Here is a 72089-nt window from a genome sequence, read left to right on the forward strand (position 1 = left end):
GAGAGATGGAGAGAGAGAGAGAGAATTCAAGCAAGCTCTGCGCTGTCAGTGGGACTCAAACTCACAAACAATGAGATCATGACCTGAGCTGAAGTTGGATGCTTAACTGACTGAGACACCCAGGCACCCCTCCCCTGGGGTTTTATTTTTTTTAAAAAGTTGTTAAAGGCAAATAAAGAAGAGTATGCAACAGGTTATATGTGGTCCATAAAGCCTAGCTGTTAACTATGTTGTCCTTTACAAAAACAAGTTTGCTGAGCCCTACCCTGGATTAATCACTGTTCCAAACCTGCCTAATAAACCTTAAAAGCAAATGTCAAATATCTTTCTCCAAGTAAATTAACTACGTCTTAGAACTTTGTCTAAAAATATGTAAACAAAAAAAGTAGTACCATTTCCAAGAAATTTTCTGCATCCCTGAAAAACGTCCAAAAATATTTAAAAAAAAATTTTTTTTCAACGTTTATTTATTTGTTTTTGGGACAGAGAGAGACAGAGCATGAATGGGGGAGGGGCAGAGAGAGAGGGAGACACAGAATCGGAAACAGGCTCCAGGCTCTGAGCCATCAGCCCAGAGCCTGACGCGGGGCTCGAACTCACGGACCGCGAGATCGTGACCTGGCTGAAGTCGGACGCTTAACCGACTGCGCCACCCAGGCGCCCCAAACGTCCAAAAATATTTAAAGGAATACAAAACATCCAGTACCTGACAATGTAAAAACCATAATGTCTGGCATCTAATAAAAAATTGCTAGGCATTCAGAGATATAGTAAATTATAATCCATAATGAAGACAAATATCAATTAATAGAAAAAAGTCAATAGAAACATAAATGGTGGAATTAGTTGATAGAATTAGTAGAAAAGGACAAGAAATCCATTATTATAAATATATTCCATATGTTGAAAAAGTCAGAGAAAAACATAAGCATGATGAAGAGAGAAACAAAAGATACAAAAAGACCTAAATTGAATTTCTAGAGATGAAACATATGGTCTTTGAGATTAAAATGCACTGAATGGAATTAAACAGTTGATTGATTATACACTATAGAAGGAAAAATTAGTGAATTTGAAGACACAGTAATGGAAACTATCCTAAATGAACACTGCAAGAAAAAAGACACAGAAAAATAAACGGAGCACAAACTGTTGGGGACCTTCAGTATCTTCATATATTTGCCATTGGAGTCTCTGAAGGAGAAAAGAGATGGGAGGAAGGCAGCAAAAATGTCTGAAGAAATAATGGCTGAAGTGTTGCCAAATTCGAGAAGACTGTAAACCCCATAGATATAAAAAGCTCAACAAACCTTGATCAGAAGACACATGAAGAACACCACACAAGGCAGATGATTAAATTGCTTAAAAGCAGGAATAGAAAAAATAATTAAATCAGTCAAAGGAAGATGACATACAGAAAAAACAGAAATCCATATGACACAGAAAGAATGCAAATCAGAAAATAGTAGGGTGTCAAATTTAAAGTACCAAATGACATAATCTCTATTATTTTATTTTATTTTTTATTTAAAAGAACTTAATGTTCATTTATTTTTGAGAGAGACAGAGAGAGTGGGAGACAGAATCCAAAGCAGGCTCCAGGCTCCGAGCTGTCAGCACAGAGCCTGACGGGTGGCTCAGTATCACAAACTGAGAGATCATGACCTGAGCCAAAGTTGGATGCTTAACTGACTGAGCCACCCAGGTACCCCCATAATCCCTATTATTTTAGACATCTATACTCAACTGAAATATATTTAAAAATGGAGGTGCAATAAAAGTATTTTCCAGACATATAAAAGTTGATAGAATTTATTACCAGCAGAGCAGTACTATAAGAAGTGTCATAGAAACTTTTTCCAGAAAAAGAAAAGTGATGTCAGATGGAAATTTGTATTTATTCAAAGAAATAAAGAGAAGCGGAGGTAAAAAATATTTGTGTAAATGTAAGAGTTTTTTTCTTACTTAAAAAATCCCTTTAAAGGATAATGGTTTAAAGCAAAACTAGTAACAATGTATTTAATAGTTTATAACATATACAGAGGTAGACTGCAATAGTACTACAAGGTCCAGGATGGGGGAAATGGAAGTAGATTGTTAAAGAGTTCTATTGGTATATGTAAAGTAGTATAATATTAGTTGAAGGTAGACTGTAACAGCTCATACATACTGTGCTCCTAGAGCAGGGGTGAGTGAATCCTACAGATATTAAAAAGATGTATATCATGAACAATTTTATGCTAATTAATTCAACAACTTTGTCGAATAGATGAATTCCTTGAAAGATACAAAATACTGTAGCTCAAATAAGAGAAAGAGGTAAGCTGTGTAGTCCTGTATCTATTAAATAAATGGAATTTGGGGGAGTCTGGATGGCTTAGTTGGTTAAGCTCTGACTCTTGGTTTTGACTCGGGTCATGATCTTATGGTATCATGAGTTCGAGCCCTGCATCAGCTCTGTGCTGGTGGTGGGGAGCTTGCTTGGGATTCTCTCTTTTCCCTCTTTCTGGCCCTCATCCAATCATACTCTCTGTGTCTCTCTCAAAATAAATAAGTAAACTTTACAAAGAAAGAAAGAAAGAAAGAAAGAAAGAAAAGAAAATAATTTGTAGCTAAAAGTCTTCTCACAAAGAAAGATTCTGGTGCAGAAGATTTCATGTGAATTCTACCACATATTTGAGGAAGAAATACCAGTTTTATGCTTTTTTCCCCCAGAAAATAGAAGAGGAGAGAAAAAGTTCCAACTTATTTTATGACGTCGGCATAACCCTGATACCAAAACTAGATAAGGACATGCCCATAAAACTGGAGATCAGTATCTCTTATAAACATGAATGCAGAAATTCATTTAAAAAATTACCAATTTGATTCTGGCAATATAGTAAGAGGATAATATATTATGACCAAATAGGATTTATCCCAGGAATGCAAGATTGGTTTAACATCTTAAAAATCAATAATGTAATGTAAAATATTAACAAAGAAGGAAAAGCATATAGAAAAAGCATTTGACGAAATTCAGCATAGCTTCCTGGTAGAAACTCTCAGAAAAATAAGAATACAAGGGAATTTCCCCAACCTGATAAAGAGTAGCTATGAAAAACTTACAGCTAACATCATATTTAATGATTAAAGACTGATAATTTCCTTTTAACTTTGGCATCAAGAATGTTTACTTTCACTGCTTATGGTTAGCATTAGAATAAGTGCCCTGGGCAGCAAAATAAGGCAAGAAAAATAAAAGTCATACAGACTGGGAAAAGTAAAGTAAAACTGTCTTTATTCACAGAAAATATAATAGTTTATGCAGAAAATCCCAGTGAGTCTATAAAAAGCAACTAGAAGTGGTAAGTGTTAGCAAATTGTAGGATACTAAATCAATATACATAATAAAAGAATTTAAATTAAATAAACAATATTCTTTACATTAGCACGAGCATATGAAATATTTAGGGATATATTTGACAAATATATCAAGACCTATATACTAAATACCATAAAACATTGTTGAGAAAATTATAAAAAAGATAAATAAGTGGAGGGATATTCCAGGTACACAGATTAGAAGCGTCAATATTGGGGTGCCTGGGTGGCGCAGTCGGTTAAGTGTCCGACTTCAGCCAGGTCACGATCTCGCGATCAGTGAGTTCGAGCCCCGCGTCGGGCTCTGGGCTGACAGCTCGGAGCCTGCAGCTTGTTTCCGATTCTGTGTCTCCCTCTCTCTCTGCCCCTCCCCCGTTCATGCTCTGTCTCTCTCTGTCCCAAAAATAAATAAATGTTGAAAAAAAAAAAAAAAAGAAGCGTCAATATTGTTAAAATGTCAATTCTACACAAAGAAAATGATATTTAACTTAATCCCAGTCAAAATCTTTGAAGAAATTTTTAGTAGAAATTGATAAGCCGATTCTAAAATTCTAAAATGCAATGGACCCAGATAGCCAAAACAATTGTGAAAACAAATAAAGCTTTTTTTTTATGCTACTAGATTTCAAGAGTTTTTATATGGCTTCAGTAATCCCATAGTGTCCAATACTGTCTTGTTAACTATTCTCTACAGTAAATCTCCAGGATTTATTCATCTTGAATAGCTGAAACTTTGTATTCCTTGACTAATCCTCTTGTTTCCCCCTCCTCCCAGGCCCTGGCAGCCATTAATCTATTCTCTGCTTCTGTGAGTTGTACTATTTTAGATTCATCATTAATAATATTGTCTTGTATACTTAAAACTGCTGAGAGGATAGATCTTATGTTAAGACCACACACACACAATAAATAAGGAAGGCAAGAGGAAACTTTTGTAGGTGACAAATTAAAAAAAATTATAGATGGATATGTTTAAAGCCTAGATTGTGGTTATGGTTTCATGGATGTATACTTACATCCAAAATTTTTAAGTTGTGTGCATTAAATATGTACCGATTTTGTTTCCCAAACACCAACCTTTCTTTTATTTTTCACGGAATTCTCCAATTATGGTTTTACTCCCAGGTTTATTGAGGTATAATTGACAAAATAAACAAACAAACAAACAAACAAACATAAAAACTCGTAAAAACATAAATAAAGCTGTAAGATATTTAAAGTATAATAAGTACTGGGGCTCCTGGGTGGCTTAGTCAGTTAAGCGTCTGACTTCGGCTCAGGTCGTGATCTCACAGTTTGAGCCCTGCGTTGGGCTCTGTGCTGACAGCTCAGAGCCTGGATCCTGCTTCAGATTCTGTGTCTTCCTCTCTCTGTTCCTCCCCTGCTCGTGCTCTCTCTTTCCCTCTCTCTCAAAAATAAACGTTAAAAATCAAAAAATATTAAAATAAAATATGTACATATTTTTGTATGTCAGTCATACCTCCCTCAATAAAATACTTAAAAAGAAGGACAGTGTCATATTGGCATAATGATAGATACACATCTGGATCAAGGGAACAGACTAGAGAGTCCAGAAATAGACCCATCCATATGTATACAGTGGATTTTTTTGCTTTATCCTTTTACCCTGGGTTTTATTTTTCTTCATAGAATTCATCCTTGCTAGACATTTCAGATATTTATTTGGTAATTGTCCCTCCCTGCTAAATTTTTTTTTATTGTAGTAAAAAAATCACATGAAATCTCCCCTTTTCAAAAATTTTAAGTATACAGCACAATGTCATTAACTAGAAACACAGTGTTTGTGCAGCAGACCTCTAGAACTTTTTTATCCTGCATGACTGTAACTCTACCCAATGAACAACACCTCCCCATTTCCCCCTCCCCTCAGCCCTTGACAACCATTCTTCTGCTTCTGCTCTGTTTCTATGAGTTTGACTACTTTAGAAACCTCAGTAGAATCTTACAGCATTTGTCCTTTTGTTACTGGCTTATTTCATTTGGCATAGTAAAATTATGTCCTTGAGGTTCATTCTTGCAGCATATAACAGGATTTCTTTCCTCTTTTTATGGTTGAATAGTTTTCCATTGTGTGTGTATACATATATACCACATATCTTCTTTTTTAAAAATTTTTTAATGTTTATTTATCTTAAGAGAGAGAAAGAGCACGAGCAAGGGAGGAGAAGAGAGAGGGAGAGAGAAAATCTCAAGCAGGCTCCGTGCTGTCAGCACAAACTGTGAAATCGTGAGCTCAGCTGAAGTCAAGAGTTGGACGCTTAACCAACTCAGCCACCCAGGTACCCCACCACATTTTCTTTATTTATTAATCTGTTGATGCACATTTAGGTTGCTTCTACCTGTTGGCTATTGAATAATGCTGTCATGAATATGAGTATGCAAATATCTCTTTGAGATTCTGATTTCAATTCTATAGGATAAATACCCAGAAGTGGGATTTCTGGATCATATGGTAGTTCTATTTTATAATTTTGGGGGGAACCTGCATAGTGTCTTCTATAGCAGTTGCTCCATTTTATATTCCCATCAACAGTACCCAAGGATTTAAATTTCTCCACGTCCTCTGCATCACTTGTTATTTGGATTTTTTGTTTTTGTTTTTGATAATGGTCATCCTAACAGATATGAGGTGATATCTCATGGTACTTTTGATTTGCATTTTCTTGATGATTGGTGAAGTTGCATACACTTGTTGGCCATTTTATGTCTTATTTGGAGAAATATCTATTTGAGTCCTTTGCCTATTTTTAAATTTGTTTGTTTATTTATTTATTATTGCTATTGGGTTTTAGGAGTTCCTTATGTATTTTGGCTATTAACCCTTTATCAGATATTGATTTGCAAATATTATCTCCGATTCCATAGATTGTCTTTTCACTCTGCTGGAGGCAGAATTACACAGGGGCACATGAAAACTTTTGGGGTGAATGTTTGTTATCTTGACTGTGGTGATGATATTATGGATATATCCGTATGTTAAAACTCTTCAAGTTGTACACTTTAACTGTGTGCAGTTTTCTGCATGCCAATTATATTTCAAAGGGTTGTGAGATAAATAAATAAATAAACAACAACAACAAAAGACCCCAGAAATTTACATTCTCTTACCTAAAGTGGTTTTTTTTTGGTGTTACATAAACTATATATTATATATTAATTTGCAAAATAGTTGATTTCTTTATCTTGAAAATTTTGTTTCATGAATATAAAAAGTATTCAGAATAACCAATACTTTCTTATTCATTACATAACACACCATAATTAAATATACACCATGCCAAATTCTGGATAAGCAAAATGGATTAACTCAAATTAGAAAGCACTCAAGTGGAACAATCTTTGGCTTAACATTTTTAACTGTGCTTCAATATTGTGTGATTTCATAACTGAGAATTTTTGCAGTTTTGAGTTCCAAGCTAATAAGTTTCTGTCTTCATCCTTTTATGAATGGAGGGGACTGAATGCCCCAGGAAAACTGGCTATGAATAGAGAGAACCCTGTTCTGTGCAGAAGAAGCCAGGGCTCTGAGGCTTTAGGACTCTGTCTCCTTAGATAAACCCCTGTTGTGGAATTAAAGACCAATATAGACGTTGGCAGATAACCTGCAAAAAAAATGGACATATATGTCATCTCTACTATTGGCAAATACTAAAAAGATAGTTTGACTATGGTAATAGGAAAAATAACTCACGTTTGTCTTCCACGGTTCAAAAAATTCCTCCACATACATTATTTTCTTTAATGGACACTGGTCATGGCCCCTGGAACAAAGTAAGTGCTCAATAAAAACTTGCAGAATGAAGGAATTGAAATTCTTACCAGTACCTAGCAGATTGTAGGCACTGAATGTTTGGAGGTAATTCTAATCTCTCACATCTGTACATCGTGTGAGCAGTGGAACTGATTATGTTTATTATGAACTATCTTTTCAAGGGTGTTTGTATAGTAAACAGCCTTGGAAGATAGAGATAGTATCTCCCTGGAAAGCAGCAGGCAGGTTTGCTTTCTGACCAGTATAATAAAGATGTCTCTTTTTTGGGGCAGAAGTCAGACAACTTTACTTCCCATTATAAATGGTTTGGATCATTATACTGAGGTTTCTTCTCCTGTAATTCATTGTACTTCATACGTAGGTATGTTTTCATCTTCTTGATGTCACACTGTGGGAATTGAAGTTTGGGGAACTGTCACAAATGATAGGACTCTGGCTATTGCTATGAGTAATAAACCATCCTTTGTCTCCGACTCAGGAGTCTTATGTCTTCTGCCAGCATCTATCAGAATGTGGGAGGCTAAGTTTTATTTGCAAGTAGGTTAAAATTTCAGACCCTTCTCAGTTCTTGACATGCTATACATGTTTTTTTTTTTCCACTTAAATTTATAATATCAGGAAAGCTTAAAATATCAGAATAAGTAATCAACTATACTGGGTAAGAAAAACAATAAGCAAAATCTAACCAAAATTATAACTTCCTCACTCTTCAGAACAATGTTACCAGTAAAGGGGTAAAATAGCCACTACCTCACTATCTTGTATTGGGGAAAAAGAAGAAAAAGTGAAAGAGCCTATTTGATGTGAAGGTAGCAGTTCAAAATAATTATAGGGACCGGAAAAAAATACAGAAACTGGAACACGATAGAACGTCAACATGGGGAAAGTTGCAAAATAAGTAGTTGACTCAGGAAGCTTCGAAAGAAGTATTATGTCATTATGCTGGCATTGATTCTTTTACAATCTCTAGAAGGAAGTATAAAATATTGCACAGAATGGTTATTTTTGAGAATGCAAATGGGATGAGAGAGAAATATACTTTGTAAAATTTGAATTTTGTACCATCTGCAGGTAGTACTTATTAAAAAAACACATGTATCAAATTTGATTTAAAAAGCTCTTAAATGTTTTTTTTTTCTTTTAGGTAAGAAAGCATGAGTTGTTTTTAGATTAAAAAAAAAACTACACAGAAAGACTTTATCTTTTAAAAGACTTACTGAAGAAACTGTTCTTTTCATGGTGACTGGCAATTTGGCTTTATAGAGGTAAAAATGTCTTTGCCTTTGGAAGGAACTACTTTTGTTAAGGAAATTCTTCAGAATAGGCTCTTTCATTCTGGGTCAGTAAGATCAGAAAACACCCACCCCTTGCTCTTAGGTAAAGGTATGAGGTTACCTCGAATCTAAGAATGCACATATTGTGTTCTATTTAGTAAATGTCAATTAGATGTACATATTTTGCTTCTCAAAGAGGGTGCAGAATTAGTTTTCCTAAAAGATATTCAATAAGGATTATTAGTGTCCTCTCTTGGGTTTGTTAAGGATTGAATAACTAAGAATTTGAGATGGTCTCTTCAGGAGCACAGAGTTTGCTTTTTTACTTATGCTTCTGAAAAGTCAAGAGAGTGAGTCTGGCCAGGCTTACAGCAATCCTGAGAGGCTGGTTTTAGGGGTGCCTGGGTGGCTCAGTTGGTTAAGCATCTGACTCTTGATTTTGGCTCAGGTCATGATCTCACGGTGAGATCAAGCCCTGAGTGGGGCTCGATGCTGACAGCACAGGCCTGCTTGGGATTCCCTCTCTCCTCTGTCTGCCTGTTCCCTGCCACTGCCGCGCCCCCCCCCCCCCCCCCCCCCCGCCAACTGCTCGCATGCTCTCTTACTCTCTCATAATAAATAAATAAACTTAAAAAAAAAAGACGGAGACTTCTCTGGGCACAAAAGTGTGGCTCATACTTGAATGTCTGTGGCCCAGTACCAACAGAACTACAATAGCAACAGCAAATGGGGCATTTGTCTGGGTGGCTCAGAGTGCCATTGGAAGAAAAGTACTGGGGCTTTTGGGCTGTCTGATGAGGCTCAGATAATTATATATGGGAATTAACTCTTTATTTTGTTTTTTAAGTTTATTTATTTATTTTGAGAGAGCATCCCAAGCAGGCTCGTCACCTGCAGTGTGGAGCCCAATTCAGGACTCGAACTCATGAACTGTGAGATCGTGGTCTAAGACGAAGCCAAGAGTCCGATGCTTAACTGACTGAGCCACCCAGGCACACTGTAATTAACTCTTTAAATTAAGTAAACAATACTAAAGGTCCTTGGGAATCTCAGAAGAACCCTGGGAAAAGATGGGGCCTCTTGCAATTGTAGAGTGGGGGCTTGGAGATTTTTGTTGTAGAGTGGGGTACTAGTAGATTTTTGTTACTCTAAAATGTTGAAATGGAACATTTTGATTATTTGATTATTTACTTAAACACGTTTCAATTTATTAGAACATGCTCATTCTTTGATAACTTAATCATTTAAGAGATTAATAAAGTAGGGACTCCAGCTTGAGTCTAAGTGGGGTTTGAGTGTGACTAGAGTGAAATTATGGATTAGGCCACCACATATGTGTAAGAGGCTTGAGGAACCTTATTTGGGGAAGAAGAATAAGCCAATTTTGCCGAAAATACCCAGTGAAAAAAGGTTAGTCATCAGTCAGGAAGACATACTACGAATAGAGTGTAGTCACTGTTGGGCTCATGTTTGAGTCCTGTGTAATTCAGAAAGTCTGTGAGAAACTTTCACTGAAACAGCTCTTCCTAATTTCTCACAGCCTTTCTGGAATCCTGTTAACAAAGGCAAACAGAAAAAAAAAAGACTGTCTCTCACTTTGTCATAGATCCCTGCATAGGTGAAGTCTCTGAGGAAGCTGGGCAGTTCTGGTGGAAGCCTTCCCAACATGTTGGGTTGTACGCAGAGCCTCTTTTCTCAAGCTGCTCACTTCCAAATCAAAGACTCATTGTGAACACCATATTGGTAAAGTCTAGGCCATATGTTTGAGTCCTAGCTATGAGGGAGGCTGAGTTTCCTGGCTTCTACCTTGAAGATGCAGGACTCTGAAGCTTAAAAATTTGCCAAACAAAAAAAGGAAGGCTTTCAGTCAGAAAAACCACAAATGTCTATCACAACACGTATCTCCAAAGTTAAGCTATGGGAGTTGAAAGTTTTTATTTTGCTGTGCAAATAGAAGTAGTTTTGAAAATGTTTTAGTTATATCTACATGTTACTTTATATGCAGGTAATTATCTGGACCACGGTCTTGTATTTAAAATGGGATCCAGATATTTCTGGAGTCATGTGGAAATGTTGGGTTAGCGTTAAGGAATGAGAAAGCTGATAAGCATAAGAACTGAGAACTCTTCCTGGGAGAGGATTTCATTCTTGCCATATACGTTTGCCACCTGGAAAGGGGAATTCTAATGAAACCATCCATTTTATTTGTATTTATGTCTCAGGCTAGCCCTCTTTGGTCTCATATTTGAGATCTATGTGGACCAGGAGAAACAGGAAATGATTTTCATTTAAATTTCTCTAAGACATCAAGAGAAAAAGCAAACATTCAAGTAGGCATATACAAGAGGTATAATATACAAATATACAAACATTCAAGTAGGCATATACAAGAGGTACAACTTCATAATGTACTGTCACCCTCTATTGCTGGAGAAGGAGCAGAGGTAGAGTCCTGCAGAGGCTTGAGGAGAAGTGGGGCACAGTGGACCATGCAGGGCTTGTGGGGCCACACCCATGGGGAACCCTAGAAATACTTAGGGGAGGGTCTTAGGACATAGATGAAAAAGTAAGTAAAATTTGAGTGATTACTTTTTAGGTGACCCAGAACTTGGAGAAAAATCAAGTCATACACATATTTCAGGTTTAATCAATATATTGTCAGGGTTGTTTTGTGGCTAACAAGGACTGTTCCCAAATGCATAGAGTCACTGCTCTGACAGGATTTGAATAATTGGAAAAGGATTTCATTATAATTGGCACCTTACCATGTATTTAAAACAAACACTTAGATATTAATGTATACTAGTGATGGATGCCTATTAGCAAAAATTAATTGGTTTCATAGAGGGAAGTATAAATCTATCAGACCTTAAGAAAATGTATGATATAAAAGGAACTATTTTTAGTGTTTTAATTGAATTGCTGATATATTGCAATATTTCAAAGGTCCCTGGTGAGAGATTTGCTTATATTCTTGAACTCCACTTTATTGAAAAAAATCCCAATGTTATAAAACTTGAATATTTTCAGGAAGCAAAAAGCATTTTCAAATACAAGTTGTTCAAGGAACATTAGGTCTCTTATTGCTTGAATCAATGAGAACAAAGCTAAATGGTTTTAGAAAAAGGTTTGAAGCAGCCAAAAAGATAATCTTTCTTTTCTTCTGGTAGTCAATTTGAAAGATGAACAAGCATAGTACAACATCTAGCAGTTAAAATTTGACTTTATTTACACATTAAATTACAAAATAGAAGGAAGCTCTCTCCCATTTAAATTATCTACTGTAAGGTTTATGATTGTACCAGAGCTGAAAACAAATGAATATTTTTGCAATTAGATTTTCAATAAGAGGAAGGATGAACTAAAACATCATAGCAATTAAAATCGTATAAAGTATAAAATTAATTTCAAACTGTTTGGAACTTCCTGAACTCCATGCTACTGGTGAAACTAAGTTTTAAATAGGTAAGTTTCAGAGAAAATTATATTATTAGAAACAGAAGGCTCTGAAATATGAAGATTTTTTGCTGTTTGCTTAGAAAGGGAAGCTTTCTCCTTTAACTCCTTTCTCTTCTGTGTTTGATCAAAGTGGTCAGGGTCAAGTGTACAGACCTGTTACATGAGATACACATCTGGGGAGTAAAGGTCAGTAAGAGATAAAGTGAGCTAAAAGAGAAGCTTTCTGGACTGAAGCCTGACAGGGCTGATGTCCTTGGAAAGCAAGCTGACACACTTCTTCAATTCAGGGTCAGGAATGTAATCTGCTTGGTGATGTAGTTTTTTTTTTTTTTTTTTTTTTTATAAAAAGAGCTTTATTCTGAGCCTTCATTGTTTTCCTCTTAATAAGTTGAGTACAAATGCTACCCTGAAGGGAACACAAAACATTTTATGAATTAATTTGGTTGTGTGTGTGTTCATGTGTATGTGTGTATATTCATACTTCATTTGATTTTATACTGCTCATAATTTGAATTTCACCTTGACACGTGACATATTTCTATTTTAAAATTTAATATACAGAAAAGACTCTCTTAAGTGATTATAATGATCATTAAAGGAAAGTTAGTATTTAGAGCCTGCATTAGTACAAAAAAAATGCTAATTTTCCGGGTAATTTGCTCAGTGACAGGGAAAGCACACTTTACTGTGAAATAAGTCAGAAGTCAAAAGCACAGCTGAAGATTGAATTTTATCCCAGAGTTCCTCATGGATACGTGACTGCAGGGATAGTGAATTAGGGCAGCTGCCTTGGGCAATTCTCTGGTAACTTGAATGGCTGGAAATCTGGAGGTATTCAAAAAGGCACCTCTTTGGGGTGCCTGGGTGGCTTAGTGGGTTGAGTGTCTGACTTCGGCTTGGGTCATGGTCTCACAGTTTGTAAGTCGAGCATTGGGCTTGTTGCTGTCAGCACCAAGGCCCTTTGGATCCTCTGTTCCTCTCTCTGCTCGTCTCCCCCTCTCAAAAATAAATAAACATTTTTTTAAAAGTTGCAAGAAGACATCTCCTTGCTTTGTAACATGACTTCTTCAGTGAAGCTTCCTTTGGTCTTTTAAAATTGACTTAAAAAAAATAACAACTTTATGTTGTAAATACTCTCTTCATCCTCTTCCTTCTTGATGTTTGTCCCCATTGAGACTTTTGGTATTTGAGAAATGCTTCTTCTGTGATAGATTGTATTGCTTGTCAACAATTCTTCCCCTCTCCCCATACTTGCTATGTTCATGTGGATATAATATACTTTCTAGACCTATCAGTGTTGGACTTGATCATGTCTCGATATGACTAGTGGAATATAGGAAGAAATGACTGTTCTGATTTTAATCTGAAGAGACAATATGTTTCTCTCTTTCTGTCTCTCTCTTTTTTAAGGTAGACTTCAGCCAGCACAGAACCCAATGTGGGGCTTGAGCTCATGACCCTGAGGTCAAGACCTGACTGAGATCAAGAATTGGATGCTTAACAGGCTGAGCCACACAGGTGCCCCACGATGTATATTTCTTTTAACCTCTTGGACTCCATCATCTGCTATAAGATGAGCATACACTGGGTAGCTACTGGTGTCAGTACGGGGATATGTTGAACAGAAATAAACCTGACCTACATTTTAAAGCTGAGCTGCTTACCCAATCTGTAAAGCTGTGAATGAGAAATCAGTGAATGCTTTTTGTTGTAAACCGCTGAGATTTTAGGGATGTTTGTTATACAACATCATCATAGCAGAATCTGACTTAACACACTGTCAACTTTTCATTTTTCAAACTTTGAAACCTATAGAAAAATGAAAGAAGAATAGAGCGAGTATCTGTATGCCCTTAAATTTAATAATTGTTAACATTTTGGAATTTTTATCTCTCTATACATGAGTTTTTGGGGACCATTGAGAATAAGTTGTAGGCATCATGATATTTCACTAAAGCTAAATACTTTAACTTTTAGCTCTAAGAATAAGTACATTCTTTCACTCAACTAAGTTTGAACTAGGTTATAAATATAAAAAATTGTGTTAATTTTACCCTAAGAGAAATGCATAGAAATCACCAAAACAGTGATATAATACCATTGTCTTTGTCAACTTGGGCTGCTATAACAAAATATTATAGAGTGGGGAGGAATACACAATAGAAATTTATTTTTTTACAGTTCTGGAGGTTGGAAGGCTGAGATCATGGTGCCAGGACATGGCAGGGTTCTGGTGAGAGCTCTTTTCCTGGTTTGCAGGTGGATGCCTTTTTGCTGTGTCTTCACATGATAGACAGAGAGCTCCCTGGTGTCTTTTCTTATACAGGGACTAGTTTCATCATGCAGGCCAAACCCTCATGACCTCATCTAAGTCTAATTACCTCCCAAATTTCCAAATATCATCACATTAGGGGTTAGGGCTTCAACATATGAATTTGGGGGGAGGGTGGGACATAATTCAGTCCATAATAACTACATAAAAGGTGATCTAGTATGGAGATACAGGGCATAAAAAGCAACTGTAGCCCATATAGTGAGTTGCATCTGTCCAACAACTTCTTGGAAAACATTATTTTCAATTTTTAAAATGTAAGTAAAAATAATGATTTAGAAGTGCAGCTACGTATATTTTATAAGCATTACTGAGGGCTTAGGCAATGAGGTGTTTTAAGCTATCTAAGTTTAGTGGTACATAAATCCATCCAGGGCTAGCATGCCAGAGAGTGTAAAGAATTATAGCCTGGCATGAATTCCTAATGTGACTCAGCATAATGTGTGATGCCTGCTGAGCACTTTCAAATGAAGTGATGAAGATTTCTGTAGGCCACACTCCTTGAAACTTCACGCTCAAGGTTGTTTCTTATACTTCAGCAATGAAGTCCTACAATAATGCCCAGGACGGGGAAGGATAAAAATCACAGATACATGTAGACTAGAGACAAAACAGCATCATGCAGACTTAGGAGTTGTGCTTTGGCACCAATCAGACCTGGGTTTGAATGCTGGGTCTACCCTTCCCTGGTTAGTTATCTGGGGTACATTTCTTAACTTTTCTGTGCTCATTTTTCTCATCTATAAATGCAGATGATAGTACCTACCTTACAAGGTTTCATTTAATGGTAAATTCTTAACTAAATACAAGTATTAATAAGTTAATATTCTTCTGGCTTTTTCTGTAATCTTCTAAACACAGTGGATATGGATCTTTGTTCATTTAGCTTCTCTTCCTGTAGTCTAAGGAGAAAGGCTTCTCAGGCAGATCTGGTAGTAATGGAGGGAAAAAAAGGAAAACCAAACTGTCAGGACAGCAGGCCAGTCACACTCTGGCACACATTAGGGAGACAGACCTCATCAGAGCACATCCTGGGAGGGAGTGGTGGGGAAACAGACATGGTTGGAAGGGATAGTCACAGAGGTGGAATGTTGGGGTGAAAGGTACACTCTTCTGGGGGTGTACTTGCGAGTGAAGCGCTGTGTCCATGAGTTCTCATATATTTTATTAGACATAGCTCTGGATTGGAATCCAGATTTAATTGCAACCCAGCTCTGGTTCTGGACTATGGGAGTTACAGTTCAACAGAAAATATGTGTGAAACTCTTCATGCAGTGCCTTGCGCATGGAGGTGATTGGCAGGTGAACATTTTTGTACATTTTTAGAGACAGTACCAGAGCCACCTGGTCTAGTAGTTCCCCCACTTTACTGTGAAAACCACCCACAGTGTTTAAAACATTGCTTCCGGTTCCCACATCTGTGAATTCTGGCTCAGAAGGTCTGAGGTGGAACCAAGAAAGCTGCCTTCTACTTTCTTACGTATTTATTTACTTTGAATAAACTCTCCTACAATTCAGGTGGTCTGTGGACTATAATAAGTTGAGTTTACACTCAGTTGCCATCATTTGCTAGTTCCTCTTTCTGGAGCTATTCTAGCTACTCTTTATGTGCACAATAAAGGATGTCCAAAGGTATTACAGCAACGTTTCATGGAGTATAAACATGAGAAAAAGTCTAACTAGCCCCCATTTGAAGAACGGTGAACAGATGTGTGGTGTAGTCACCTATGTTGTACTACACAACAGTGAAAGACATGAAGGGGGAGCTGTATGTTCTGATGTGGAAGAATCTCCAAGATCTGTTGCTTAGTGAAAACAAGTTACAGAGCAGGATGTGCAGTGTGGAACCATTTATTCAAGACAAAGTGAACGCTACTGTCTATATTTTATATGTAGATATAGATGTGTAGACATATACAAATGCTTAAAAAGGTTTGGGAGGATTCATGTGTGATAACAGTGCTCACCTTGGGACAGTAGAAGTAGGAGACAGTAATTGGGGTGTTGTTCCCTGTCATGTTTTATGCATTTACAGAGAAAACGTATTTACATATTACTTGTGTCATTAAACATCTATGAAAAAAGACCTAGCCCAACTCCCCCATTTTACAGATGAGGAAACTGATATTTGTTTGCCAAGGATCTCAGATAGCAAGATAATCTCAAAGATAGACTTCAATGAGCTTGGTTGCTCGTTCCAGGGCATTAGCTTTCTTCATCATGCCTAGTTGACCTTACCAGGCATTTTAGATGAAGAGGGGGTAGCCACAGCTATATGCATATCTCCTCAGCATCAGGAGGGAGTGGCTGCTAAGGAAAGACCAGCTAGAGCTTGGCTGGGACACTCTAGGTAGAGGCTTGATTAATTTTGCATTTTTAGGTTTCAGCAGTGATCAAGACCCCAGAAACACTAAACCGAGGAGAAGGCAGGTAGCTTTCATAAAGCTCATTAGTGTACAATGAGAAATGTAACCACATGGGCTACTGTACTTGTATCAGCCTGACCATAGCATTTTCTCCATGCCAGCAAGCTACAGGGAAGCCAAATGATAATTAGAAGCCCACTTTGTAACTTACCATGAGCAATCACTGTGTCAAATTATTTGAAGTCTTATGACAGCATATTCTCTCTGAGGCAGAATCAAGAAGCACTTGGTAAGTGTGGCATCAGAATGAGAGGATTTACATTAATCAAATACTTCATGGCTTCTGGTTAAGCTAATCAGCTGTATCCAGTTCATAATGGGGATCAACTTACTAATGGGACTGTAATATGTAAGTCCCATTGGCTTAGGCTCCTTGGGACTGTCTGGATGGGTTCTAATTTTTCCTGTGCTTCGCAGACTCCTTTTTCTCTGTTTTGATGATTGAGCAGTGCTCTTCCATAGGTCCAGTCTTAGATCTGTAAATATACTTAATCATATCCATATACCATTTTGCTTGTCTGAGATTTAATTTGGTTTTCTTTGGGTCTGTGTTCTGATACATTTTATGTTGCTCTTCCAGTCTAATACTTGTTGCCATCTCAGCGTCTCTTTATTTGGGATGCTCTTGTCTATCCTCTGACTTCCTGCACTTCCATGGTTGTCATTCAGATTGCAGCAGTTTAAATATCAGCTTGTTGGAAAGATCTTCCCTGAGCATCCAGTTTAAAGAAGTCACTGAGTCATTCTCCATGACTTCATTTTTAGTTTGAGCATAATGCTTATTTGCTTAGTAGTATCTGATATGTACTGTTTGCATCTTTTTGTTTTAATTTTTGGTTGTCTCTCCCATTAGTATATAAACTCCTGAAAGTAGGAATCTTGTCAATCTTTCTCCTGCTCTGTGCCCAGCATCTAGAGCAGGCACATGTCAGGTTCTCATGAATGCTCGTTTGTTTGCATGCTTGCTTGCTAAATGAATGATCTGTCAAGAGGCCTACAGTGGTTTTGTTATTTATTATTATTTTTTTATTTGAGAGAGAGAGAGAGAGAGAGAGAGAGTGAGAGAGAGAGAATGGGGGGAGAGGGGCTGAGAGAAAGAGAGAGAATCTCAAGCAGGCTCCAAAATGACTGTGGAGTCCAGTGTGGGGTTCGATCCCACCATTCTGGGATCATGACCTGAGCAGAAATCAAGAATTGGGTGCTCAACCTACTGAGCCACCCAGGCATCCCTGCTTTTGTAATTTATAAGTTCTTGGGAACATCTCATTGTAGTCCCAAATAAGATGACAAGGATATCGTCTTAGAAATGAACCTGGCCAAGAATCTACAAGTCTTGATCAATTCTCAATGGGTGGCAGGCCTGTGCAGTAAAAGAGAGGGTGGTGGGAGTGTGTTCACAAATGTCACCCAAGTGGCTGTTCTCCTCCAGGGAGGGCTCACTCAGCAATGGAAACAGATATACCCAAATACTGCCTGAATAACAGATTCCAGTGGAGATCCTTCAGAAAAATATAGTATTTCCCAAACTGGAGAGTTGTTTGACATTATGGTGTCATGACCTGAAAGTATTAGGATGAAGGTAATTCCTTAAACCGAGGGGATTGGCAGACAAAGTCAGGCCAGTGAGCAGCTAAGACCTCAGTATTCCTGAGGCATTTGCCGTTCATCAGATTTCAGAGCCTTTCTTCAGAGTCAGAAAAAGTTACCACTCCCCTCATCAAGGGCACTCACCTCTCATTGGGTAGGGGCAAATCTTGAAAGAAATAAAACAGACCCCTATCTCATGATAAATGAAATTGAACTTTCCAATGTGCCTTCCAGGAGAGGGATTCCTGATAAGGAAACATCCATAAGGTAGGCGATGATTACAAACATTGATTTATTTTATCTTCCATCAAGTCTTTTGCAGTAAGATCCCAGGCTTACAAAAGTCCTGTTGATATAATTTGCCTCAAGGAAATAAGAATATGAATAGAAATGATAAAAGCATGCAATTGATAGAAAGAGTCTTTCCTCTGTGGTGTTAAATCTATTTTTTGTATTGATTTTTGAAATGTGGAAGGTTGTGGTATGGAGTATAGAATCATTTTTAATTTTAAAGTCACTAAGTTTATGAATATCTGTGAGATAAGCAGAATGACTAAATTCTAAAGGGAGACTGTAATATATTGAGATTACTGGGATAGAACTACGTATTTTTGGTTCCATGCAATATTTAATCCCCTTGCAGAGACGATGTGCAATGAAAGTCTTAAAAATCAGGTTTTGTTTAGATTATAATGGTGTGGTATATTTTCAGTTGAGATGATGTAGGCAGTTGCATTAAAAATATGTTTTCTATCACAACAATTATCTGGTAAGGAGAAAAGACATTTCGCTTTAAAAATTTGATATGCCTGTGGTATTTTACAGAACAATTATAAATAAAGACACAAATTTAACATGCGTTTGGCTTTCTATGATAGAATTAGTGGAACATTACATTTTTAGATCTATTAGTTATTTTATTTTCACTCCCTTCTCTAAAGGACTTATAATTCATGAATAAAAATTAACTACTGGTTTAAACCTGACTGGAGGGTCTTAGGACAGAAACAAATTTTTATATATCGTGTTCTTTCTACCAGTGTTTAGGAAAAATAATTATAGACATCTATTTGGATGCCAAATGCTATTTCAATTTTTGAAATTTCATAAAGAACTCTATCATTTATTTTCGATTTTGAAGAAGTCAATTTTTCTGATGACACATCTGCACATACACATAAAAAGAAATGCTATGCTTCTGTGAGAATGAAGTCAGACAAGTCATTAAACAGAGAAATCTTATCTAAAGATCTTTCTGAGAAATAATTTTCTTTCTGAAATTCACATTGTATCCATTCCTTTTCTAATCTTCCTGCTTCAAGTCCATTGGCAGAAATCCAAATTAAAACTAATAGCTATATTTTTTAATCTTCAAAAAACAATTAGCTGGAGATATACAAAGTATTCCTTAATTAGGCCAAAGGTGGGAAAGAAGATATTCAATTCAAACATGACATTCTTGATCTCATTTTCTTTACTGTTGAATCAAGACTAGACACTTGGCCGCCCTTTTCAATTTCTGGGATTTATGAGATATTAAGCAAGAGTCTATATTAGAAAAATTTTATTTTCATTTATGTGATACCCACTGTAGTAATATGACATTTACTATAATTTAGTCTTACTGGGTAGTTTATAAGATTTGAAATCTCAGGGCTTTGCATAATCTCCTTCCAAGTGTTTTAATTGACATTCTGCTATAATGAACCCCACAGACCATTACCTGGCTAATTGCTTGAGTTACAGTGCTTATACAATGCCATTCTTTGTCCTTGGTCTTTTGGGGTATTAAATAGCAAGGCTGTCCTGAAAGAGAAAGTGACTGCTGGTTTTCATGTGAAGCTTTAATGTCTTGGTAGTTTTTTTCAGGGACAGACCCCCTCTGTTCTTCTCTCGGCTGATACCAAACCTGATGCTTATCAGAGACACCCTTATTCTGGGATTCTCAATTCCCTCTGGGAGAGCCCTTGACCTCTAAAGCATCTTCCAGAGCCATTGCCACAGGTAGAGCTTTCTGTGACCTGATGCGGAAATCCTGGAATAGGCCCCGGAGCAGGTGACAAAATGAAGATATAACAATATTTAATTATTGAGTGCTATGATTAGTCAGAATTTGTTGGGACAAGAATCTTACTACTTTAGAATTAGCAAAGACTTTATTTATGGCTCATCTAGTCCAAACTGACTGCTTTTAATACAGGGACATTGAACCATAGTGGGTGAGTGACTTACCCCAGGTCTCATGCAGTTGCTAGTGACCCAGGCTCTGGGCTTCCTTTCATGGAGTTAATAGCACACAGATCCACGAAAATGTTTTAAAGCCTAATGTCAAATTACAGAGTTAGAGCCAAGCAGGGAGGTGCTGGGATCAGCATGTCAGCACAACCCAGATAAATACAGTGTGGCTTATATCCTTCAATTTTTCCACCTTTATTTTTTATTTTTAGAAAATTTTTTAATGTTTATTTATTTATTTAGAGAGAATGTTAGTGGGGGATGGGCAGAGAGAGAGAGAGAGAGAGAGAGAACTCCAAGTAGGTTCTGTGCTGTCAGTGCAGAGCTCAATGTAGGGCTTTATCCCATGAACCATGAGATCATGACCTGAGCTGAAATCTAGAGTCAGATACTTAACCAAATGACCCACCCAGGTGCCCCTGTTTCTGCCTTTTCTAAATGATGGTACAGGTCATTGACAATGGCCTTATGAATGGTTAGGAGTGATTAAGGGTTTTTAAAGAATTTTTTGAGAACTAGAGACAGGGTAGGAATGAACTCCAATACCTATAAGCCTAGATCGATTTCTCTTGGTAACTCCTGATTAAAATGTTTCTAGAGTGTCTGCTCTAAGTTTGTTAATTTAAGTTATTTGATGGAACTAGTACAGATTCCAATGGGCAGGATAGGGACTGATTTTTTTTGGGATGTACCCAGTGTCTGTTGACAAACTTCTGACTTTCTGAATGTTTGTTTAGAAGAGGAGCATTGGAGTAGTAGGTTCAGAGCCCCAGACTGAGAAAAAAGGGGGATGGATCTCAAACACGGCAGAAATTAAAGACAAATGGAAATTTGTTTATTGGAGATATTCGTATGATAGAGCATTTCTCTCATGCTGTAACTGCAGTAGTTTTACTTCATATTTGAGTTCCCTGCATCTGAGCATGTGAGTGGGCTGATGAAAGGACCAACATACGTCTTTCCACACGGAGGAGCAGCGTAATCAACGGAAGGTAAGCTGCCAGTGATGACGATTCTGTAGCTATCACATCATTCGAAAACAACCTTTCCCTTCAAAGACAAACTCCTTTTCCTTAAAACCCTCCAATCTGTTAGATTCTATATCCTGAAGCTTCCCCGGAACCTCCCCTTCAGAGAACCTCTGGCTAATTGTAGATGGACTGGATGAAGCGGGAGTGAGGATCTTCTAGTCCTTTTCCATAGTGATTCCCAGCCCTACAGAGGAATATCCTACAACAGGAATTCTTCTTGGTCTCCAAAACGTAATGTGGTTTGCTTAGGTTTGGGCATACTTATTAAATGGGCATATAAATAATTTATACCCAGGAAGTAGGAAAATCTCATTGAGATCTCTGCTTCCTGGAGGAGGTTTCTACCACGGAACTCAGTTTGGCTCCATCATTGATTTTTATTAACATGCCCAAACTTAACAAACAGGTATTAGGAGCACATGTAAATTTTAAGTTCAGTTTTTCAACAGCAACTTTGATAGGTGATTAACTGCTGCTGGGACCAACTAATAAACAAATAGTACACAAATCAATCATGTTCAGGCTCCGTTGCTTTTTTTTTCCTTTAATTAATGAACTTTATTGTTTAGAGTAGTTCTAGGTTTACAGAAGAGCGGAGCAGGAAGTACAGACAGTACCCATCTCCCCACCTAGCCCACCTTTACACTCTATGCCTCCCTGCTTTCTTATAACCGGTGGACTAAGTCAGCCTGCAATGCTGTCCAGCGGCACACTGGCTCGTTCATACTATGCTCTCACCGCCTCCTTTCTCCCTGTCTCTAAAGTCAGAAAACCACTCTGGCAGATAAACTTGAAATCCCTGAGAACGAAAAAAAAAAAAAAGATGAAACAGAGGCAATAATTTTGTTCTTGTCTTTGCCTGATCCCATCCTTTAAGGTTTCTTTTAGGTTTTGGAGATGTGGAACGAGGGCTTATTTTCATGTCTAAATTTAATGTGTATTTTTAACCTGTCTATTCATCCATATAGGTGAGTTTGCTTTTCCACCAACTGGTCACCTGAATTATTACTTTGTCCTGCCCTATTTTGATTGCTCCCAGCTCTCCTGAGTGCAGTTCTTTTTCTGCACCTAATCCAGTGCCATGGGCCTCGTGTGCCATTTGGAACATTCTGCTTCCTGTCCCACCACCTTGATTTAAGACGGGGTTCAGGGGAAGAGGAGTAGGCGACAAAGTGGTGGCATGCGTAGAGAAAAAACAAACAAACAAACTGTCCATGTTTGCTTCTAGACTTTTTTTTTTTACAGTGTTAGATTCTGAACCAAAGCCAATCCCTTTTATCTAACAGAAAAATGCTGAGAATGTTTCTATTTTACTGCACCCTTGTTATGTACAAGAGGCATTTAATGTGGTGGAATGTAATATTATATTCAATGTGCTTAATAAAATTGTAATGGATTCGCTTATTTAGACACTCTGGGAGAAATAGTCTCCCACTGGATAATAGAAATGGCGGTGCTTTTGCTGCATCTATCAACACAAAGGGATGAGCAAAGCTTATCAGAGCTGATTACGATCACTCTGGAATTGCCCTTAAAAAATAAAGTGGGAAATAGGAATCTGCAGTTACAAAATTTCTCCTTCTTCCTTTTCATGGCATTACATTTGCGAATGAATTCAAAATCTGAGCTTTAGGAGGCCTGCGAGTTTGTTGGAAAAATGGGGCAGGAGAAAACAGCTTATCAGGAATCGTCCACACCAAGGTGGCTTAGCACTGAGAACTCAACACGAGGCACCTTACAAAGAAAGGAGGATTATTCAATGGATGTAGCTCTCAAGGCAAGAGAAGGAAGAAGCAGTAGCAACTGTCCTTCCCCAATCTCCTTTTCCTCACACCCTTCTACACCATGCCCTTGTCTTGGGACCTCCCTCCTGAGGGTAAACACACAGGAAGTGGCTGTGATGGTAGTGAGCCCTTGTAGCTGCTGTCCCTGACTCTCCATTACACTTTAGGTTACTTATTTAGGCAGGGAAGTCACGGGGATGCCAGCATCCCTTCAGGATGAACAAGCCCTGAAATCATCCCATTACTTGACTGGAGTTCAGACCTCTTACAACCCTACCTCTTTTCCTTTCATACCTCAGCACAGGGAAAGCCTCTCAGCCCAACCCAGTCTGTCCCACTCAAGCTGTTTCATCAGGAGTTGGGGCTAAGATCTTACTTTAAGATCTCCTAAAATCCACTCAGGGAAACTAGGGATTTATTATTCTGGTCTTGGGGAGACAAAATTGACCAAGCATCATTTCTATGCAAACATCTGTGTGTCTAGGTTGTACTTCCTAGTGCAAAACTATCTCAGATTTAGTGTGTGTGTGTGTGTGTGTGTGTGTGTGTATGTCTTATATGTATATATGTATATGTATATTAAAAACATTTTTTAGTGTTTTTAATTATTTTTGAGACACAGAGAGACAGAGCATGAGCAGGAGAGGGACAGAGAGAGAGGGAGACACAGAATCTGAAGCAAGGTCCAGGCTCCGAGCCATCAGCACAGAGCCTGACGTGGGGCTCGAACTCACGGACTGTGAGATCATGACCTGAGCTGAAGTCGGGCGCTCAACCGATTGAGCCACCCAGGCGCCCCATGTATATGTGTATTTTAAATATTTATTTATTTTGAGAGAAAGAGAGACAGCATGCACAAGCAGGAGAAAGGCAGAGAGAATCCTAAGCAGACTCCGCACTGTCAGTGCAGAGGCCAATGTGGGGCTTGATGTCACCAATTGTGAGATCATGACCTGAGCTGAAATCAAGAGTTGGATGCCCAGCCTATTGAGCCACCCAGGTACCCCAGATTCATTGTATATTTTAAAATAAAACCTTGACCAACAACTCAACCTCACCTTGTGTTTCTAAAGGAAAATAATTATTAATCATATTCTTCAAGAATTTTCCCACATGTAGACTCAGTGTGGTCTCTCTGTTTTCTCAAAGTGATATGGATTTAAACCACAATCCTAAGAAACCTTCTAAACTCAAACTGTAAACTTAAATTCCAATTTAAATGAGTTGAATATGCAATTTTCAGATAGAAATTAAATAAAATAATGATTGTTTTCCAGAAAGGGGTGATCTTTTAATTGGCAAAATAATGGCAACAAACTTGTAAGCCTCTCTCGTCTCTTACTGCCTGGGCTACAACAGCTCCCACCTGCTTTTACTGCTTCTTGTTTTGTCCCCTCTGCAACCATTCTCCACACAACAGCCAGGGCTTCTCCCCTGCTTGAACATTGAGTGACCTTTTACAGCCTGTAGAACAAACCCCGAATCCTTACAAAGGTCAACAGCAGTTGCACAGTGTGTCCTGGGGGAGTGGGGTGGAGGGACCATGCCAGGCTCCCTCTCTCTCCATACCTCCAGGGCCTCTGGGCCTTCCTTCTCTCTCTGTACCAAGGCACATCCAGTTCCTGCTGCTTGGAAAACTCTTCTTGCCTGTCTCGTGACCAGCTCCTTCTGATTCATCAATGCTCTTTCCTCAGGCCTTGCTATCAGCTTAAGTGCTACTTGCTCAGATAGGCTTTCTCTAGCAACCTGTCTGAAACAATCTTTCCTTGTCACTCTTTATCAAATACCCCTATTTATTTCCTCCCTACCATTTATTACAGTCTGAAATATTGATTATTTTTACCATCTGATATTTGTCATTGCCATTAGAATGTAAGCTCTGTGACAGCAGATATTTTTTTTCCCTCTAACTCCTGCATATAATACAATGTATGACTCAGCATAGGTGTTTAATAAACACCTGTTGACTGAAAGAAGGAAAGAATAGCAAGAAACTTGGGTATGAGAAGGAACACAGCATAGAATATTGGTCATAATGAAATGTGAGAAACCAAAAGTAACTATTAAGATAGAAAAGGAATACGAAACACATAAAAGTTCATCTAATAATTTTATATAACTATACAAAGGTCACAGGGTGAAGGTTGCTCTATATAAAGTAAAAAAAAAAATGTCAGCACTTTCACAGATGGAGAACTGATCCATACATATCCACATGCTTCAAATTATTTCAAAGTCAACATTTATACTTAAATCAGCATTCAAGAATGCACCTGGAATACAACATTAGTGTGGATTATATATGTGCAGGCTCAGAACATTGTGGGAGGATCTTCTGACAAAACTTCTTGGGACATAATTGGATCCAGCTAGTTTCTAACAGATTAAGATGTTATAGATGGATGAAGAGTGGTTAGGGTAAGAAAAAGAATGTAAGATTGGATATAAGACAGTATATAAGACAGCCTGGGAGTTTATGATAAAGGAAGTGGAGATAAAGTAATTGGAGAAGAATAATAATGTAGGATTCAGGATGCAGTACAGGATTAAATCTGGAATTTAGTACGAGTAATTGGGTACTGATGCAGTCATTGAAGGCGGGAGAGGTACAGGGCTGTCACTAGCTGTCAGGTTTGCCTCTAGCCTTCAGAGATTTGGGATTTTGCTACTGATGCCCAGGGCAGGACCTGCAGAAGACTTCTGTCAGTGGGCACAGCCACCCACAGAACCAAGGCAGGAAATCGTGTTGGTGTGTCAAACTTCAATTCTGCCGAAGTCCCTGCATTCCAGCTGCTGCCAGCAGAAGAATCATGGCTTTTGCTATTTTCCTGTCTTCTGTGTAAGTGTCTCTCACTGGCAGAAACTAAACTGGAACCTGATGACAAGAGATTCTGGGAAAAGTAGTTCTTAGGCTTTGAGTCCTTGAGATATAGAGGAGAACATAAAAGAGGATAGAAATGGGCCAACTGCCAGTCTGACACAATATGAGAATAGGAAACACTTGTCACTGCTTTGAAATACTGTTTCTGGCTAGTTAATTTCATTAGATCTAATCCTCACTAAAATAATAGCCCAACAGTTACTAAGGGCACTGTGTTAAGAGCTATTCATGCATTATCTCATTAACTTTCACGACCATACAAAATGAAGCTACTATTATCATCTCCATTTTAGAATCGAGGAACCAAGACTTAGAGAGTACGCTAACCTGTTCCAAATGAAGCAACTAGTAAGTGGAAGAGCTCAACCCTACTCATGACTGGCCGGCTACAAAGCCAATCCCTTTTAGTCCTTATAGTAGAGTACTTGCTAGTCAGTTATTAAATTTCTTTGTAATCCATGGCCCTAGCCTCCACATGAAACTTGTCAAGTCATTTTACAAACGTAGACTAATTAAATCAATATAAATACCTTACTTCTAAGTTGAGAAAAGAACGAATGAATCTTCACAGGATGTCCTACCAAGCATGGGCACTATCTTAATGAGAGAGAAAAGTATATCAATAGAGGAAATGTAGTGTCCCCTACACTTAGAGTGAAATTTTATGTTATGAACAGATTTTCACTTATTGTAAAAGTATCTACTGTTATAAGACCACATCATAGACTCTCAAGGTTGGAAGGGGCATTCAAGTTTGAAGAATCTTCAAGATCCCTTCTGATAGCATTTCAACAAAGGTTGGCTCAACCTCTGTTTAGGAACTGTCAATGGGTGCAACTTCCAGGACTATGGGGGCAGATTGACGAGTTGGGGGAGCACACAGGATGTCTGCTGCTGATTGAAGATAAGATGGTGCTGCCTGGAGGCCGCTTAGTTCTGTCTCAACGATAGCAAATATGGTGTTAGGCTAGAGGTTGGAGCTATTGATATTAGTTAGCTTTTGCTGCTGATCCTGTCAAAATTCCATGACTTACAAATTATAGCTTGAGTGTCTATGGTGGATTCAAGATGGCCAGAGATTATTTGGCACTCCTCTCACTGAGAAGTAGAGGCTATGCCCCTTCCCTTTGAGTCTGGCTGGCCTCTCTGACTGCCATGACTAATGAAACTTAACACAGATGTTGTGCCATTCTTGGGTATGGCCTAAATGGATTGGCAGCTTCCATGTTCTTGGAATTCTGTCTTTGGGAGCCCCAAGGCATGATTGAAGAAACCTGACAATCTTGAAACTGGCACGCTAGAGAGGCCAGGTGATTGGAGAGCCCACTTTTCTCCCATTTCTAACAAGGCATTGGACTTGCAGTGAGGCCTTTCCAGACTATCCCATGCAATGGCTGAATACTGCTAAGTGACCCTAAGTATGTCTCATGGAGCAGAAGAATCGCATAACTGATGCAGGCCCAAATTCCTGACCATGAAATTGTGAGCTACGATAAAAGTTATTTTCAGTTTCTGAGTTTGAGGTCTTTTTTGCACAAGAGTAGATAACTAGCATGTTCTGTGGGATTCTTGAGGGTTGTTTGGTCTAGACTGGCCTTAACCAGTCTCATCTGGGCTCACTCATATGTCTGAAGATCAGCTAGGCACTATTATCTAGATTGTACTTGACTAGGGCAGCTTACCTGAACTCTGCTCCATGTGTCTCTCATCCTTCTCTGTGACAAGCAAATTTGTCCATGCATATTCTAGGGAAATGGCCAAACTGCAAGAGAGCAAGTGGAAGCACATAAGGGCTCTTGGAACCTAGGCTTGGATATGGCACCCTGTCACTGCCATCTCATTCTATTGGCCAAAATCACATGGCTGAACTCAAAGTCAAGGGTTTGGAGTACAGACCTCATTTCTTTTGTGCAAAATTCGTATATCAAACAGTGTGAATATAGGGTGGAATGGGAAATTGGAGAAAATAATGCAATCTATTACATGTACTTCATTTCAGTACAGCAAACATTAATAGGATACATATTATTCGCAAACAATATGCTAGGCACTGGGAACATAGAAACAAAAGATACCTAACTTTTTGCTCTTGAAACATTTATGTTCCAGGCAATATTTAGAATTTTTACTTCTAATCACTGTGTTAAGATTTACACCTGCATTAAACTTCAGCGTTAGCTAGCATCTGAGTCATGTTTTATTGTTTCAGTGACTTAAAATTTGATTAGAAGCCCTTACTTGCTTAACTCGTGGAAGTTCTGTTTGGTTAGGTTTTTATGTTTTTTCATCAACATGAAAAAATTTCAATTGAAAAGAAATTACATATATGTACTGTCAGCTTGCTATCAACTCTTCCTCTGTTGGTTTTCAAAGGACCTATGTTTTCCTCATGTACAAATTCCTGGGGAGCCTCATCATAGTCTTAATGTACCAACTACATTATCCTTTAATATCTGGACTTAAATTGGGAAGCAGGAAGCCACAATGCAAGGAGGACAATTCACACTTCCAAATACAGACACCAAGCACCTTCCTTACATTTGTTGCTCTGCTCATTCTTTTCTGTAGCTCTTTGGTTTCTGGCTGGATGTGCTTTGTTTCCCTCTGTAACTTTGTTTGCTCCACACTAGTATGTTCCACCATCAGAGCCAGACTTCTCATCTCTCTTCTTCATGTCTCCCATTAAGTTCCTGTTTCTTCTCAGTGGGAAATATCTTTCTTCCACTGAAGGGCCTAGAGCTGAGCTCCATGAAGGGTTCAGCTTAATGCCGTCTGCAGCATCAATGGTCACTCATTAATCCCCAGGCAACATGGGACAGTGGAAAGTGCATGGGCTGACTTTGGCGTCAAATGGGCCTACGTTTTAATCCTAGCTCTACTGCTTACTAAACTGTGAACTCAGGCAGGCTACTTAACTTTCTGTGCCTGAATTTTTAAGTACTTTTTCTTTTTAATTTTATTTTTTAAATTTACATCCAAATTAGTTAGCATATAGTGCAACAATGATTGCAGGAGATTTCTTTTTTTTTTTTTTAATTTATTTTTTTTTTTATTTATTTTTGGGACAGAGAGAGACAGAGCATGAATGGGGGAGGGGCAGAGAGAGAGGGAGACACAGAATCGGAAACAGGCTCCAGGCTCCGAGCCATCAGCCCAGAGCCTGACGCGGGGCTTGAACTCACGGACCGCGAGATTGTGACCTGGCTGAAGTCGGACGCTTAACTTACTGCGCCACCCAGGCACCCCAGGAGTAGATTTCTTAATGTCCCTTACCCATTTAGCCCATTACCCCTCCTACAACCCCTCCAGTAACCCTCTGTTTGTTCTCCATATTTACGAGTCTCTTATGTTTTGTTCCTCTCCCTGTTTTTATATGATTTTTTTCCCCTTCCCTTATGGTCATCTGTTTTGTGTCTTAAAGTCCTCATATGAGTGAAGTCATGTGATACTTGTCTTCCTCTGACTATTTCACTTAGCATAATACCCTCCAGTTGCATCCACGTAGTTGCAAATGGCAAGATTTCATTCTTTTTGATTGCTGAGCAATACTCCATTGTATATATATACCACATCTTTATCCATTCATCCATTGATGGGAATTTTTAATTAAATTCCAGTTAATTTACATATAGTGTAATATTAGTTTCAGGTGTATAATATAGTACTATATATAATACAGAGAATTATATATATAGTATATGATATATACCTCCATATATCACCTGATGCTCATCACAAGTGCACTCCTTAATCCCCATCACCTATTTAACCCATCCTTCCATCCACCTCCCCTCTGGTAACCATCAGTTTGTTCTCTGTAGTTAAGAATCTATTTCGTGGTTTATCTCTCTCTCTCTTTTCACCCTTTGCTCATTTGTTTTGCCTCTTAAATTCCACATATGAGTGAAATCATATGACATTTGTCTTTCTCTGACTGATTTATTTCATTTAGCGTAATACTCTCTAGCTTCATCCATGTCATTGCAAATGGCAAGATTTCAATCTTTTTTTATGGCTGAGTAACATACCATGTATGTGTATATATACATATCACATCTTCTTTATTTTTTGATCGACATACACTTGGGCTGTTTCCATAGTTTGGCTATTGTAGATAATGCTACTATAAACATCAGGGTGCATATATCCCTTTGAATTAGTAATTTTGTATCCTTTGAGTAAATAGCAGTGCACTTGGCTGGGTACTAGGGTAGTTCTATTTTTAACTTTTTGAGGAACCTCCATACTGTTTTGCAAAGTGGTACCAGTTTACATTACCACCAACAGTGCAAGAGGGTTCCCCTCTCTCCGCATCCTCACCAGCACCTGCTATTTCTTATGTTGTTAATTGTAGCCATTCTTACAGGTGTGAGGTGGTATTTCATTGTAGTTTTGATTTTTATTTCCCTGATGATTAGTGATGTTGAGCATCTTTTCATGTGCCTGTTGGCCCTCCATATGTCTTCTTTGGAAAAATGTCTACTCATGTCTTCTGCTCATTTTTTGAATGGTTATCTGTTTTTTGGTGTTGAGTTTTATATGTTCTTAGTATATTTTGGATACTAACCCTTTATCTGATATGTCATTTGCAAATATCTTCTCCCATTCCTTCAGTTGCCTTTTAGTTCTGTTGTTTCCTTCGCCGTGCAGAAGGTTTTTATTTTGATGTAATCCTAATAGTTCATTTTTGCTTTTGTTTCCCTTGTCTCAGGAGACATATCTAGAAAGAAGTGGCTACAGCTGATGTCAAAGAAGTTACTGCCTGTGTTTTCTTCTAGAATTTTTACGGTTTCACATCTAGGTCTTTCATCCATTTTGAATTTATTTTTGTGTATCGTGTAAGAAAGTGGTCCGCTTTATTCTTTTCCATGTTCCTGGAAAGTTGTTCCATTACCATTTGTGGAAGAGACTGTCTTTTCCAATTGGATATTCTTTCCTGCTTTGTTGAAGATTAATCGACCATATAATTGTAGGTTTATTTCTGGGTTTCCTATTTTGTCCTATTGATCTTTGTGTCTATTTTTGTTGTGCCTGAGTTTTATAATCCATTATATGGACATAGTAAGTCTTATCTTGCATGGTTCATGTGTGATGTAATTGAAATAATAATTATAAAGTGCCTGGACAATGCCTGTCATGTTCCTGGTGTTAGATCCCTTCTCCTCCCAATCCCAACAGCTTATCTCTTACTATATCAGCTTCTCTCTTATTGGCCACCTTAGGATTGGCTTACCGAGAGGCTATCATAACATGTTTTCAGGGTCAGAAATACTTTGTATGCATGGTAAAACACAGACATGTTTTAGTGAGGAGAAAAAGGGTTATTTTTCCATATGATTTCATTTGTTTAAGAGAGCATAAGCAATGTCTTAGAGCATTTATACTCAGCATTCTGCAAAGTTGAGTTCTTATGGCAAAGTGGCGAGAGAATTAGAAGTTACCAATATTTCACTTTGGATACTTTGCACTTTGGATATTTGCTGTGTTCGGATGTTCAGTGCAGACAAGATCCTTAGGGATGGGGCTGGGTTTTACTTGTCTTTATGTTCTGTGACCCAGCACGGGACCTGGCACTTCAGAGATGCTCAAATAAATGTTTGTTGAACAAATAAATGAAGGTTTTACTGACAGCAATTGTGTGAATTGATGAAACTTGAACTATTTTATATATAAATGGAATACTTCTGTTGTCTGGTTTTTACTGGGCCTGAATTTAGCTGATTGATACTTAGTAACTCTGGTTTATGCGCTCACTTTTGCAGGGGTTGGAGGAGAGTGGGGCGTCAGGTCTATATTTGGGAAAATGCAGTGTGATCACTTGCCCTTCACACTTTCCTCTTTGATTTTGCTGTTTTTCATCTTTCCTAGCAGACTGTACACTCCTTAAGGACGAACACCACGGCTTATGTTTGATTTCTCAGTGTTTGTGACATTGTGACATTGTTGATTTTCAGTAAATACTGGTTGAGAGGGTGAATATGGCAGCGAAGACAGCTTGAAGGAAAGTTAGCGTTTTGGGATTTTTATATGATTTTAGAAATGCAGCATCTTATCTGAACCCTTTCTCATCTCCTCTGATTTATTCTTCCACTGATCCTGCACTTGGATTTCTGTTCTCTAGTGTCATCCTTACAAATGCCATGTGATTTGTGGGAAAGGATTGAGGCTTTGAAATTAAAAAAGCATTTTTTAAAATGTTTATTTACTTTTGAGAGAAAGAGAGACAGGGCATGAACAGGGGAGGGGCAGAGAGAGAGGGAGACATAGAATCCGAAGCAGGCTCCAGGCTCTGAGCTGTCAGCACAGAGCCCAACATGGGGCTCGAAGTCACGAGCTGTGAGATCATGACCTGAGCCGAAGCCGGACGCTTAACCGACTGAGCCAGCCCGGTGCTCTGAGGCTTTGAAATTAAACAGACTTGGATTTCAGCTCTGAATTCATAACTTTCTGATTGCGTGATCTTGAATGAGGCGTAGAACCCCTTGGTTCCTGTGTCCTCATTCGTGAAGATGAATAGTGTCTTCTACCTGGCAGAGCAGTTTTGAGAACTGATTAGATGGGTGAGTGTAAGGCAGCTGCTCATAGTAGGAGCTCTGTAAATAGTAGGTGTTATTACGATCCTTAACCCATTCTCTTTACCCTCATACTGCTCCTTTTTCCAACCAGAAATCATGCATTTCTACCCCTGGCCATCTGTTGGCAGCATCTGAACAGCTGTGAGTTGCTGGGGACTGCACTTCACAGTTTCACTTCATTGGGAACTTTGTCTCATATCACTCTGATTAATAAAAGCCTTAATAAGAATAACCACCCTCTGCCCCATTAAAATAATGCAAGGATAAATGTGAGTTTTCAGGAAAACTCCTCAAATGATGAAGTGAAGAATTGGAGAGTTAAATGACATGTGAAGAATCGGAAGATATAGCATATATTCAAGTTTATGATCTTTTTATTCCCTCTCTCTCCATTTATTACAATAGATTCTAAAAAATTGCTCTCACAACAGGACCATTATCCCTAGTAGATTTAAGGACCCTTTCACCAGTATTTTTTCTTGAAATAATTGAGTTTGCTGGAATAAACTACTCAGCTCAATATTTTTCATCTCCCTCTAATACAAATGTATTTGATTCCTATAAATCTGAGTGAGGTCAGTCAGGAAATTATACATATTTGTTTTCCACAGTGTATATGAGCTATTAAGTCATGTTGCATTTATTATAGATCATGTTCGCTAGTTGGCAAGATAATTTGAATGATTGAAAACAATATTTTAGAACATGTAGCACTAGGAAAACAACCAGCAAGGAGAATTGAAGCAAAATCTTCCTTATGATAAATATTTTAAGTAAACAAAATATCCTGTTGTGATTCAAGTACATATTTGCATTAAAATGCATTTAAAATACCATTCAATATTATGCATATTGTTTATTCTTATGGTTCATATGCGTTTATATATTTCCTTCTTATATATTTATATCACTTAATCATTACATTTGGATCTCATGTCATATGTGTGTATATATTCCCATTATATCTTTCTTCCAGCCTCAACTATGTGGATGTTTTCTTGGCTGTGTGCCATTTTAATTATTTTGGCTTTTGCTGGTATGGACACAGTAGCAAAGACCACACCGCATCCCAAATTTACGAAGAAATCTGAGGGAAAAGAGATGCCGAAGGGTCTAAAGCCGTCCAGTGGCCCACCTCCAGAAGAAGAGGAAATTCCTTTCACAGAAGTGGCTGAAATGGTGGAACCGACCCCCAACCCCCCAGCCCTAGATTCTGCCTTCGGTACTGCCACTCTCTTCCCCTTTGAAAACTTCACTCTTGACACGGCTGATTTTTTTCTGAATTGCTGTGATTGTTGTTCATCTGTCCCAGGGCAAAAAGGAGAACCTGGAGAGACTGGAAAGCCAGGTATTTGAAAGTGCATGAAGCCATATTTCCTACCTGGATGTTCTTGGAGTTGAGAGGTGGATTGGAGGTAGATTGAGAGGTAGTTGAGAGGTGGATTGGAGGATTGTCCCAAAGGTTTCTACATTGTCCTGCAAATGGTGACAGGGTCTAGGTGTAACACTGTGACAAATGCAAATGGGTGCTGTGTTGCCCACCAGCCACATGTGTGGCTATTAATAAAAATAAACATAGGGGCGCCTGGGTGGCTCAGTCGGTTGAGCGTCCGACTTCAGCTCAGGTCACGATCTCGCGGTCCGGGGGTTTGAGCCCCGCGTCAGGCTCTGGGCTGATGGCTCAGAGCCTGGAGCCTGCTTCTGATTCTGTGTCTCCTTCTCTCTCTGTCCCTCCCCCGTTCATGCTCTGTCTCTCTCTGTCTCAAAAATAAAATAAAAATGTAAAAAAACCCCAAAAAACATAAACATTAATATTAAAAATTCAGTTCCTCAATGACACTAGCCACATTTCCAATGCTCAATAGCCACACGTGGCCAAAGACTACTGTATTGGGCGGTACAGATACAGAGCATTTTCATCAGTGCAGAAAGTTCTATTGGACAGCGCTGGCTAGAGCAGAAACCAGGCTCCCAACCCCAGCCCTGGCACACAGTTCTTCACATTACAAACTTACTACCAGTACAGTCTTCTCGTTAATGGCCGATGTAAAAAGGGTAAATGAAAATTCTGCTGGCTAGTTAGAATGTGTCTTGACTGATGGATTTCTGGAGTCCTATTTGTAGTTAGGATTAGAAATGGCATGTCTGGGACGGGGAGAATAAGGGGCGGGATTCAGTTTGCTCTTCATTGAGATTCCAAGGCAACACTGTATCCTTGCCCAACAATGTTCTCCATTGAACATCATGGTTACATATTTCAAAATTTAAGATATCTTTAATATATACATTATGCATATACTGAGTTTTACTGTAATACATTTCAGCTTTTACATGTCATATAGCAGAGAACTCAGGTAAAATTGAGAGAGGAGTGTCAGTTTAAAATTCGCTATTCCCGGGGCGCCTGGGTGGCGCAGTCGGTTAAGCGTCCGACTTCAGCCAGGTCACGATCTCACGGTCCGTGAGTTCGAGCCCCGCGTCGGGCTCTGGGCTGATGGCTCAGAGCCTGGAGCCTGTTTCCAATCTTGTCTCCCTCTCTCTCTGCCCCTCCCCTGTTCATGCTCTGTCTCTCTCTGTCCCAAAAATAAATAAACGTTGAAAAAAAAAAAATTCGCTATTCCCTGAAAAAATGACATATATATATTTGTTATGTCTTGCCTGCAGAACTTAAAGTTATAAAAGCAGAAATTGTGCACCCTCATTAAGCTTTTCATTCATTTCATCCTATAGTAGGAACCTTTTGGGAAATGTGATCAATATTCATGCAGAGCTGGAATTGAAAGGTAGAGTTGCTGGGCAGTGGTCAGGGCATGAAGATTTCTGGATTGCTGAAACATTATTGGAAATGCAATGATACCGAGAAAATCACATTTACCAGAATTCCTCTTAGTATCATATCTGGCTGGTGAGCTGCTTGAGGGTGAAGACCTCCAAGGGCATGGTCAAGTAAACACAGCTGGTTGCTAAACTGTCTTCTAAGGCTGTAGGTCTGTCACATGAGAGCTTTTGTTTTACCCTTTGGTAGATTAGCTGGGCAGTTCTCAGAGCTCAGTCTCTCCTCTAAATACATAGGACAAACATTTTGGACGTATGCCAAATTATTTGCCTGCCTGGGGTGCTCATATGTTTTAGTCTGACCAAGTCAGCACAGAGCAGAGTGTTCAAGAGCTCAGAATGTCTTGTCTATTATGGTCCTTCCTTTGGGAAGCGTCATTACCTAAGTCTCAGTTTGCAAAGTAGTAGAAGTCGGGGGTGAGTGGGTGGCTCAGTTGGTTAAGCATCGGACTTGGGCTCAGGTCATGATCTCATGGTTCATAAGTTTGAGCCTCGTGTTGGGCTCTGTGCTGACAGCTCAGAGCCTGGAGCCTGCTTTGGATTCTGTGTCTCCCTCTCTTTCTGTGCCCCTCCCCTGCTTGCGCTTGTGCTCTCTTTCTCTCTCTCTCTGTCTCAAAAATAAATGAAAATCAAAAAAAAAAATTAAGGGGTGCCTGGGTGGCTCAGTCAGTTAAGCATCCGACTTTGGCTAAGGTCATGATCTCACGGTTCTTGAGTTTGAGCCCTGCGACTAGCTCTGTGCTGACAGCTCAGAGCCTGGAGCCCGCTTTGGATTCTGTGTCTCCCTCTCTCTGCTCCTCCCCTGCTGATTCTCTCTTTTTTCCCCCTCTCTCTCAAAAATAAATAAACAATAAAGAGAGTAGTAAAATGGGATAAGAATAGTACCAACTTCATGGGGTCATCAAGAGACAGAATGAGGTAATACACGTAAAAACTCACTGTGGTACCTGATAGAATAAGTGCTCAATAAATTGTGTTTGTTTTTCCAGTTAGCTGTAGTAGGAGTCTTTTCCTCTTCTCAGCCTAATAGGGTCTTGTTTCTGAGATTCATAGATATTTATTCTACTGTTTCAGTGTTTCAAAAACGCTGTTTGGTTAAAAAGTTAGAAATCTAGCATAAGAGGGACATTAAACAAACTTGAAAATGACAATAAACCCTCTCAAACCCAACTATTTTATTTTATTATCATTTTTGTAAACTTTGTTTACTTTGAGAGAAAGTGTGTGGGAGAGGCAGAGAGAGAGGGAGAGAGAGAATCCCAAGCAGACTCTGCACCCCCAGTGCAGAGCCCAATGCGGGGCTCGAATTCACAAACCTCGAGATCATGACCTGAGCTGAAACCAAGAGTTGGACACTTAACTAACTGAGCCACCCAGGCGCCCCACCCAATGTGCTCGTCTTTCAGTTTCTTAAAAACACCATGGTCTTTTCCCGAAATGCTCATCTATGTATTTTGGGGTTGTTTTTTTTTCTTTTGTCTCAGAAAATCCTAATTCGTTCATTTGTCATTTTCCCAGGGATGTCTCCTCTGATAGCATAAATTAGGTTCTTTTAGCACAATCTATAATGGGACTTTCCTGTTTTCCTTTGCCTCACTAGCTGCAATGTGATAATTTCTACTTATTGGTGTGGTTATTGTTCAGTGTTTATCTCTCCCAGGCTCTCAGCTCCACCAGGGAAAGAGCAGCTGGGATGTTGATAGCTGATTCTTAACACCTCGTATGGTGCTTGGTGTCTAGGAGGCCTCAGCAATACTTCCTGAAAAAATGCATAAGTGAATGAATGAGAAAACCAAAAATGCTAGGTATTGGGTTTTACTTCCAATTAGAGAGTGTGGTCCATGTGAGGTTAAGAGCCAGATAATCATTTTGTCCTTGTTGTTTGATATGGCAGTGCTTCCCTGAATCGTTTCACTGCTGCCATGAATCCAGTGACAAGGACTAATGGGCTCAATTTATCTATTCAGGTGGCACAAAATTATAAATCAGACAAAAATATTGTCCTTTGGATTATGTAGTTGTTTTAGTCTTACCTGGATTTTATTATTAAGACTCTGACAGTTATTGGTCTCAATGAAATGACGCCTAAAAAAATTTTTTTTTCCAGAACTAATGAATTTCAAAAGAGAATTTTTTTTATCCTAATGGTTTTAAATCTCATTTCCAGGTCTTAAGGGAGAGGCTGGTGGAATGGGGATCCCAGGACCACCAGGAATTGTTGGACCCCCAGGTCCAAAAGGCCAGAAAGGAGAGAAGGGTAGGTACTTATATCCATTTTGTGTCAAAACTCAAGACATGTTCTGTATCATTTTTCAGGAGAGCAACCTGCTAAGTAAATACCATATTCTTGCAGGTGGATCAATTTTTAAAAATGTAAAAAACTTGGTAAGGCATATTGCAAGTTATATTTGATATAAAAATGTTAACTTTATAAATAGTCTATTGAGGGACTTTAAACTTTTCTGGTAATGTTTCTCTCTTTCTCTCCACCCTCCCTCCTTCCCTTCCACACATGTAGGCTCTCACACATCTTGTCTTTTCTTCTTTTTAAGAGAGAGAGAGAGAGAGAGAGCGAGAGCACAGGCACGTGAGAGCAGGGGAGGGGCAGAGGGAGAGGGAAAGAAAGAATCTTAAGCAGCCTCCACACCCACCCAGAGCCTGATGCGGGGCTCAATCTCATGAACATGAGATCATAGCCTGAGCAGAAATTAAGAGCTGGACGCCTAACTGACTGAGCTACCCAGGCACCCCTCACACATCTTTTCTATGTCTTGTTGGCCACGCAGCTGACCTAGTGACTGGGAACCACAGGGTATAGTCTCTGGGGAAGGATCCTTTCCGGTATACTCCTGAGTGAGCTCTTCCTCATGATACACATTAATTTTGTATTAGATAAAACTAACTAGAGCAGGCTATAACCCTATAGAATTATTCTGTTTATATGGATAGCATCCTTACTAAGGAGAATATGACATGCCTTTTTGGCTCACTCCAATCAGGAGTGGAAAAAGCACTGAATTAAAATGGAAGAAATCAAGCTTGTAGCAATGACCTTGTACCAGTCACTTTACCTCATCTGGAAATCAATGGGGAATAGACTAGGTATTTATTTATACCCTATTTACTATCAAAGAAGATTTGTGGTTATGTGTGCTTTCATAGATCTTTTCTGGCTCAGAAATTCTGTAATTCCATAGATCTATCAGCCAGGGGAAATCCCTGGTTCTCTAAGTGCTTCAAGACATTGAGGGAAGGTTATAGATTCACCGGGACATTTAAAAATTCTGCAGTGAATACTACCAGCCTGTAGAAATACCATCTATCCATCAAGTTAAATGTTTTAGCCTCAGTGTCACATGTCAAAAGACCTAATATCATCTATACATCACCCTCCACATGGCTAAGGAACTGTCTAACTCATTTCTAGTAGAATATTCAGTGAAGTAATTACTCCAAAAAGATGCTAAGGTAGGAAAGAGCTCCTTCACAGTTGTCAGTTATGCGATTTTCATTCTCGGAAACATTTAATCCTTTTGTGGCTGAATTATGTTAGCGGAAAGCCCTGTGAAATAAAGATGAGTGATGAACCTCCCCAGTGATTCATACATTTTGGAAGCCAGACTTCTGGAAGTAGAAGAAAAAACAGGGAAGTATCATAAGATAAGGTTCTTAAGATTACACTTTGATGAAAGATCAAAAGTAGAAATTCATCCAGCCAGTCTCTATAAAGGGGCAACTCTACTTTCTTTTTATTTCCAGACTTAGCTTGGACTCTTGGTTAAGATTGAAAGTTAAAATAATAAATGAGTTGAATGACTGCATTCTGGTTCATCACAACCTGATTAAGTAAACTCAATGTAAGCAGTTAAATTGAACTTGAGAACCAGAATAACTGTGCAGTAAGGCTGGTATATGAGTATTGACAAGGACGGGGGTTAGAATAGTCCTTCACTTCCATTCAGAGTTGGGTTCTCTCCAAAGGGATACAGATATTCTCCTGATGGCCTGTGGGTTAATTTCCAAATTGTAAATTTTATGTGGAATGGTAATGGAAGGGGGTCAGCTACTTAGAAAACTGCTGAGCAGTTTATGTGGGATTTCTCTAGCTGGTCTTGTGAAATTCGGTGGTGGGGGGAGTCTTTTCTCACGATTTGTAATTTGACATGGGATTTCTTTTTCCCTAACAAAAATAAAACAAAAAAACAAAGTAAGTCAGAGAAAGACAAATTTCACATAATTTCACTCATATGTGGAATTTAAGAAACAAAACTGATGAACATAGGGGAAGGGAAGTAAAAATAAGATAAGAAGGGAGGCAAACCATAAGAGACTCTTAAATACAGAGAACAAACCGAAGCTTACTGGAAGGATATTGGGTGGGGGGGATGGGCTAAATGGGTGATGGGCATTAAGGAGGACACTTGTTGGGATGAGCACTGGGCGTTGTACATAAATGATGGATCACTAAATTCTACTCCTGAAATCATTACTACTCTGTATGTTAACTAACTTGGGTTTAAATTAAAAAAAAAAAAAGAAAGTAAAATTTAAAAATTTTCAGCAAAGGAGTTATATCTATAAAACCAAATAAATAAAAATTAATAAATTAAAAAAGTAAAAAATATTAGTTGTATCATAAATAATATGGTTGGCAAACTGATGCCAACCAATGTTACATACAGTCATGTTTGTATACAAATTTGTAAACTTTCATACTTCAGTTTCTTCTGTGATAAAAAATGGTAAAAATATCTGCTCTATCTTTCTTTTTTTTTTTTTTTTTTTTAAATTTTTTTTTTCAACGTTTATTTATTTTTGGGACAGAGAGAGACAGAACATGAACGGGGGAGGGGCAGAGAGAGAGGGAGACACAGAATCGGAAACAGGCTCCAGGCTCCGAGCCATCAGCCCAGAGCCCGACGCGGGGCTCGAACTCCCGGACCGCAAGATCGTGACCTGGCTGAAGTCGGACGCTTAACCGACTGCGCCACCCAGGCGCCCCACTGCTCTATCTTTCTTGAGGGGAGATGCTATATACTTCTGTAAATGAAAAATGTTCCCATTGATGAAATGTGCTCTGTTATATGAGTCTCCCTGTTATCCAAGAGGCTATGTTAATATCAAATGAGAATTAATTTTGAATTTAAAAGGTTGGATTAATTTTTAAAAATTATTTACTTATTTTTTTATTTTTGAAAGACAGAGAGAGCACTTGAGCACATGCACACACACGAGCAGGGGAGGGTCAGAGAGAGTGGGAGAGAAAGAATACCAAGCAGGCTCCATGCTGGATGTAGAGCCTGACTCTGGGCTGGATCTCATGACAGTGAGATCATAACTTGATGGGAAATCAAGAGTCGACCACTTAACTGACTGAGCCACCAGATTAATTTTTTTTTTACAGTTTATTTATTTTGAAAGAGAGAGAGAGAGAAAGCAAGGGAAGGGCAGAGAGAGAGGGAGACACAGAATCCCAAGCAGCTTCCACAGTCTCAGTGTGGAGCCCAACACAGGGCTTGAACTCAGAAACTGTGAGATCATGACCTGTGCTCAAATCAAGAGTTAGATGCTTAACTGACTGAGCCTCCCAGGTGCCCCTGGATTAAATTCTTTAAAAATCTTGTTAAGAACTTGGAACATTACCTGGCACAAAGGAAATGCTCAATAAAAGTTAACTATTATTCCTCCTACTATTATTACTGCTATTATCATTTTCAATAAAAATGAATTTAGTGTGGTTGTACTCTAACAGGAGGGGCCTTTAGCAGGTCCAGTATAAAAATGCATTTTGTGGCACTGGGAAAATATCCCAAAACCTAGATCTTTAGATTTCTTTTCAAACATGAATTTTTACAGTTCTGTGATTTGTCCAAAGAGCATATGAAAAAAATTCCAAACACAATGAAAATTGGCTTTTCCCTAATGCTCTATGTCAAGGACTGTATATTTACATTTTATATTTATATTTGTATTTATATTCACTATCCTGGATGGGTTTTTTTTTTGTTTAATTTTTTAATATTTTATTTATTTTTGAGAGACAGAGTATGAGTGGGGGAGGGGCAGAGAGAGAGGGAGACACAGAATCTGAAGCAGGCTCCAGGCTCCGAGCTGTCAGCACAGAGCCCAACCTGGGGCTCGAACCCACGAACCGTGAGATCATGACCTGAGCCAAAGTCAGAAGCTTAACCGACTGAGCCACCCAGGTGCTCCGGGAAGGGTTTTTGATATGATTAGTTTTAGCTAATTGCAGAATGTGTGCTCTGTGTTATATGGTGGTGACACTCTTTTTTAGGCATTGTGGGGAACATAAAGAAGGGGATATTTTAACTGTTATTCAAGATTCACAAGAAGAAAAAACAAACACATAAATAACAAGACAAAATATCATGAATTTCATGAGAGATTTGAAGAGCAAGGGGAATGCTGGGGGAAAAGCTGAATTTTGTGCAAAGAGATTGGCACTATCCCAAATCTTGTTTAAATGGTTCACCATCAACTGGAACAAAATATTCCTAATCGTGCTCAATAAATTTTTTTCCCATATCATTTTTCCTTTATCCATTTTGGTAGAGGAAGTGTTGGATTGTTAACATGGTTGCAAAATGGATGTTAGTTATACCATAACTAATATAGTTGGAAGAAAGTTAATCTTGGTATCATTTTAGGACTTAAGGGGGAACGTGGGGACCAAGGAACAAGTGGAGCCCCAGGATACCCGGGAAAACCCGGACAACCAGGTAGAGTATAAACTGCATCTATTGCGTTCAGTCATGTGTGCAGCACAGCCCCTAATTTTCTTCCTGTTTGTACTTATGCAGGAGGTAAGATGGACATATGAATTGCTTTTATTCTCATACTTCAGTGTCATTGCTGGAGTGCAACAAGTGCTGGTCAGGTAGTTTGGAGACTAAATAAAAGCTTCTGAGTTCGTGTCCTCAGTCTAGCTGTCTTTGGGAAAAAGACAGCTCAGCTTCTCTGCCTGTGAGATTTTGGGTTTGGATGGACTTCGTGGAGATGTAGGGGAATACTTGGGTTGGGCCAAAACACAAAGGGTAATGGACTACCATGGGTCGCTGTGGTTCTAAATCCTGTTTCTTATCTTAAAAGTACAAAAAAAAAAAAAATAGAACTAGATTTATGAGATTTAAATATAGGTTGTCACTTCTTGGTGGCATTAACTCCTCCCCCTGTGAGAGAGCCGCAGGATCCAAATGGCACAACTGTGGCTGAGACAGGAGTTGGGGTTCCAGTCTCAGTGAGTAGGTGTCATTTCTGTTTCGTGAGCTCTGTGGTAATAGCGTTCTGTTCAATGTGATCCTTGAATGTCATTTGAACTTTCTGTTTCAGGTGGCCTTGGTCCTAAGGGGGAGAGAGGAAACATCGGACTGACAGGAGTGAAGGGGCAAAAAGGCTCCAAAGGGGACACGTGTGCAAATGGTACCCAAGGAGATAAAGGAGACCAGGGGGCTGCGGGCTCACCTGGCTTGAATGGAGAGCCTGGGGCCAAGGGAGAGAAAGGGGAGATGGGGGAAAAGGGCTGCTGTGGGGAGTCTGGGCAGAGGGGAGGGAAGGGAGAAAAAGGTGAGGAGGGTCTGAAAGGGGAAAAAGGTAGCAAAGGAGATACTGGAACGGAAGGCAAAAGCGGCCCAGATGGCCTGCCTGGGGCCCCAGGGGATCCAGGAGTTAAAGGAGAAAAGGGAGAGTTAGGTCCTCCTGGTCTTGCGGGGCCTGTGGGGCCAAAAGGTGAGGTTGGGAGCAAAGGGGTCCGGGGATCTATTGGCAAGAAGGGCTCTCGGGGCTTCAAAGGCTCCAAGGGGGAGGTGGCCAGAGTGCTGCGGTCAGCCTTCAGCGCCACTTTATCGAAGCCTTTCCCTCCTCCCAACATCCCAATCAAATTTGACAAGGTTCTCTATAATGACCAAGGGAATTACAGCCCTGTCACTGGCAAATTTAACTGTAGTGTTCCTGGTGCATATGTATTTTCCTACCATGTCACTGTGAGGGGCAGACCCGCTCGCATCAGCCTGGTGGCCCGGAATAAGAAGCAGTTCAAGTCCAGAGAAACGCTCTATGGCCATGAAATAGACCAGGCCTCTCTTCTTATCATCCTGAAATTAAGTGCAGGGGACCAAGTCTGGTTGGAAGTTTCGAAAGATTGGAATGGGGTCTATGTCAGTCCTGAGGATGATAGCATTTTTACTGGGTTCCTTTTGTACCCAGAAGAAAATTCTGGAATTTCACCATAAGCTGTGTCTTGAACGCTGTAGTTTGGGTTCAGTGGAATAAGTCAGGCAACACAGGTAGTGTTACTAAAAAGAACAACTTTCATTATGTTTTTCATGAGTATAAAAATAATACAGAAAAAATAAGAAAAATAGTGTATAACCTAAAGTCAATTACTCTGCCTATTTTAAGACATCACTTTTAAAAAACATATTTATATGTATTGGAAACATGTGTCTATTAATTTTGTAGTTAGCTTTTTTCATTTAGCATTATAATGCCATTTCCCATGCCATTTAAAGAATATCTGCATATAAAATATGATTGACATCTGTAATTAATAAATATATTCTTACCAAATATCTTGTATATCGCATATAGGTGTGTGCAACTCTTTTCTGTGTGAGTGTAAGGCTAACAAGTGACACATGATGGGCTGGTATGTCTCAAGAGTTTAGAAACTGTTAGGATTGACTTCCAACGAAATGGAGCTATTCCCTTGTCAGTTTAATTCAAGGAGAATGCACAGAAAGAATGATAAAAAATAGCTAAAATATCTTCAAAATTAATCAATGCAAAAGTTTGCCCATAAAAATCCTGTATAAGGTGGCCATGTGTGTTGGATAAAAGGTAAAAAGTAAGTTTGTAAAAGGGCTCCTGGGTGGCTCAATCAGTTAAGCATTGGACTCTTGATTTCGGCTCAGGTCATGATCTCGCGGTTTGTGGGACCGAGCTCCTCATTGGGCTCTTTGCTGACAGCACAGAGCCTGCTTGGGACTCTCTCTCTCCCTTTCTCTCTGCCCCTCTTCCACACATGCATGTTCACGTGCTCTCTCTCTCTCTTTCAAAATAAACATTTAAAAACAAAGGAAAGTTGATAAAGCTATTGCTGAGTCATAGCAAAGATCCATTCATCAAATTGTTGTGCTTAGAAAAACTAAATGTCCCCCAAAGAGTCAAGAGTAAAATTAAATCATTATTGATCTAAAATTTCAGCCCTTCCTTTCTTCATGGAAGAACATTTAATTTGGATAAATTGTTTGGCTTCATTATCATCATGTCTATACTAATTAATTCTGGTTATTCACTGAACAGGTGGGTATTTGGGAATTCACTTGCAATGTGAATATTCAATAATTGTGAATATATAACAACCTAGCAGCCTCATTTTTAAAAGAAACTAATTTATTGAATCCAAATTAAATTTGGATCAATGAAGGCGTGTAGTCACATAGATTTGAAAACCTCAGTCAGTCAAACTGGGAAGTGGGTGATAGGCAGCTCTCTGGTCTTGCTCTTCCAGACAAATAAACTTTGAAAAATGTGATTCCCTTTTGAGATTTATATGTATATTTAAAATATATTTATTGAAAATATATTCTATCCTCTTATTTTAATGTATATTTTCATGTTGAAAGTGAAAAAAAAGGCTATGGTTTTTAGGACTGACAGTTAACAAACTATCAAAGATGACTAAATTACTATTGTGTGTGTCTGGCTGTTCTATTAATGGGAAGGTGGTATTTGGATGACTAGTAGAGAAAGATGTTAATGAATTACTATACTTTTATCCTCTAGATGTTATTTTTAAAACTTAAATTTAGCAAAGTGTATGTTTTCATAATTAAGTTTTCCACATAATTCATGTTATTTTTTAAAAATTACTTTTTAAAAAATTTTATTTAACATTTATTCATTTTTGAGAGACAGAGAGTGAGTGGGGGAGGGGCAGAGAGAGAGGAAGACACAGAATCTGAAGCAGGTTCCAGGCTCCGAGCTGTCAGTACAGAGCCCCATGAGGGGCTTGAACTCAAGAACTGTGAGATCATGACCCGAGCTAAAGTCGGACGCCTAACCAGCTGAGCCACCCAGTCGCCCCCAAAATTATTACTTTTTAAAAGATATTTTATTTTTTTTATAATTTTTTTTTTTCAACGTTTTATTTATTTTTGGGACAGAGAGAGACAGAGCATGAACGGGGGAGGGGCAGAGAGAGAGGGAGACACAGAATCGGAAACAGGCTCCAGGCTCTGAGCCATCAGCCCTGAGCCTGACGCGGGGCTCGAACTCACGGACCGCGAGATCGTGACCTGGTTGAAGTCGGACGCTTAACCGACTGCGCCACCCAGGCGCCCCAAAAGATATTTTATTTTGAGAGAGAGACAGAGGCAGAGAGACAAAGAGAATCCCAAGCAGGCTTTGCACTGTCAGCCCTATGACCCAGCAATAGCACTGCTAGGAATCTACCCAAGGGATACAGGAGTGCTGATGCATAGGGGCACTTGTACCCCAATGTTCATAGCAGCACTTTCAACAATAGCCAACTTATGGAAAGAGCCTAAATGTCCATCAAATGACGAATGGATAAAGAAGATGTGGTTTATATATACAATGGAATACTACTCGGCAGTGAGAAAGAATGAAATCTGGCCATTTGTAGCAATGTGGATGGAACTGTAGGGTGTTATGCTGAGTGAAATAAGTCAGGCAGAGAAAGACAGATACCACATGTTTTCACTCATATGTGGATCCTGAGAAACTCAACAGAAAACCATGAGGGAGGGGAAGGGGGGAAAAAAGCTACAGAAAGGGAGGGAGGCAAACCATAAGAGAAGCTTAAATACTGAGAACAAACTGAGGGCTGATGGGGGGGGGTGAGAGGGGAAAGTGGGTGAGGGGCATTGAGGAGGGCACCTGTTGGGATGAGCACTGGGTGTTGTATGTAAGCCAATTTGACAATAAATTATATTTAATATAAAAATAGATATAAAAAAATAAAAAAATAAAAAAATAAAATTATTACTTTTTAAAAGTTATTTTATTTTGAGAGAGAGAGATGGAGAGACAGAGAGAATCCCAAGCAGGCTTTGCACTGTCAGCTCAGAGCCTGACATGGGGCTCGAACTCACGAACTGTGAGATCATGACCTGAGTTGAAATCAAGAGTGAGACACTTAACCAATGAGCCACCCAGGCGCCCCTAAAAAATTAATTTTTAAAAGTTAATTTCAATTTGGAGAATATTTGCTTAGCTGGGTTAACAATAAGTTTTAAAAATGAACCATGAATAGTACATACCATGTTCAAAAATTGTAATTAGGGTTGTGCATAATGCATTATCATGATGGTAAATAATTTTGCAAATACTTAAATTTCATCATATAAACAACGATCACTTCTACTGCCATTTCCACCATCTCAACACAATATTCTAGAATCTAGATCCGTCTTGAATTTTCTGTGTGGGCCTGCATACATACAAATTTAGAGAGATATGAATTGTTTAATATTTCCAGCCACTAAGCATGCAACTGTTGCAAACATCAGGCAAGTCATGAGTACTTCAAGAATGATGAACAGGAACATGAAGAGAGCAAGAAAATGGATGCTCAGCACACCTGAGATACAATGTTAGGAAGTTGATAAGTTGTATTTCTCTTAAGCACATTCATTGCTCAAACCCTCTTCACACCCGAAAGGAAAGGAGTATCCATCTCCTATGTTTGCAGCAATACCGCCCATTAGCCCTGATGGCATTTGGAGAAAATCACCTTTTATTTGATGAACATTAGGCAAGAGGTGTGGAGACGAGTTTCCCCAGGGCCTGAAACTGATCGTAATAGGAATACTTATTTAAGACTGCAAGCTGTGCTGTGCTAGAATGGAGCCTTGATCTCTAGAAAAGATGCCTTGGGTACTATCATAAATTTACACGCTGTGTGTTTGTTTTATGCAGAACCCTCTAAAGCATGGAGCTCAGGGCAGGGGCCATTCTTGCTTGGGTCCAAAAACAGTATCTCCGTTTCTTCCCCTGACTCCTTCAAAGAAATCCTGTTAAAAAAAAAAAAAAAGTATCATCTTCTCTGCTTACAGCCTCGTAAGGCTCCTGTCTCATCTGGAGTAGATGCCGAATCCTTACTATGACCAGAAAGGGCCCATGTGATGTGGCCCCTGCTTTCCCTCGCACTTTCCTGCCATCTCCTCCACACTTGCTCTGGGCAGTGCCTTCAACGCTAATTCCTCAAATTCACCAAGCACATTTCCACTTACGGCTTTGCATGTGCCTTTCTATCCTCATGGCTCTTACCGCAGGTAACTGCATGGCCGGCTCCTCCCTCTCTCTCTCTCAAGCCTTTGTTCAAAATCACATTTTCAGTAAGGCCTTGCATACCCTGTCCCTCTTCTGTGCTTTATTTTTCTCCATAGCACTCAGCATCCTCTAAAACATCATGTGTTTCACTTACTGATGTTGTTTATTTTCTGTCTTCCCGCTGGAAAGTAAGTTCCACGAGGCCAGGGATTTTTGTCCGGTTACTGCTCTATCCTCAGCACCAGCACATTAAATAGGTGTTCGATGAATAAAGATTGATGTTGTTGTAGATCTTTCCACAAGGTGGTGCTCACAGATTATTTTTGCTTTAGGATTCCATCTTAAAAGGCAACAAACTGTTGCAAAGTAAATAAAATGGTGACTTTGATTTCATAATTAAGAAACTGGCTTCACGAAATACCATGTTTTACATTTTATCATGTCTCAGCTACACATTTTTTTTTTTCCCGGTTGGGACATAGGACTCTGAGTGCTTCTCTGGGGCTGCTGTGAGAGACTTACAACTATGGAAGGGGAACATGTCTCCTATCATCTGGATTTGATCCTGCTTCTGAGTGGGGGCCCAATCGATTTTTATCTCCCACTCCAGCCCCAAATAGCTTCATTTTCAGTCCTGGGAATTAATATACTCTATAGCTGTAAACCCAGTTACAAAAAGGTTTAAAATGAGGCAAGAAGACTATAAACTTGAAGCTTTAAGAATGCTAACAAACCTGGAAGGATGTAGGGAGAAGAAAAACTGGGAGCAGTGCAGCTGCCAATGGTTAAGATGAATGGGGACAGGCAGGAGAGAGAAATGTTGGGAATTACGGAGTCATGGTAACTACTGTTTCCTAGGTCCCACCAATGTACCAAGCACAGAGCTTTATGTGTCTACAGTGCCTTAAGCGTTATATACCTTGGGGCCTAATCACCCCAAGTCCTAAAGGACACCCATCTGTTTGGGGGAGCCATGAACCCACTCTTAACCAATGGAGCAGGACAGTTTTCTAAAAAGCTTGGCTAGTGAAACCTGGTATAATGCGGAAAAGAATGGTGCTAGCCTAGTTTCCCAAGGCTAGCACCCCAAGTGGAAAAGGGAATGAGAAGTGGGACAAGAATCCACTGATATCGCAGCAGGGGGTGCAAGAAAGGGCCTCTTGTAAAACTGCAGGTGAATGCAAGGGCTTTACTGATAATTGGGGCTGTACTTGGGTGTTCTGATCAGTCTAGTGTTTACTCCATGTGAATTTGATGGAAAAATTTAGTAGGAGGGCTTCATTGTTCTAGAAACTAGTATTTTTTTTTTTTTTAATTTTTTTTCAACGTTTATTTATTTTTGGGACAGAGAGAGACAGAGCATGAAAAGGGGAGGGGCAGAGAGAGAGGGAGACACAGAATCGGAAACAGGCTCCAGGCTCTGAGCCATCAGCCCAGAGCCCGACGCGGGGCTCGAACTCCCGGACTGCGAGATCGTGACCTGGCTGAAGTTGGACGCTTAACCGACTGCGCCACCCAGGCGCCCCTAGAAACTAGTATTAAAGCATACTTATTGTTGATTGAATTATAAGAATTATGTTGCATCTAACAGAGATGGTATGAGAGATGTACATATTCCTTCCTTGAGGTAGGAAAATGCATGGAAACCTGCCTTGTCCTGAGCTTGTAGAAGGAGCTGATGAGGCAGAAGTCTCACACGCTCTCTGTGGAGTCACTAATTTGTTTAGGGTTTCTGTGTTCCTGGCTGAGGTGCTGAGGATGAGTCAGTGAGCCCGACAGGGAGAGAAAACCCCTCTGTGTTTATGGAGCTTATGAGGAGAAGGAGTGAAAATCTGACAAGCTATTAGTTATATAGTATATCAGAAGGTGATAAATGCTATGGAGAAAAATGGGGCAGGATGGAAGGTCGTGAGTATTACAATTGGGTGGTAGGGGTGAGAAGGATTTAAAATAGACATCAGAAAAGACCTCACTGAGATGCAATATTTGAGTTAAGATATAAATAAGGCAAAAGAACAAGTTATGAATATCTGAGAAGCAGAAGGAGTACAAGAACAAAATCCCTAAGGTAGGATCTTGCTTGCTGAGGAGGCCATTGGGACTGCAGGAAGTAGGGGGTGAGGTCAGAGAGGTAATGGAGTCACAGATCGTGTAGGACTTTTAGCCTATTGTGAAGCGTTAAGTTTTTACTCTGAGTTTGGCAGACACAGAAGTGCACCATCCTCATCAAGGAAAACACTAGATGCCCCACTAAGGGAACTAAGTTCAGCTCCCTCAGACTCTGCCTGAGCTGCAAGAACTGCCCCTTTTGAGGTTATACCTTTCTCAGGGCAGCCCAAATCTGGTAACCGAGCAAGGTGGGGAGTCCTTCATGGCCTCCCTGATTAGCTATCCTCACTCCAGAACTTTCCACGGGTGACTGAGGCTTTGCTGGGCCTTCATCATGGTTCAGCTCTTCCCTGCCCAGTTCTGCCTCCTTTTCCTTCCCTTCACAGGGGTTGATTCCTAATAAACATCTTGCACCTCAGACTCTCTCTGAACATCTGGTTCTAGAGACCCAACTGGTGGCCATGAGACATAAACTGTGAGAGAAAGTGGTAGAGGACAGAATTTCGTGGGCCACTTGTTCATTGCACACTTACGTGCACAGGAACATACACACACTTACATACTTTTTTCCTTTGTTCTAGGCCAGGGCTGAAGAATTAATTAGTTAATTGTGGAGCACTATTGGGAGCTTTGGGCCTGACGTTTAGGTCCAAAGAACGTTCTGGTCTGACTGTAGTAATTAAGTGCGTGCACTCAGGAACTGGATGTCCTGGGTTAGAATTTCATTTACTAGCCACGTGACCTTGGGCAAGACACTTAGTCTGTGCCTTGGTTTTCTCATCTATAAAATGGGATTTTGATGTTGTAAATGAATTTATCTTTGGAAAACTCTTAGAACTGTGTCTGGCACATAGTAAGAAAACCAGCTCTATTAAAGTCAAATGTGAGAGGATGCATTTTATGTATAGTTCAGACTCCTTTTTTCGGGTCAGATACATATTAGTTTTTCGGCTGATTGGCTTATGAGTGGAAGGGGAGGTGAAATCAGGATGGGTTTAGGCTCAGTGTAATATCAGAGGTGATAGTGCTGGTTGGATTGGAGCTATGCATTTAATCCAGGTCTTCCTGTGAAATATCAGAGTTATTTCAAAAAATACCAAAAAAAGTGTGTTTTATAAAGGATACATACAAATAAAATGTTTTTCCTCTGAAATGAGGTTGAGGTTCACCCTTTCGTCGAAGTTAGTATTAAAAGAGCTAGCATACCAGAGTGCACGAATTCATCTTCATATTTTGGCACCCGGAGCCACTGTTTTGGAGGGCCATGCTGACCAGGAGCTTCCTATACACCTGAACAAAACTCTGAAGGAGGGCCCAACTAAAGATGGATGTTTTGCTGATATGAAAGGTAATGACAGTGACAAACGAGACCTCCTAGTGGACCATAGCGGGGTTAGTGGCAGGAAATTGCATCAGCTCAGTGATTAAAGCAGCATCAGCAGTCAGAAGACAGTAGCAGGGCAGGCGGCCTTGGTCTTGCTGCTGCCTCATCTGATCCGTCTTGCAGGGCGATGAGTCTGAGATGTGTCTGCCAGGCCCAAAAACACGATCCTCCCCTTCTTCTTCTTCTTCTTCTTCTTCTTCTTCTTCTTTTTTTCTTGAGGATAAATGAGCAACAAGAAATTTGGAACATCCAGATTATTCAATGTCAGAGTTATTGCCAAAGCAGCACGCCCACTCTCCTTGGATGTTGAATGCAAGTTAAAATTGCCTCTGGCAAAAGGTTTGTGAAGGCCTTATTCATTCATTTTAATTCGAGAGAAATTAATGAGCACCTACTATGTACCAGGCACTGGGCTCCGTGCCAGGGATCCAAAGATGAATGAGATAATTTCTTGTCTTCAAGGAAGTCACAGTCGAATGGAAGAGGCGACTAAGTGAGGACAATGGATGTTCCATCTTTTTTGTCTCAGGGATGGCCAAGGACCTAAATGCCAGGGCTATTACAGGGGAAATTGAGAAAACACTTAATCCAGCCAGTTGGTTGATTGATGTTCTTATTTAACTACCCCACAGAGTACTAGGTAAGCAATTTATTTCAAGAGGTTCAGCCTCAGCAGGAGAAAAATGTAAACAAACAAAAAAAAAAATCCAAGAACATTTTCACAATTGGGTGTTACCATGTGGGATCCTAAATCTTGTTTCTAAGACCTTGGATTGACAAGCAAGAGAGGACTAAAGAACTCTATGGGAAAATCAGAAGTTGACCTAACAAAAGTAAACAAACAAACAAACAAACAAACAAAGATAGCAGAAGCATTCCCTTGAGCTTAGGAAGCATCTCAATAATCACCTCACCAGCTTCTCTTGAGGGAAAGAATCCAAAGTCTGGATTCTGTAACTCCCAACATGTGACCCAAGGATGCACAGATTGTTTTTAAAACATAAAAAAAATATTGGGATATGATATGCCTGTAGAAAAGTACACACATATTGAAGAATGGCTTGAGGAGTTTAAACAAATGGTGAGTTATGAAAACGCTACCATGTCATGATACGGAAAATTTCCAGTACCTGGGAAGCTTCCTTGTGCTTGCATCCAGTCAAATCACCTCACTGCACAAACATAACCACTACCCTAATTTCTATTATCATAGATTAATTTTGTATGTTCCCGAACTTCATATAAATAAAATCAGGCAGCTTGTAATCTTTCATTTCTGGCTTTTCTCCTCAACATTCTCTCTCGGAGATCATTCATGCTGTTGTGTGTACAAGTAGTACTTAAAATGTTGAACATATTTTCATATGATGATTGGCCATTTGTATATACTCTTTTGTGAAGCGCTTGTTAACTTTTTTTTTTTTTTGCCAAATTTCAGTGGGTTATCAGTAGTTCTTTAGACCGCATGCAAAACTCTTGAGTTTTAATTGACTTCTTTTTTTCTACAAGTTAAGTCAATTTGTTTCCTGAACCCCCTCCTCTCTTTTGTTCACTCTTCTTAGGTTTCCCAAACTCTCAAAAGTAAGCTCCCCTGATGGTTCTCTATCTTTATAGCACTAACATTTCTTCCAAAAAAGCAAATTAATGCTTAGATGTAAATGATTAAAAGTTCTTTGTTACCTTAGCCTCTAGATATTTATCTCTTCAAAAGAAATGAAACCTACCAACAGAATAGCTAATGGTGGAATTTCAAAAACTAGGAAGTTGATGGGGAGTTTTTTGGAAGGAGATTGGGGGACAAGAATGACCAATTGGAAACATTTTTTTTTTTTTTTTTTTTTTTGTCTCTGAAGTCCGGCAATGCTGTCATTTCCAAATGTTTCCTTTGAATTTGGGCCAAATAGCTTCAAGAAATGTTGGATAAAGGAAAAATAAATTTATCAACAAATAATTGCTTCACAAAAAAAAAAGGATAAAAAAATACAGGGTTATACCTGGATCACTGATTTCAGAACTGTTTTCAACAAAGATTGACCATCAGTGGCTTACTGACAGCCTGGGAGCCTTACAGTGTGGTTTTCCAAGGAGACTGTTGTCTTAGAAACCAGTGCTAACATTGCAGTAACGATTTTCCAGGGGATTACAAAGCATGCTTATGAAGTTAGTGACATTAAACTGGGAAGTGGAGTTTAACATCTTATAGGGAGGAGAATGATTTAAGATGACCTTGAAAATAAGGGTAAAAGACCATAAAAGGTAAAAATAAATAGCAAGGAAAGCTATTTATGTGATAAGAAAGAGGGACCCAAAACAGTGGAAAGAAATTTTAAAAAGTTTGTGTGTGCTTCGTCAGACCCAAGTAGTCTCTGCCCATCCTCAAGGTGAGATTATGCTGGAAAAGAAAGCATGGTTCTGAGATGTCCAACCCAAGCAAACTGAATTATTTAATCTCTCCTTATGGATCCAGTTCTCAGTTATGTATGCTAAAAACAGAATGGGGGCACAGATTTGAGAATCCAGTCTGTTTCCACCATCAATAGTTCACTCCTCAAATATTTATTGGTCAGTAACTGTCAGGTGCTCTGATAATCATCATACAAGCTTGCAAATTCTTTAATTAAAGAATTTATTAATTATAACAGAACAGAAAAGAGGTTGAAGGCATCTGGGAGGAGTAGGGGAGCTTTTGCATTAATTTATTTCTCCATACAATAATACCTTATGCCAGGCATTATGCTAGATGCTGAGGATACAGTTTTGAACAAGAAAGATGCATTTTTGCCTTCATGGAGCTGACAGTTTATTGGGAAAGACAGAGGAGATATCATTGAACTATGTTTCAAAGTCCTTTTCTGGTGAAAAAGAGAGGAAGGCCATTTCTGGCAGAGGCTCTGAGAGATAGATTTGCCGAGTTTAGAAAGAGGTCGGTGAATTTGGAGAACTGCAAATAGCAGCAGCAGGTGGCTGCAACCATGTGGAACGCATTTGATGAGAATCTAGTGAAGTAGATTCTCCCCAAAATGTTGTAGGTAAAATCTACCACAGGTTGGAATAGCTAGATCGATCAATCTATTTGTCTTGTTTAGGTTAAATAAGACCCATTCTGTGTATGGTACTTACAAACACTGGGGGATACAATGGAGATGAGTATGACAGGGTCCCTATCTTATCCTTAATAGTTCTTAGAATAGAATATAGGAATGGCATTTCCAAATGATATTAAGGTGAGAGAAATTGAGAGGTGGATTAATATGGGAGGAGTTTAGGCTCACGGTTAATTTGGCTTCATTCTATCATAATCACTATAGAATTTTGCACTTCTTAATAGGGATTTCCCATCCTTTACCATCAGATGTTCCAAGACTTGTGTAGCAGTTTTGGGCTATTCAGCTCTACTGAGAAGTGTCAGATCAAACAAAAGACAAACCTATTTAAGTGTCAGGAAGAAAATTTCCCTTTGGGTTTCCAATGACTGTTTTCTGGTCAAATCTGTAAGTATCATATTCCTATTAGTGAGCTTTTTCTGCAGTAACAAACAATGCCCACATTTCTCAATGGCTTGCAACTTTTATTTCTGACTCATGTGTTTACAGGTTGGTTGTAGCTTCTCTCAGCTCTGCTTAGCTCTGCTAGTCTGGGCTCCAGGTCATGGTCATGGGCGGGGTTTAAGTCTGTCCCATATACCCTTTCATTCTGGGACCTAAATGGAAGAAGTGGCTACTTAGGAAAAGTTTTCTTCATGGTGGAGGGCTAAAGCTCAACAAATGACAGAAACTTGCAATTCTGCTAAAAGTTTCTGGTAGGACATGGTATAAATTATATTCACTCAAATTCCATTTGCAAAGAAAGTCATTTGACCAAACCCATAGCTGGGCTGAGAAGTATACTTTTCCATAGGGCAAGGGTGGGAGATGGTAGGTGAATGTTTGCTATTCAAAACAGCCTACTGCGATGTTTGTATATATGCATGCATGCACGCATGTATGTATTTATGTACTTGTTTTGTAAAATAATTTCTACAGATAAACTGAATGAAATGTCTCTCAGAAGTGTTCCGATAGAAGCTATTAGAAAATACCACATTTCAAAGGAAATGTTCTTTTCTCAGATTTTCTTTCATGTTACAGTAGAAAAGTTGATGTTAGAAGTGGATACATAGTAATGACCTGAAATGCTCGCGTTGGGGTGAGATTGCTGTGGGAAAAATTCAAATTCAGGCTGTCATAATTTGGAGGTATCCATTTGTGAGAAATGTCTGTGCAGTTATTCATTAATTTACAACTGATATGATAATTCTAGCTCTTCAGGCAGGATTAGAGTGGCCCATAGGTCTTCAAACATGACAACACATTTTTTTTTTTAGCGGGGGAGCTTGGGATGGAGTGGGAGAGATAGTGAATGTTTTGCAGTGTAGATTAAGCTACATATAATTACTATGTTACTGATAAGAGTCTTTATGTTTTGTTTAGTTGAGGAATGTGCCTTCCAACCAATTTTCCCCTGCAAAACCAGGTGGTATATTGCCATAATTTCTGCTCTAACAAGTGACAGAAGTCGTCATTTTCCCTGTGTGTGGGAAAAAGCATAAATCGCTCTTTGCTATGTGACTATAAATCTCCATCTGAGGTATGAACTTGTGAGCTAAACTTGGTTATAGTATTGTGGATTAAAACTTAGAAGAGCTTCAATGCAGTGTATTTTGTGCAAATATTTAAGTGACTGGAGGACATTCCACAGAGTGATGAAAACATCACATTATCCATTCCTTCTTGTAGTTTTGTATTTTATGCTGGTATTAGATGTTGTTCTTAGTGTGCAACGATAATGATTGTAGATTATTATTAACACTTCTGAAGCTTCAGTGACCACTACTTAACACTGAGCCATTGAGTAATTTCAATAGATGTAGAGATCACAATGGACCTCTCTAATTAAGAAGTATCATCGTGTACCATGCTTAGAGTGATTCCCAATTCTGTACAAGGCAGCCCATACTGTTGTGTGCATCAAATTAGTTCTGTGTTTAAATGTTTGTTTGTTTATTTATTTAGAGAGCTCAAGCAGGGAAGGGGCAGAGAGAGACGGCGAGAGAGAGAGAATCCCAAGCAGGCTTCACACTGCCAGGGCAGAGCCCCACACGGGGATCGATCCCAGAAATCATGAGATCAACCTGAGCTGAGATCAAGAGACGCTTCACCGACTGAGCCACCCACGTGCCCCTAGTTCTGTTTTTAAATACAGATGATGTAAAACATTCCTGTAGAAAACTGCTTGCTAGTATTCTTGAAGCCACAGAAAATGTATTAAGGGGATAGAGTAGAAACTAGTAGAGAAATTTGATTTTGCATCTAAAGAGAGAAATTAAAGCCCTCATTAAATTGTTATGAGATAATTAGGGTCCAATTGCTTCTCTCCTTCTCCTTTTATCACACCATGTGGTTGGGTCCTTTCAGCTGTTACTAATGGGAAACCTAATTCAACCAATAAAGATTTATTTTATTTTTGGGACAGAGAGAGACAGAGCATGAACAGGGGAGGGGCAGAGAGAGAGGGAGACACAGAATCGGAAACAGGCTCCAGGCTCTGAGCCATCAGCCCAGAGCCCGACGCGGGGCTCGAACTCACGGACCGCAAGATCGTGACCTGGCTGAAGTCGGACGCTTAACCGACTGCGCCACCCAGGCGCCCCTAAAGATTTATTATCTCACGTAACAGGTGGTCAAGAGGTAGTGTGGGCCCCAGCCACGAGACCAGGATGCTCACTGTATTTCTGTTATTTTCTTGGCTCTTTGCTCTGCTGTGCATTGCCTTTATTCTCAGGCTGGCATCTTTCATTGTAATGACATGGTTGCCAGCAACATCTAAGGAAACATGTGTCCTTGATCTTGTCCCAAAGGAAATAATGCTCCCCCAATATGTCAGACATTTTAGTTTTTACCCAATATCTATTCTTCTTTGTCACATACTGGATGGTTAATTTTATGTGTCAACTTGTCTAGGCTGAGATGCCCACATAGCTGGTAAAATGTTATTCTGGGTGTCTGTGAGGATGTTTCTGGAAGAGGTTAGCACTGAATCAGCAGACTGAGCAAATCATCTTCAGTAATGCAGGTGACCATCATTCAATCTACTGAGGGCCTGAAGAGAATAAAAAGGAGGAGGAAGGGCAAATTTGCTCCTTGCCTGAGCTGGGATACCCTGAGTTATCGGTGCTTCTTGTTTTTGAGACTACAAACTCAGACCAGGACTTACTCAGTTGTACTCCTTCCATTTTCTGACTTTTGGACTCATAATGGGACTTACACCATCGACTTCCCTGGTTATTAGGCCTGTGGACTTCATTGAATTGAACCATTTTTCTCCAGCTTGCAGATGGCAGATTGTGGGACTTTGTGGCCTCAATAATCATGTAAGTCAATCTCTATGATAAATCTCCTCTTCTATGTAATGGACTGAGGGTTTGTTGGTGGGCTTAGTCCTTGAGATGGAAGTCTGGTATGGAAAAAGGCAGAGTGTAAGGTAGAAGAAAGGGGCTGGGCCATTTGACAGCTTTGTGGGGGACAGCTACCTTACAAGCTTGAATTTTATAGAATAATAAACTATTGGTTTTACTTTAGGTTTTTGTGAGTGAGTTTCCTGAACTGATGTCCTTACCATCAGTGGTACGTGGAATAAAGTCCACTCTTCAGGCTTTCTCTGTCTGCTTTGGTCAAGTGCTCATCCCTAGGCCAGAAATGGTCTTCATGGGAACGTATGGAGTGTGTTAATTGGCTTAAACCTAGGTTGCTGAACTAATCATTGGCAAAGAGGGATAGGATTACAACGATTGGTTAAGGTTATTCCAGACCCACTCTTGGAGTAGGAACCTAATGGGGTCACTGGAGGTTCGGTCATGTTGGGGCTTCTATTACGAGGACATGAGGGATGGTTGGTCCAGCAAGGTACATTAGAAGCCTGTCTCCTCTCATTGGTATAGCTAATAGATAGTAGTCTGTGAAAATAAAAGTTGAGTAATTTAGTCCACTGTTATAATCCTGGGGCCATTCTGCTTCTTAGATTACCTGGGTTGGAGAGTATAGCCTAAATGTTGGATGTTATTTCAGATTTAGCATGTTTGGTCTTCATTTATTCACATGTGTGAATGAATGCCTGTATGCTTGTATGTTTGCATGTGGGTGTTGAGGGGGGTGATCCATGTTACATGTGGGTGGGGTGGGCAAAGCTCTCCCACGTCTTGTCATCTGAGAGAAGCTTACTTGATTTGTTAGCTGAAGGTTAGTTATAATTGGTACCACCAGGCTTCAGGAATATAAAAGAAATGGTCTCCAATAGTTGATCAGTCCGTTAACAGCCTAAATAGTTTAAGAGCTCATCAACTGACCAACTTCCCACCAGTGCTCTAACTATCCTGACTTCTTTGTGAGAGTAAGGTGGAGAGTGTTATCTAGACAGAGAGAAGAAGGGATGAATTTTGCCGTTTTACCTGGCATCGGCACCACTTATACTCCTGGAAACCATCTTGAACTACTCTCCTGGATTTCACACGTTCCTGACCCAGACCCTAAAATGTGTATAACTTATGAAAAACATGACTGAAGAAGTTAAGTAGATTATGGATTGCATAGGTAGTCTCTGAATAAGAAAACCCAGAATATAGGTTAGGAACTTCGCATTAAATGTTTTGGGTAACTGGCTGCTGATAAAGCCATTGATTGCACAGTGGTGAAGGTACTGCGCTCTAGGAACCAACTGATAGTGTGAGGAGGCTGCCTCCTACTTGTGTAAATTTGGACAATTGCTCTCTCTTTCTCACATGTGCACGCAAGCATGCACGTGCTCTCTCTCCCTGTTTCCTTACTATGAAAGGCAACAAAGATAGTACTGACCTGTGGTGACTGGAGGTTTAGGTAAGAATAAGGCATTCAGCATGGAGTCTGCTACACAGGAAAGCTACAATCACAAAAGTCACTGCAGGTTATGTGGGTTCCTCAGCTTCTTTTCTAGTTGTTTCTTCATTTTGAAGAATATTCAGTGATGTGGAAAAAGGGATTTCTCTTGTAAGTTGAGGATTCCACTTTTACCAGATACCATCCATCTGTAACACTGACCAGAAACTTTGCTTATATTAGAAATCATTCATAAAGAAGTTAAGCACATACACAGCCCTTTAAAAAGATCATTTTTTTTGCCTTTAGAGACAATTGCCAGCTGGCTTAACATCTTAGATGACATTCAGTTCAGGACTCTAAGCAGACAAAATTTCTGAATGGAGGGATCTGATATAGCAACTGGACAGATCTCTGCTAATGAGCCATCAATTTCAGTTTCTGATAAAAACAAAAAACAAAAAACAACAACACTGTCTAAAAATTGTACTTGCCCTAAAATTTAATTAGATGCTCCCGGTCATGGTGAGTTGTTTCACTGGAGGTTTCCAGGCAGAGGGGGAGAATCATTTATCAGAGAGATGATTGAGAGGCTCCTATCCAGAATATATGTTTGAACCAGGCAACTGCTTGGATTACTCTTCCTTCTGAGATGCTTTGACTGTGTCTTAATTTATAGTCATGTCAACATAAATACAACCTTCATTTAGAATTCGATCTATTAATAAGCCATTCTAACTCTTCACATGGTGAGTCGTTGATGCCAGTCAGAATGTGAAATTCCTTGGAAAAGCCAGCAGTTAAAACTGCTCACTCAAAGATGAAGCTTAATCACCCTGAAGTTACAGTTATTGAAGTAGTCATTGAAAAGGACCTTAATATGACAGTAAAAAACAAATAAAAATTGATGAGGCCAAGTGAAAGGTAAACACAGTCCTTTGGAGAGAATTAAAAAATTTCATGCATTTACCTTTACTCACTGCAAAAACAAGGCAATTACAAGACTTTTGACTTTTTAATTACACTGTTGCCACATATTTCAACTTTAATGTTTTGAAGAATCTTGGATGAAATTGTTTTAATTGAGGCCAACTCAATTTTTGGTTATTATTTATAATTAGGTAGAATTTTCCCTTAATGTAATTTTGCTAAAGCCTTCAAAACAGCTCAAAGAAAAGCTAGCAGTATATGTAATGAACAGTTATTTATACAACCCTATTTTCTCATCTAATGAACTGAGCAATAAAAAATAAAGAGGAAGAAGGAAGCTAATATTCACTGGGCCATCACTCTGTGCTAGATGTCTTGCACACAGTATCTTATTTAACTTTGAAGGAATCTGGTAAGACAGACATTTGATATATGTTATAGATCAGAACTTTCAGACACATTAACTATCTTGTTCATGGTCACTAAGCGAATATATAACGGAGCTAGAATTTTGACTCAATTGCTTGAATCCAAATAAAACCCATCTCTGCTACTCTCAGGTGGAGGCACTCCTATGTCAAACTCACATGCCTTCACTGATTAGGCAGGCACATCAAGGGCTGACTCTGAAGGGTAGGTGGGAGGGGGTGTAAGCCACATAGAGGTTGAACTGGAGGATGTCTATTCTGCCTAAAGGCATTCACATTAGATTAAAAATATCGTTTTGGCAGTGAAACAAACTTATCTCCTAGGCTTATCAGCATCCATGCCAAGAGTTTGCAACCTCCTAAATGCTGTTAAATTTTCATGCTATAGATTGAATGTACATATAGATTGAACAAATGATTTGAGAGACACGATCAAAATGCAATTTGGTCTTTGTCTCCCCGATCTCCCTAAAGTTCTATTTAGTGGAAGAGGCTTTTTCACTAAAAAAATCTGAGCAGGTTCAGTGAACTTTACCTAAGTAAAAGACATGCCCACAATGGATTCAAATCACAAACAATTCAGAAATTAGAATCTTCGGTTCTCCACAATAACCCACATTTCATAACTGATTTGTCACCCATCCTCTCCTTTCCCTCAGCTGGGCCCCCTGTGTGGGAGAGAGAATCATGGTCCTTCTTTTCTTTCTTCCTTACCTCTTCTCTCAAGTCCCAGCTTCTTATTATTCCTAGCAGGGAAGAAAGGAGAGAGGGGAGAGGAGAGAGGCAGGGGGTGAGATAGCTCCTCCCTGAAATGTGCTGCTGTGAGCTGGCTCAGGCAGGTACTTAAAGTTCACTGTCTAGGGTTCTTTCTTATGATTCCCATTGCTGGGGATTTCTCACCTGACTTTGTCTTGGGAAGAGCAGGGGTTGCAAATCAATGTTGGTGGATGTTTGCGCCTTTGTCTGTGAGCTCTAGGATGTCTGGACTTCACGTATGCTTTTTGTTGCTTGAGTCTTTTCCTGCTTTCTGGACCAGACTCATGTTGACCTCAAGTTGGCTCTTACTTGTGTACAGTCAGTGCAGGTACATGGGAACACTTTTGTGTTCGTTCCTTTGCTTATTTCTAGGAGTATGGGCCAGTTCCAGCTCTTGTCAGTAATTCCCCTCTATGGTAGTCAGTCACTCGTGTGCACCCCCTTGGATTTCCCAGGTCAGGAGTCAGCTTCCGCTCTACTCTGTCTCCCAGTAGGAGGGATGTAAGTCACATGGACTGGGCTCTCTGAGTAGCTCATTGAAGTCCCTGGTTACTAGGCTTGAGGTGAGGGGGCAGTTAGGTGAAGGGTATTTGAAGGTGACACTGTGGTTTTGTCCAAAGGAATCCTTCAACTAAAATCCTTTCTCTGACCTTTTTTTTTTTCTTTCTTTAAATTCTTAGCCTGGCTGACTCATCCAAGAGTCAGGGGACCAGTTTTCAAAATTTTCTCTGTAAAATCTGCATTTTGATCTGATATCTATCACATGTTGGTTACCAATTTGGTAACACTCAGCTGTCACTCTAGGTAAGGCTGATACAGCACTGAAGAGGACAAAAGTCACGTTTGTTTGGTTCAGTTCTCCTCAATCTGTCAGAACCTTCAAAAACGGGATCTAGAAGAGGTTCAACAAGGACCCCTGGATGGGCTTTGTGGGATCCGTAGATATCTTGGAATGGTGCACCAAGTTTCAGTGTGTGTACACAGACATACATTCGTGGAGGGTTTATGAGTCCTAACAGGTTAGGAACCTCTGGAGGAAGTATTGCAGAGTTTGTCCGCTTTTCTGAGGACACAGCCATCCGTGATTACAAAAGTAATCCTATTACTTACTCAGGTTATTCTGCAAGTTGGTGAAGTCAAGGAAACAGTGGGTGTCAACAACTTTGCATCCCACTCCATTCCTTTCCTCAGAACTTAAAACTTTTAATTCCCTGGTTGTCACAGTTAAAATAGCTTTCAACTAATTTATGTCAGCATCTTCCAACATGCTTTAAAACAAAGTAATATGGGGAAAGGGAGTTAAATCATGTTTTTCACCAAAAACGTCATTGTCTCTTATATGTATGTTTCTGGTTAGATTCAAATACATATATATATATATATATATATATATATATATATATATATATATAGGTTATTTTATTTCCAAAATGCTACTAAGGAATTTATAGCTATACAATCTTTTAATGCAGTTTAGGGCAGAACTATTAAGGCAACAAAAATAGAATTAGGGAAAAAAAACCCCACAGCAAGTAATGGAGCAGTTAAGATGTTCTAATTAAAGTTATAATTGTAAATTGAGTGCATGAAGACAACTTAAAAATTTTTCTCATCTGGGCTTTTTTATTCTAGATTTTAATTCTTGATGCCTTATGCTTAAAATTCCATGTTTTACTGAATCTATGTTGAACCCTCACTAAACAAGGAATTTAAAAAGTGAAATACCAATAATCAAAATAATAACAGAGGCATTGTTTTTATATCCGCTCTAGCAGACTTTTGGTGGAGTCTATTGGATTTTCCATGTATAATATCATGTCATCTGCAAAAAGTGAAAGCTTAACTTCATCTTTGCCAATTTTGATGCCTTTGATTTCCTTTTGTTGTCTGATTGCTGATGCTAGAACTTCCAACACTATGTTAAACAACAGCGGTGAGAGTGGACATCCCTGTCGTGTTTCTGATGTCAGGGGGAAAGCTCTCAGTTTTCCCCATTGAGGATGATATTAGCTGTGGGCTTTTCATAAATGCCTTTTATGATGTTTAAGTATGTTCCTTCTATCCCAACTTTCTCGAGGGTTTTTATTAAGAAAGGATGCTGGATTTTGTCAAATGGTTTTCTGCATCGATTGACAGGGTCATATGGTTCTTATCTTTTCTTTTATTAATGTGATGTATCATGTTGATTGTTTTGTGAATGTTGAACCAGCATTCATCCCAGGAATGAATCCCACTTGATCATGGTGAATAATTCTTTTTATATGCTGTTGAATTCGATTTGCTAGTATCTTATTGAGAATTTTTGCATCCATATTCATCAGGGATATTGGCCTGTAGTTCTCTTTTTTTACTGGGTCTCTGTCTGGTTTAGGAATCAAAGTAATACTGGCTTCATAGAATGAGTCTGGAAGTTTTCCTTCCCTTTCTATTTCTTGGAATAGCTTGAGAAGGATAGGTATTATCTCTGCTTTAAACGTCTGGTAGAACTCCCCTGGGAAGCCATCTGGTCCTGGACTCTTATTTGTTGGGAGATTTTTGATGACTGATTCTATTTCTTTGCTGGTTATGGGTCTATTCAAGCTTTCTATTTCCTCCTGATTGAGTTTTGGAAGCGTGTGGGTGTTTAGGAATTTGTCCATTTCTTCCAGGTTGTCCAGTGTGTTGGCATATAGTTTTTCATAGTATTCCCTCATAATTGCCTGTATTTCTGAAGGATTGGTTGTAATAATTCCATTTTTATTCATGATTTTATCGATTTGTGTCCTCTCCCTTTTCTTTTTGGGAAGCCTGGCTAGAGGTTTATCAATTTTGTTAATTTTTTCAAAAAACCAACTCTTGGTTTCCTTGATCTGCTCTACAGTTTTTTTTAGATTTTATATTGTTTATTTCTGCTCTAATCTTTATTATTTCTCTTCTTCTGCTGGGTTTAGGGTGTCTTTGCTGTTCTGCTTCTATTTCCTTTAGGTGTGCTGTTAGATTTTGTATTTGGGATTTTTCTTGTTTCTTGAGATAGGCCTGGATTACAATGTATTTTCCTCTCAGGACTGCCTTTGCTGCATCCCAAACGTTTGGATTGTTGTATTTTCATTTTAATTTGTTTCCATATATTTTTTAATTTATTCTCTAATTTCCTGGTTGATGCATTAATTCTTTAGTAGGGTGTTCTTTAACCTCCATGCTTTTGGAGGTTTTCCAGACTTTTTCCTGTGGTTGATTTTAAGTTTCATAGCATTGTGGTCTGAAAGTGTGCATGGTATGATCTCAATTCTTTTGAACTTATGAAGGGCTGTTTCGTGACCCAGTATGTAATCTATCTTGGAGAATGTTCCATGTGCACTCGAGAAGAAAGTATATTCTGTTGCTTTGGGATGCAGAGTTCTAAATATATCTGTCAAGTCAATCTGATTCAATGTATCATTCAGGGCCCTTGTTTCTTTATTGACCGGCATCTAGATGATCTACCCATTTCTGTACGTGGAGTGTTAAAGTCCCCTGCAATTACCACATTCTTATCAATAAGGTTGCTTAAGTTTGTGAGTAATTGTTTTATATATTTGGGGGCTCCCGTATTCGGTGCATAGACATTTATAATTGTTAGCTCTTCCTGATGGATAGACCCTATAATTATTATATAATGCCCTTCTTCATCTCTTGTTACAGCCTTTAATTGAAAGTCTAGTTTGTCTGATATAAGTATGGCTACTCCAGCTTTCTTTTGGCTTCCAGTAGCATGATAAATAGTTCTCCATCCCCTCACTTTCAATCTGAAGGTGTCCTCAGGTCTAAAAGGAGTCTCTTGTAGACAGCAAACAGATGGGTCTTGTTTTTTTATCCATTCTGATACCCTATGTCTTTTGGTTGGCGCATTTAGTCCATTTACATTCAGTGTTATTATAGAAAGATATGGGTTTAGAGTCATTGTGATGTCTGTAGGTTTCATGCTTGTAGTGATGTCTCTGGTACTTTGTCTCACAGGATCCCCCTTAGGATCTCTTGTAGGGCTGGTTTAGTGGTGATGAATTCCTTCAGTTTTTATTTGTTTGGGAAGACCTTTATCTCTCCTTCTATTCTAAATGACAGATTTGCTGGATAAAGGATTCTCGGCTCCTTTTTTTTGCCTGTTGATCACATTGAAGATCTCCTGCCATTCCTTTCTGGCCCGCCAAGTTTCAGTAGAGAGATCCGTCATGAGTCTTATCAGTCTCCCTTTATATTAGAGCATGTATATCCCTAGCTGCTTTCAGAATTTTCTCTTTATCCTTGTATTTTGCCAGTTTCACTATGATATGTTGTGCAGAAGATCGATTCAAGTTACATCTGAAGGGAGTTCTCTGTGCCTCTTGGATTTCAATGTCTTTTTCCTTCCCCAGATCAGGGAAGTTCTCAGCTATGATTTCTTCAAGTACACCTTCAGCACCTTTCCCTCTCTCTTCCTCCTCTGGAATACCAATTATGTGTAGATTATTTCTCTTTAGTGCATCACTTAGTTCTCTAATTTTCCCCTCATACTCCTGGATTTTTTTATCTCTTTTTCTCAGTTTCCTCTTTTTCCATAATTTTATCTTCTAGTTCACCTATTCGCTCCTCTGCCTCTTCAATCCGAGCCGTAGTTGTCTCCATTTTATTTTGCAGCTCGTTGATAGCATTTTTTAGCTCCTCCTGACTGTTCCTTAGTCCCTTGATCTCTGTAGCAAGAGATTCTCTGCTGTCCTTTATACTCTTTTCAAGCCCAGCGATTAATTTTGTGACTATTATTCTAAACTCACTTTCTGTTATATTGTTTAAATCATTTTTGATCAGTTCGTTAGCTGTTGTTATTTCCTGGACGTTTTTCTGAGGGGAATTCTTCCGTTTCGTCATTTTGGATAGTCCCTGGAGTGGTGCAGACCTGCAGGGCACTTCCCCTGTGCTGTGGTGTGTAACTGGAGTTGGTGGGCGGGGCCACAGTCAGACCTGATGTCTGCCCCCAGCCCACCGCTGGGGCCACAGTCAGACTGGTGTGTGCCTTCTCTTCCCCTCTCCTAGGGGCGGGATTCACTGTGGGGTGGCGTGGCCCATCTGGGCTACTTGCACACTGCCAGGCTTGTGGTGCTGGAGATCTGGCATATTAGCTGGGGTGGATCGCCAAGGTGCACAGGGGCGGGAGGGGCAGGCTCAGCTCGCTTTTACTTTGGAGATCCACTTCAGGAGGGGCCCTGCGGCACCAGGAGGGAGTCAGACCCACCTCAGGAGGGATGGATCCACAGAAGCACAGCGTTGGGTGTTTGCCCAGTGCAAGCAAGTTCCCTGGCAGGAACTGGTTCCCTTTGGGATTTTGGCTGGGGGATGGGCGAGGGAGATGGCGCTGGTGAGTGCCTTTGTTCCCCACCAAGCTGAGCTCTGTCGTCGGGGGCTCAACAACTCCCCTCCCGTTGTCCTCCAGCCCTCCCATTCTCCGAGCAGAGCTGTTAACTTATAACCTTCCAGATGTTAAGTCCCGCTTGCTGTCAGAACACACTCCGTCTGGCCCCTCCACTTTTGCAAGCCAGACTCGGGGTCTCTGCTTGGCCGGCAGGCTGTCCCTCTGCCCTGGCTCCCTCCCGCCAGTCCGTGTAGAGTGGACCGCCTCTCCGCCCTTCCTACTCTCTTCCTTGGGCTTCTCGTCTGCGCTTGGCTCCAGAGAATCCATTCTGCTAGTCTTCTGGCGGTTTTCTGGGTTATTTAGACAGGTGTAGGTGGAATCTAAGTGATCAGCAGGACACGGTGAGCCCAGCGTCCTCCTATGCCGCCATCTTCCTCCTCCTGAGAGAAGGTAAGGTACTCTTTGTTGAGCTTCTGCAGATCCTCTTTGACCAAGCTGTCTTAGCTTAAGTTTGCCTGGCTACCTTGAGCCAAATCAAGGAAGTCTCAGGAATCATTTGGGTGACCCACACTCAGCCCCCTTCCACAGACTTTTATTTATTCAAACCCTTTCAAACCCTTTGTTCCCTCTTCATGTCAGTCTCTATTCGTAGCATATAGTATATATACTCGTAGTATATTTACTTGGAGTATATAATTTTGCTGCATTGGGGCTTAAGAAAATAGACACCTTGTGGTAGCAGCTTCATCATATTTCTGCCCCTCTACTGGTCAAAGCACATGAAACTGTCCCATCCTTTTCCACTGTGATATAGAGAGAGGCCCTCCCTTTTCCTCCCAGCTAAGCCCTCACCTGTGCTGGACATCCCGTGTCCTCCTGTCTCGTCACTGATTGTGCACATCCCTTTTCCTGTCTCTCACATCTTCCGGTGCTGCATCTTTAACAGTGTTTTCACTTGAGCTTACAAATGTTTCCATGTTCTTGACATCTTTCTAATGTCTCCCTACCCACCTCTACATCATTCTTGTCACTCAGATGCTCCACTCTTTCAATTCACATTTCCTTCTCCATCCTTTGCATGCCATCAGCCTACAAAAATGGTGCTTGAAAGGCCATTTTAAAGAAAGCGACAGTGAACAAAAAAATAAACAACGTGTGGCGCTGGCACCCTTCTGAGCCTTTCCCCATATATGTCCTCTTGCTTACAACTTTGTCCTCCCAGAGTAATGCAATTCTGTGTCCTGCCTCTCTTTGCTGAACATAATGTTTGATATACCGTAGATGTGCAAGGGATATTAAATGGATGAATAAATATTTAGCCCAATTTGGTTTTCTTTTTGCATTAGATCACTTATCTATTGCCGCATAAATACTGTGTAACAATTACAAGACCTCTGTGACAAGCAACAGTAAACACCGATTGCACAAATCTCTAGAGAGCAGCTGGTCTGGGTGGGCTCAGCTGATCTCATCTGGGCATCCTCATGTGGCAGCTGTGGGCCATGTAGGCAGCTCTGAGTATCTTGGTTGGGCTCCCTCATGTATCTGGGAGTTGCCTGGTTGTCAGTTTATGAACCACTTTTTTTTTAATGTTTGTTTACTTTACAGAGATAGCGCACACGTGCAAGTGTGAACAAGCAAGCACGAATGGGGGAGGGGCAGAGAGAGAGGATAGAGAGAGTCCCAAGCAGGCTCTGCATTGTCAGTGCAGATCTTGATGCGGGGCCTCACAAACCTTGAGATCATGACCTGAGCGGAAATCAAAGAGTCAGACGCTTAACCAACTGAGCCACCCAGGCGCCCCACCTGGCTGTCAGTTTAGAATAACCTCAGCTCAGACATTGGGGATATTTGACTCCATTCCATCTGTCTCAGCCTCTAGCAGGCTCGCCTGGAATTATTCTCACAGAGTTGGCCACGGTGCTAGTGTGGGGACCAGAATACATGGGCCATGCTTGTTCATATCTCGTTATCCAAGGCAAGTCCTATGGCTGAACTCAGAATCAAGGGGGAGAAAAATCGACTTGCCTCTGTTGAGAGTAACTGCAAAGTCTCCTGGCAAAGAGTATGAATCTAAGAAAGGGTTAAAAAAATTGGGGTCATTAATACAAGCAATCTATCACACTCATGATCTTCAGGTTGATCATTTAAGTCTGATTTATTTACATCACTATTCCTAATCATTTCCCATTTAGTAGGTAATAGGTTGCCTTCCTTTTTTCAGTCCTATGGAAAAATCTTGTAATAGTTATAAGCACATCACTTTTCCCCCCTCTTTTTGATTTCATCCCTTTGTGTGTCATTAAGTGGCTCAAATAAATCAGGGTTTGTTTTTCTTACATAACAGATTTGGAGGTTGTGTATGGTGGTTGTTGGCATTGATTTGGTGGTTCACTGATTTCCAGGCCACATCTACAATATTTTTGGTCTTTTATGTTCAGAATATGGCTGCTATGGCTGCAACTACCACTTTCGCTTTTAAAGCAGGAATCAGGAAGAATAACAGGTGTCCAGCAGACTTGCTTTTATTCTCTTTGACCATTACTGTGATGCATGGCCACATCTGGTCAGAGGGTGGCACAGGAAAAAAGCATTGAGGATGGGTCAGTGACTCTACAGTGTCTGTCATATCTGGTATACAGTCTCAAGGGTGAAATGGGTCAGGGTGCTATGGATTTTCCTCTGTCCCTGACTATGTATTTTCCTATTCCTTTTCAGAAGGACTTTCCAGTTCATAATGCCATTAGCGGCATTCCTTAATCATACTTTAACCACAGCCTCGGCCACACTCTTTGAACACTAATGAGGTTAAGCATATGTGGCACTTAATAATTTTTCCTGGAGCTTTGCCATTTATATTTTTTGTTTTCTTTTTAAAAATTATTTTCTTATACATTTAAAAGTGCTTTTTACAAATTGTAGCTATTAACTTTGTCACATCTGTTGCCTGTTTCCTATTTTCCTTTTAGTTTTGAAAACTCCAATTTTAGGGACACTTAAAGATTTTTATATAGTTGCCTTGCATGGATAATATTTTATAGATTTTTGATTTCTGCAGGACCACTGCTAGCCCATAAGACATCATTTTGTGAAATAAAAAAGGTATCCTTCTGCAAAACATTTGACTTCCATCTGTTGAACAACTATCAAGGCATAATGATTTTGTTAGAGCAAGCCACTTGAGTGCTATCTTTTAGAAACATTTTCTAATAAATACACAACTCTCCCATTTCTGTATGTAAATGGTGTGTCCATAGCTGTGGTGTCTTTTGTAGCTCTGTGTTGAAGCTCCTTCCACTGAGCAGGCATGTTTAGTTTCTAAAAAGTCAGAAAAGATTCATTCAAACAGTTAAGTTGCACAAAAGGAAGATTATTAAGAATTGGGCTCTGTGGGAGACTAAAAATAAGGCATAAATTGGCTTGAAATCAATTAAAGTCATTAAAAAGGTGTCTGTTCAAAGATTTCCTACTTTGAATTAATTGAAGATAAATCTAAGATTATATTGCAGTTACTGACAGTACTAACAGCATATGGGGTTATCCAATTGAATGAAAGGAAAGTAAATGATGTATGCTATGGATTTCTGTTTTAATCCCAAAACATTTTTTTTCAAACAAAAGATTATTTAAAAATGTATTTGTAAACTGTGACTATTTCTAAGTAAGCACAGTGAAGGTGAAAGGAAACTTTTGTTGGTAATTCTTCTGTTAATTAGTTGTGTGATTTGGGGAAATCACTTAATTTGTATGAGCCTCAGTTTCTTCATCTATAAAATGGAGGCCATGATCTTAGCTCCATGTAGCTTATAAGGGTGTTACAGTAATTATTTTAAAGGGATTTAATGGATTCAAAAGGGCCCAACTTGTTTCAGTAGAATTTAAGTGGGAACTATTATTCTTAACAATGCATTTAACTTTATAAGGTGTCAAATTTGCTTACTTGATTTGAAATGATTTAAGGAGAAAGAAGAAAACGGAGATGCATTAAGTAAAAAAAAAATAAATAAAATAAAAAACCAAACAACTGTATCAGCAAGAAAGTAGAGTGAATTTAGGGTCTTTTTGTGGCCAAGGTTTTTTTTTTTTTTTTTTTTTTTTTGATATTTATTTATTTTGTGAGTGTGTGTGTGTGTGTGTGTGTGTGTGTGTGAGACAGAGAGAGAGAGAGAGAGAGAGAGAGAGAAAGAGCCAGCCAGGGGAGGGGCAGAGAGAGATGGAGACAGAGAATCCCAAGCAGGCTCCACACTACCAGCATGGACCCCAACATGGGTTGAACCCATGAACCATGAGATCATGACCTGAGCCAAAATCCAAGAGTCGGAGCTTAACCAACTGAGCCACGCAGGCACTCCTACAGCCAATCTTTTTAAAGGCCAATTTGTTGTGATTTCATGCTTTGGTGAAGAAACCTTGATATGGAGAAGAAAAGTTTCCAATCTAATATTAACTGCAAACTGAGCCTTCTCAAAGGTTATTTAATTTTGCTGTGTTTTTCTTTCTAGAAGTTGAGGGAGTTTGGCTTATAAGTATAGATAGTTTTGGCTGGATCTATATAGAGAATCTTTTTGAAAAACATACTCAGTAGTTTAGTTAAAAAAAACAAACCAAAACACTTGTCCTTCTAAACTTGGTCAGAGATTTTAACAGTACTATGAATTTCTCAGGGGGTAATCTGAGAAATTTGCTTAAAATTAAACAAATACATTTGTAGAAACATTTCCCCTTTGATTTTTGTAGAAATCATCTTAATAATCCTATATGCTGTGATGGACTGGGATATACAGTGGAACTTCAGGTACTTACCTTTTCCATGCTTTCTCAGCCAGCCAGGAAAATGGGTCCAGACTCAGGAATTGGGGAAGATTGGGTGATGCTGTGGCAGGGAGAAAAAAGCCTGGGCTCTAACTAGATTCTGGCAAGTAACTTACTGAATCCTGCTTTCAAAGGCTATTATTGTTATAAAATTATCAGTTGCTTTTAGTTTACATAATACATAAAAGCTTAACTATAATTCCAGTTTGAACAGTTATGGTCATCGCTGTGGAGATAAACTCTAAGCTGATAAATCCTCTGTTTAAAACAAGAGCATGTGATTCGTCATCTAGTTCCAGACAACAGTGTGGTAGTTTAATAGTTTAGCCTTAGGGGTAGTGTTGTTGCAATTTTATCGGTACGGTGTATTATTCATCATCTTAGCTACCATTCCTCTTTTCTTTAATGATCCATCACCTTTATACATGTACAGCTAAAGAATGTAGAAGTTAGCTTTCATGAAATTAAACCCAAATGCCTTAAATTTATTGCATCCACTCTAGGCCATGGCAGGGCTTCAATAGGGTCAACTAAATATTAGGTAAACAGAATG

The 72089-nt window shown here is 39.4% G+C and overlaps 1 protein-coding gene across 3 annotated transcripts; it reads left to right on the forward strand.

Annotated features, from left to right (window-relative positions):
• Positions 1–5627: 5627 nt before the first annotated feature.
• On the forward strand, positions 5628–44028 carry OTOL1 (otolin 1). Of its 3 annotated transcripts, none has more exons than XM_047875704.1 (5): positions 5628–5663; positions 33717–34088; positions 37743–37832; positions 42244–42315; positions 42926–44028. In XM_047875704.1, the coding sequence occupies exons 2-5, from the start codon at positions 33725–33727 to the stop codon at positions 43822–43824; spliced, it is 1425 nt and encodes a 474-aa protein (XP_047731660.1). In that variant the 5' UTR covers positions 5628–5663; positions 33717–33724; the 3' UTR covers positions 43825–44028. The 3 variants fall into 3 exon arrangements, with proteins under 3 accessions (XP_047731660.1, XP_047731657.1, XP_047731659.1); XM_047875701.1 differs by lacking the exon at positions 5628–5663 and adding an exon at positions 13404–13419; XM_047875703.1 differs by lacking the exon at positions 5628–5663 and having other exon boundaries at positions 33709–34088.
• Positions 44029–72089: the final 28061 nt, after the last annotated feature.

Source organism: Prionailurus viverrinus, chromosome C2, assembly GCF_022837055.1.
Source record: "Prionailurus viverrinus isolate Anna chromosome C2, UM_Priviv_1.0, whole genome shotgun sequence".
Lineage (NCBI taxonomy): Eukaryota > Metazoa > Chordata > Mammalia > Carnivora > Felidae > Prionailurus > Prionailurus viverrinus.

Coding starts and splice junctions, on each gene's coding strand:
- OTOL1 (XM_047875704.1), top strand. CDS start 33,725: ATGTGGATGTTTTCTTGGCTGTGTGCCATTTTAATTATTTTGGCTTTT. Junction 34,089..37,742: donor TGGAGAGACTGGAAAGCCAG/GTATTTGAAAGT, acceptor TCTCATTTCCAG/GTCTTAAGGGAGAGGCTGGT. Junction 37,833..42,243: donor AGGCCAGAAAGGAGAGAAGG/GTAGGTACTTAT, acceptor GTATCATTTTAG/GACTTAAGGGGGAACGTGGG.